Below are 71,288 nucleotides of genomic sequence, written 5' to 3'. Positions count from 1 at the left end.
CACTGAACTCAGAATTGCAAAGGCAGACACATAGGAACATCATAGGAACGCAAATAGCTGCTTTTGCTGAAACATGGAAATGCTAACCTTAGTACTAAATGGAAAAAAACATGATTTGGGGAGACATCAGTAAAAAAGCTGAGTTTTGTCAGGTGAGAAAATGAGGTCAAAGAAAAAGAAATGTACTTTCTTCTAATGTTTAAGGAGGCAGAACCAAAGCTGAGTTTCAAACTGGCAGAAAAAAATTGAGGGAGATAAAATGATGCAGGAATCTGACTGGGAGGGCAGCTAAATCAAAGAGGTAAGAATTAATTATCTACCCTGAGGTATAATACACATGGCACAGTTTAGGTGGCCCTACAGAAGCAGCAAATCAAGCTTAGCAAGAGGTTTGGAATCAGAAAAACTGGAAAAAAAAGAAAAAAGAATCAATTTATTGCAGAGGGAGAGAAATTTATAATAAACGGGAAGTAAGGTATAATGCAAAGTGAGTATGTGGGATTAGCTAGATGTATTGTTTTCTTCTTGAGCAATATGACTGAACATTAATATAGCTTCTATATGTGGAAAAAGTAGCTAGGCTTTGCAGGGAAAGCTTTAATATCTTAAGATATGGTTCTCAACCTAGAATTTGAGGAGAAACACTGCATTTGTCACCCCACTCACCAAAATGATACCAGGGAGACTAAGTTAGATGGGCTGATGGACTGTACACACAACTCCTAAATCAAAACCTTTATCTGTCCAATTACCTGCTATGGCTGGTCTAAATGGTACCCCAAACCATAGCTGTACAATAATGTCACTAGATGATCCTAGTCCTTAGTCTGCATATGGCACTTGAGGGCAAAAATGAGTTTAGGTTGAACATGGAAGTAATCCATTCCCTTTACTGATGTATGCTAAAGCTGTTAGAGTGTATGCAGAGGATACCATATTCTGCTTATGTACCTGACTTCATCTCAAGTGCTTTAAAGGGTGGTCAGAGTGAGGGGAAACATCAAACAAGAAGCTTTAACTGAGATGGGAGTATGACTGAAGGGAAAAATGCAGGTTAAAATTGTTGAGCTTTTTGCAAATTACAGCAACTGAATAATCTATTCCCTTTCCTCCTACTGTCAAGTCAAACAATGTACAACTGGAACTGAGAGAACTGTCTTTGTGAGAGAAACAGCTTGTGATCATTAATATGTAGCTTATGTTTTCTATACTGTGTCAAGCCTTATATACACTTTTCCTGGGTCATAACCAGCCACAGCCAGGAGACAGATAGCTTCCTAATGAAATGGAAGCATTATGATATCTAACTTTTATTGCTGTTATTGAGCCAGAAGACTTCCCTGCTTGCTAGGTCTATTTCCCAGCCTACAGATAAACCCTTTTGGGTAAAAAGGACCAGAGGAATTAGTGTTATTAGAGACATGTGTGTATATGCATATTCCTGTGTATTCTAAGACTCTTCCTAGCAATTTAGAAAGCCTTTTTAAAAGATATACCCAGTGTACAACAATGATCTTCATAAATCCTTTATTGGGCAGTCTTTAATAGTACCTCTTAAGGCAGTTCCTTTTCCAAGATGGAGACTGAAGTGAGGTTCAAAACTTGGTTGAAGTTGTTGACTTAATTGTGTTCGGACTTCCCAGCAATGCAAGAGGTGACACTCTTCCCCTCATACAACACACATACAGTATTAGTTACTTCTGTTCTGAGAACTCTGAATAGATTATCCTTAACAAAGAGAGAAGAGGTGAGACTTTCAGCCCTTTTGCTCCTTTACACCAGATAAAAGGGAAGGAGTAAGTTAAAGCTACCCTCAGTAATCTTTGTCCAGCTAACAGAGATTGCTGGGAGCACAGCAGAAACCATCTATGAGGGTTCCATTTCCTCTCTGGCATATATGGGCAAGTACAGTACTTGGAGTGGAGAGGCAAGGAAAAAACCACCAGTCTGGGGAGAATAACCTTGGAATGTTTAGAAGACTGCAGAATCTTCTTAATTTTATCATTGACTTCTTCAGCACCTCAAATCAGGATGATGTAAAGCTCTAAGACACCTTCTCACTCTGGAATAACTGTGATTTTTGTCTTGCATTAGTGGCAAAATATATAATCAATTAGAATCACATAAAACAGGAAGGAAACATCCTGTCATCCTGTTACTTGGAGACGAGAGATTTCCTAAATATAATGGTATATATGAAATTTAAAGTGTAATTTTTTTTTTTTAATTCAGTGAGTGGAAACACAGTAAGGAGGAACTCTTGACTTGTTGAATGACCTGAACTGCAAAAACTGAAAAACTACAGAGAAAATAAACAGCAAACAGAAGAAGTACAATTGAACCAGAGGAAACTGTTACAATAGGAAAACTAGCTCTTTGGGTTATTTTTCTGGAGCCTGTCTCCTTTTTATGACTAAGATATATTTCTGCATGGTTTCTCTTTCCCATTCTTTCTTCCTTCTAAATATTGTGATTGAGGAACATGTGAGGGTTGATGGAAAGTACAACACATTGTGGCTGTCCATGAATGGATTGTGAAAGTTCCTGAAGTGTCCAGGCTAGGCTGGAGTACTTGCAATAACTAAACATTATATTACTATACATTATATTACTATAATAACTATACTGTACATTACTCTTAATATATTTATTCATGTTGGTGGCAAGATTTACTTTGAGGGAAATGTTAACAGGTGTTTGATGGAGGAGAAGAGTAAGATTGCAAACTAGAAATTCTTGGAAATTGCTAATATGGTCAAATCTCACAACTGGAGCAGGCTCTTCTAAAGTGATGGATGTGATGTCTCCACTAGGCAGAAGAAAGACCAGTGAGTCAAATCATGTCCACCTTTCCTTCCCATGACAAGATTAATTTTCTTTCTTTCCATAAGGATCTCTAATCCATGCCAGCTGCATCTGCCTTTTAAATCCCTCTTCAGAACAAACTTTTCACTGCAATGCCTGAAGGAAACACCTTGCCAAAGGATAGGTAATTTGAGAGATGACCTTATGTATAGTTAAAGGGATCCTACATGAACCACACCTAGTAGCAACCAAAACCACTTTGATTTGCTACTGCCCCACTGATCGTAGTTGCTGTTAACATATGACTGTCCTACTAATGCTCATATCTTCTTCTCTCTTCCCCTTTTCATTGCTTACCACCTTAATAATTGTATTGCTTCTTAAATTAAATCTGCCAAAAATCTGATCAATATTTTAGTTTGGGTATTCTCTGGATCAGTCTTAGATTGCACTTTGGAAACCTTGTTTCCCTGCACATCTTACAGCACTTGATGCATCAGCCTTCCTATTGCAAATGGACATTTCAGCAGTATGGGTTGGACTCATCTCACCTGTCTTCACCTCCTAACACATAAATCTGAGTCAAGAGAGGGAGATAGATAAGAGTCATTAAGATGCCAGTCAGACTTATCTGTGACCTGTACTCTAAAGCAGGTTACATTATTGACAGCTCAGGTTTGGTCTCCCCAAGGATCACAGCACCAGCAAATGGCCACTGTATAAATGTAAATGTACATATGTACATACAGATATTTGTTTGAAACAGAAATCATTCATAAACTTCCAGTGTTTTGCTAGGAAAAATGGGTGGGTTTGTTGAGTTGGATCAAAAGCAGAGGAAATTTAGGTGAACTGATGATGCTGAAGGGATTGCTGTGGGGTGCAGTGATCAAGGAAGAATATCAGACAAAGAGAACAGTGAACTTAATTCTGGACGCTTCTGTGGGTTTAAGCATGGGGTTATTATCTGTAGATTCATACATCACACTGGAATGAGCAGGATGCACAGACAGATATTTGAAATACAGATTTGATAACAGAAATGAAGGATGAATGACCCTAAAATTCCTAAATATAAAAGGACATTTGTCATGGCTGCAGCAGGAAGTGAACCACAGGAATGTAGATAGAATTATACACAGTGACAAATTTCATATGGTAGGTAAACATGGGAGTTTAGTACCCCTGTCAATGTGTGAAAACATACATTTCTTAAAGATTCATTTCTTTTACATACTCTGTGTATATGCTGCAACTGCATTGTTTTACAGTCACAGCATGGCACAAACAGAAAGCTCGAGTGTTCCTGTTTCATTGAACTTTCTCTTTTGTCCACAGTTTGCAGCAGATTTGGCGGGGGGGGGGGGGGGGGCGCTTTAGCAGCTGAGAATGTCCAGAAAGGAGAAGGAATTATGTGGGGGAACGTGAGCAACAGAAAGCTAATTCTGAGGCTTTAACAAAAAGAAAGGCTAAAATGTTCCAGGCAATAAAGTCAAGATATTTAGAATGATACTTTTAATTCCTGATTCAGAACAAGACTATTCTACCATTTAACCCACAGGTTTACACGAGACATAGAAGATACACAGTGTGTCCAAAGAGTCACAACTTGGAGCGTGCATTGCATGGTGCACAAAGACATTAATATTTCTGAGGTAAACAGATAATTGGCTTTCCCAGTATCTTGCTTTTATGGATGCAAAATCAATACCTTTAGGCATACTACTACTTTTACAATAACAGACATTTAAAGAATCATAAGATAATACTTACAGTATGCCTAGAAGAACTAAAGGAAAATAATGTATTGTTAAACAAAATTATTAATGTTCAAAGCATTTGACAACTGTAAAAACAACTCTCTTTCCCAGACAGCTCTATTAAATAATTTTAATTTGCAATAATAGTGGGGTTCAGGTTCTCTCATATGAAACATTAGAGACCTGTTAAAACATCTACAAAAATATTGAGAGAACATTTATTTTGTGGCAGTACTAATCCTAGGTGACAGACAGTGTTCTCATGGCTTTTTTGATGACAAAGACAGCAATAATGCTTCTTCATAAATAGCTGTATGATGACAACAATCTGCAAAATCCAAAGTCATTTGGAAAAAATCTACATTCAGAGAACAGAGTCCTCACCTTTTTTGAAAGATAGTTTCTTTATTGTGGCTTCTTCTGTTTTGATTGAGCCAGATGCCAAGAAATATATTTTGGGATCTATTCTTTAAAACCTGAGAACAAATGATTAGCAGAAGCTGGCAGCAAAATCACAACAGTGTAAAGTTTGCAATAACAAATTTGAGAAACAGTTACCAGACCCCTTATGCATCTTTGCTTTCTCCATGGTTTTTCTCCTGAAGAGCAGGATCATCACTTCCATGTAGATGCCAGGGCACAGCTCCCTTCTCATAGCAGGACTTGGTTCAGCACAGCTGCAATAGAGAACATGGATCTACACTGTCTTAATGGGCCAACTGGCAATCCCTGGCACTGGAGAAGACCAGCACAGCCTCTATATTAATCTTGAATAGCATCATCTTGCCCTCAGGACATCAAATACTGCTGACCTCTCGTAAGTCTGACCCACATCTTGTGATCAGGGCCAAGAAATACACATCAGTCTCAAATTAGCATTCTTCAGTGTCACAACCCCATTAGAATTGGCATAAACAAAACCAAGAAGCACTACTTTCCCCTTCCCACCTCCTGGCTTCCTCCTAGGATGGCTGTGGGCATAAAATAAAGATCATTAAAGAGGACTTTTGTATTAATGATTGAGTGTATGTTACAGTAATCAGATAATGGCTATATCAGCTTTCATTACAAGTCTCAAGAAACCCATCTTTGCTATGCATGATAAACTAATTTCTTCTAGATACTTTGACAACACTGTTGATTAAAGCCTTAATGTTCACTTTATATCTATAAGGCCAATTGTTTTTTGGTCAGTTTATTGCTTTGTGTAGCAGCAAACCTGAATAGTAAATGGGCTTGAGAAGTGTTAAGGAAAACTCCACATACTGAGTGGAGTTCTACCCTAAAGTATTTGCATGAGTGTTAGAGATAGATTGATAGACAGACAGACTTACATACAAAAATATTGAGAGAACATTTATTTTGTGGCAAAATACAGTCCAGGTATAAAAGAAGTAACACTGTTACTTGATCTCAATTGTCACCTAAAATGTCTTGGGCCATTAAGAACCAAGAGTAATAAAATAATAACACTAATTAACAATGGGCATTCCTGTCATCTGCCTAGAGTAACGCTTTTGCAACTTGGAATCAAGCAGATTCAACAGAGCAGTGATAACAAACAAATGTTCAGGAGTGCAGGTATATTGGTCCTTTTTCAATTGGCTGATAAAATCTCCTGGTCTGCCTATAGCATGTTTTAACAAGATTTCTGCGCCTAGGGCTTTGTTTCTCCGGTTCTGCAGACGCAGTGTAAAGCAGGTATGTGACTCCTCCGGGGGGCTAAAGTTACACGCCGGAAGACTCGGAGCACTCGGTGAAACGTGCCCGCCATTGCGAGCGCGTGTGCCGGCAGGGGCAGGGATTCACACCGGCGCGCCAGGCACGGGGCTTTCTCTGGGGGCTCATCTCGGCAGCGCAGCGCGGCTGCCATGAGAACAACTCCTGCCGGCAGCAGAGAGCAGCTTCAAATATTTGTGTGACACCACATTTGGACAGGCTTGCACATGCGTGAGAAAGGATTGCTATCTTGTTGAAACAAGAAAGTTTGCTCATGTCCCTTGTGGTGCCTTCTGTGTCTTGTTCTGCCCTGATTTTCCTGTTAAATCATCACAATACTTTTTTTATCCATATTTCTTCAACTCTTACCAGTTTGTGGGCTTTTTTTGTGTTTGCTTTTCACGGTGTTCATTCTTGCTCACATTTTGCTGCCGTTTTTGGGATTGTAGTGTATTCTTCTAACCACACATTGACATCTGGAATATAATTTCCCTTTCCCAACATCCTCTTTCTTGAGCGTCTGGGTCCACAGCTGTATGTAGGTGAATATTGAAAAGCACTCAGGGAACTGTGGTAAAATGATGGAAACTGGTATTATCTAAACCTCAGCAATTACTTTCTCTGTGAGACAATGCCTACTGCTGAATGTCCTGCCTTACTTGTGGTCATCTAAATGCCAGACACTGTGCTGTCAGCATCCAGCTACTTGCAGCACCTTCTAAACCACCTGATGTGTGGAGAAGCCAGCTGGCCTCTGCACCCCTATTCATCTGTAGAATACCTCTGAAATCAGAGAGAAGCAGGTTCTGGGGACATCAGCAGAGGATCAACAGTACTCCTCTGGGGTCATCCGTCAGTCCTACACTGTGCAGCAGTGGAGTCCCATTTTTATGCCTTCTGACAGTAAAGCCGAAGGATGGTTAACATGACCTCAGGGAACAGTAAGGGAAATGGCCATCCACTGCCTGCTGGTGCTTATTGTAAGTCAGAATGATGGCCTATAGAAGGATACAAAGTGCTTCTGGCACTGAGACCATCTTTGAGTCGTGACTGATTGTCATTCTTCCCAAGGAAGCCTTAACCATAAATAGTAGTAGTATGTGAAATCAAGTATTTGAAAACATAAGCTTATTTCAGACTAGTCTTAACAGTGAAAGTGTGACAACAGATGAGGGGAGCAAAGCATTAACAAAAATGGATAGTAAAATATACATGCCTTTCGTCAGAGTGTGAGAACTGAGATGAAAGCAGAATCTTAGGCTATTTGAATGAGAAGGTAGCCAAAGCTATGGAACATCACAACTACAGAGAAAAGACTTTTCTCTAGAGAAAAACCCCACTAAAATTTTTCTTCCTGTAGAAATTACCTGAATTTTTCTTCCTGTAGAAATTTACTTCCTATAGAAATTACCTGAAATTACACTGCTTTTGGTTTTGTTGCTTTATGAGGTACTGACAAAGTTTGATGTACTTACTACTTTGCTTTCAGATGCTCTTCCAGACCAACAGAACCTGGAATAGTTTGATGTAGCTATCTGGGAATCCCAGGGCCAAAGTCACAGCTCAGTGGTATGAGCTTGATTTTTCATTGCTGTGTTTTACCAGAGGTGTTTGATCACAGTGATATGAAAACCTGACATGAGACAGCTGTCATTCATCTGAAGATGGTGTTAAATTGACAAAACTGTGCTTTTTAATTAATTCTTTATTCTTCCCAATTTAATAAATGTGAAAGTGAAACTAGCTCATCAAAAACTTACATACGGGGTAAAGCAAAACCTGTCACTTCCAAGACAAGTACCAAAATTTAAAAGGCAGCCAAGCCAAGGAGGTTGAAGCTCCAGAATGTTTGCAAAGGTCACAGACCAAAGTGCTGGAAATGTAGAAGATGCCTGAGTTGAGTTATCCACTAAATCCTTACAGCACCAGTTCTGTACATATCTCTGATTGCATATTAGACTTCCCCCAGGATTGTTTCCTCATTTAGTCCCTGGTCCATTCTCAGCATCAGCCTTTTCTTCATTCACACAGTTGCCCCAGCTCCATACAACCATATTCCAAAACTGGAATTCCAAATTCCCTCTTTGTGCAGGTTCTGTCTGTGATATCTATGTGCTTCTCAAGCATCAATGAGTTGGTCTCCATTCTGTGGGATATCTTCCTTGCTTTGATAATCTGATAAAAGAGATCACGAAATTTGAATACACTATGGGTGATGCTGACCTTTTGCTACTGTGACACCACTTAGCAGTTCCAGTGCAGGTAATGTATCTACAGAAGAAATCTTATTCAAAGATCAGCCAGAATTGGACACTTCAGAGAATTTTTCCCTATTGCAATTCTAGCAAATGTCTTGTGTGTGAACTAAGATTTCTTTCTTATAACTCAGAAATATGTGTAATTTGGCCAAATGAGGTATGTTCATGATGACCAAATTTCAAACTTTTTGCTTCTAAGTGCAAAGGCATTACAGCTCCTTAGAAAAGTAGTTCTCAGATAGTTATTATTTTAGCACAGAAAATGTGTTAGTTAAGAATGAACTCTGGAAACCAGGTAAATGGTTTTATGGACTGCATACTTCTCAAATAGGGAACTTTTAGATCAAAGAGGTAAAACTTGATAAATGCAGAAGTATCTGAAAATAGGACCCAAAAGGAAAGAAAAACGATCAGCATCCTGAACTAGCAGCAGTGATTCAAATCTTTCTCACAGTTTTGGGGTTTTTTTGCAGCGGGGGAGGGGGGACAGGGCTTCCAAGCCCTGAAAGATCAAATACATTTTCTGAGTAGCTGCCCCAGAAGAGTGTTGGTGCAATGCCATTTGAAAAACCAGAATGCAGCCTTAGCGCTGAGGAGCCCAAAAGCTGATTAGGTGAATGACACCATGCTTACTGTGTACTGGCCAGGGAATGCTTATTCTAAAGCCCCTTGTTAGTTGCTGGCATGACATCTCTGGCTTGACATTTAGATTCATACAGCATTCACAGGGTAAAAGCCACTCAAGTCCCCCTCCAATAATGGTGGTTCTTAAGAACCATAAAGAAATGAAACTGTAGCACTGACATGGGCTGTCAGTCACAGGGGAGAGACACCTGGAGGTACTGAATTGATCCAAGCAAAGCCAGGTAGTTCTAGTAGCCAGCTCTTTGGACCCAGGCTTCAGAGCTCTCCATCTCTGTCCTGTCAGAGTCCCAATATCGAGACAGTAGGGATCCCTGTGTGTTTTGTTTTTCCTGGGCACTGCTGTTTCTCATCTGGCAGCATCCTGTCAAATGCAGAGCTGCATTGTTGACTTGCATCAGTGATGGATCAAGCCCTCTGGGAGTTGGCATAACTGGGGATCAGCAATCTGGATTCCTGCCTAGGAAGCATCAGGAAAGCGTCTGTACCTGAAGCAGAATCAAACCATATTCAAAGTAATGGGAATGTTTAAGCTGTGATAACTTTCAAAAAAATCCCTCTGCTACATTATTTTAGTAAATATTTGTAGGTGTCTGTAATAGGGGGTAATCACTGCATTTCCTTTCAAACTAAAGGAGAGTAGTTTTCAGTAATATTGGATGAAAGCAAGGAATTCTAATGGATGGGTTTACCCTGATTTTTGCTGACAGATAGTGCTTTTCAGCAGTTCTCAGGTGTCTTTTCTTGCAACACACAAAAACTAGTTTGTGCCTGGTCTTTCCCTTTACTGATACAAGAATTCCACGATAGCTGGCAAGCAGTGAAGCATCCCCCTTTGCCAGGGAGCTGGGATGGGTTGCATGTGTAGAAATCAGGGAGGGCAGGTATGAGGGAGGTGAATAGGGCATGTCTGGCTGCAACTATGACAAGGAGAAATGGTATAGGAAGGAAGGAAAGGGAAGGGAAGGGAAGGGAAGGGAAGGGAAGGGAAGGGAAGGGAAGGGAAGGGAAGGGAAGGGAAGGGAAGGGAAGGGAAGGGAAGGGAAGGGAAGGGAAGGGAAGGGAAGGGAAGGGAAGGGAAGGGAAGGGAAGGGAAGGGAAGGGAAAGGGAAAGGAGCATAACACTACTCTAAGTCACAAAGATGAACTGCAGCCCCAGAGGAGCTGGGTTTGGTATCAAGGCAGTGCAAACACACAGCTTTCAATTTCAGGTTAGATTGGAGCCCAGGTCCCTGAGCGTCCATGAAATAATTTGTAGCTCAAAGCATGTTAAATAGTTATGAGGGATTGCAGGCAATGGGGTGCATGCAGGTGTGCTGTTATGGCTGTGGAATGTGTACAAGACATTTCCACGTTTTTCTTGCACCAATGAAGTAAAAAAGAATTTGGTTTGGGAATTTTGAGAAAACTTCTGCATCTCTTTTTTAGTTTACCCTCATCTAAGAAGGAAAGGACCGTACAGAGTGCCCACAGGACTGGTGCTAGAAGAAAGGCTGTGCAGAAGTGTGTTTCTTCCTGAGAGTGGAAAACAGCTGAGACACTATCTCCATTTTCATCAAGGGGTGCAGCACAGAGCTGTAGGCAGGTAAAAGGACATGGTCCTGAATGAAAACCTACCATTTCCATTTCAAGGCAGGAGATTTCCTCATGAGAAAGGGAGGGGAGCAGAGGCAGGTACTTTTCCAGTCCCCATCCACAATTCTTCTGTAACAAAAGCCCACATCCCAAGGTTAGCCTGCTCAGGATGTGTGCCACATGGACCACCCAGAGGAGAACCAGAGTTGCAGCATGTCCGGTTTAGAGCTCTCAGCCCCAGCAGAGGGGAACCCAAACACAGCAACAGGATCAGAGTCTAGCCCTGACAGTGGATCCATGAGCTTTAAGAGGCCTAGGAAAAGAGCACAAGAAAGGAAAGAGTAATTATATTAGGAAAAAAACCCCAAAACCCCAGCTCGCAGTCTAATGAACCACTGGATTCCCCAAGGGCTTGCTTCACCTCCTTTTTCTATTTCTGGTACAATGCTTATAATACTTGATGGATCTGAGTAGGTTTACAGTGGTCAATTTGTAGATGCACACTAGAGTCAGTAACAGAATGAATAAGAACTGAATGTGAATTTTAGTTTGTTTCTCTCTTTTTGAAACTTTCTTTCAGAACAACATCAATATTTACAAAGGCAGGGCAGCTCCCATGTTTCCATGTCACAACATACTGCTCTAGCTGCATTCCTGCTAAAAAGGAAATAGGAATGGTTTCTGAACAAAAATCAGAGCCTGTGATTTTCAGCTTTCTGTCTCTCCCATGAAAGCACAGATTATGGTGAAAAGGATAATCTGGAATTGCTTTCTTAGGACTCCATCATGAGACAGTTGTAGCTAACCCACCAATAGACTCCTGAACATAACAGTTGTCCTCAGCTCCCAGGCTGAGGACAGGATGCACGATAAAACAGATTTGTATCCAAAAACAAAACAAAAACCAGAAATTCCCCTCTTCCCCCCCCCCCCAAAAAATCTTCAAAAAACCAAACAAAAGCCCCCAAACTCTACTAAACAAAAGGTTTCAGAAAAAAAAGCCAGAAACATCTGAGCTGGATATCACACTTCTTCCCCAGCACCAAAAAATTGTACAACTTTACAGGCTAGAGTAGGAAGGTTATATATAGCACTGCAATTTAATCCACATGACAATTAAAAAATACATGAAATGGTCTTCCTTATGCATGAGAAAAGATTATCAGAGTTTTCCCCCTTTCCTCTTTTAGCTTATTAAAAATGTAACTCCTTCAAGAGTAATAAATTAACTCGGAAAGGATTACTTAAGTGAGACACAGGTTGTGATTAAAGGAAGTTTGGAGTTCAGGAGAAGTCTATGTTTGAAAAACGTCCTCAGTGTTTGGAGTATTGCATATGGCTTTTGACAACTAATTTGGGAAAAGAGTGGTAGGGAATGAACCTCAACAGGAAAAGCTCTTGTTTTTTGTCACTTTGTGACATTACTGAAACACCGTTTCCCCTCATTTGTATTTCCCCCCCGCCCCATAAGTTTGTGTTAAAATGTATCAAAACAGAGAAAGACTTTGAAAAAGGTAGCAGAACTGTCATAAAGGATGATGCTAGCTTGTTGGGAGGTTATGCTTTATTATGTAAATCCATGTTCGGGGGTATTTTAAAATGCATATCGTATGGTTAGAGGCAGCTAATTATCCAGATAAACTATACTGCTTCCAAATGAAGCGTACAAATCCATAACAGAAATGCCAGGGGCACGACTTCTTACAGATCTGCAACCTACCTGATTGACCAAAATTGTCCCTCATCTGTACCAGTCAGTCTTGCTTCATGGAGCATTGGCCACGAGGCTGCTCGTTCCTGCCAAACCCTGCTGCTCAAATCCACCTTGTCTTGCTGCTCCTGAGAAGAGGTTCCTGCAGTGCTCTCCCTTGGGTAATGCTGTAGAGTTGAGTACCCCGAGCTTGAATTCAGCTTGGAGCAGAGGGAAATAAAACTTCAGTCTGCACATAAATCCTTCATTTACTTACATATAAAACCAACGAAACAGTGCAATTTTCCCTTCTTTTTCTGTAATTTACAAACGGTTAAAATTATTTTCTTGGCAGAAACATCCATTTCTTAACTGCTTAGTGCCCACGCTGGCAGCACCAGGCTGCAGCAATGGCTCTGTAAGTACCAGTGCTCACTCTGGAGATACCAAGAGGGGCTGGATGAAGAACTTGTGATGCATAATTTATTCAGTGAATATAGGCCTTTTTTGTACTTGTAAGAACTCCAGGGAAGGCAGGTGGGCTTGGCTGGGTTTTTTTTTAATAGTTTGCTGAAATTCTTTGAGGAACTGTAGTGTGTTTGCATGCAGTACCTGTATGTCAGCAGCTTGTTAAGAAATGTGTTTCAATGTTGGCAGTTCAGGTGTGGGGTTCGTGTGGCCTGACCGGACAGGTGCCGTGCACCTCTTAGGCTCTGGCACCTGCAAAGGGCAAATGTTGGCAAAGAACTTCTAGTCAGTGCCGAGACACTTGTGTCGCATCCACTGTTCAGCTGGCTCTATTTCGCCTGAATGTGCCTGAAATCTGCAGCACCTCACGCGTCTGAAATAAAATCATAGCGTCGGGGGTTGGTAGTCATTAGAGATCTGCGAACTCGGGTGAAAAATGGCACGCAGCGCGGCCGTGGGCTGACCGGGGCACCGGCATGCCGCTCCAGCGGCCGGCCGGGGCGGGGGCACCGCCGGTCCCCTCGCAAACTTCCCGGGGCACAAAGTTTGCCGGCAGTTCCGCGGCCGCCCGCGGGGAGGGTGACAGGGCGCAGCGCGGGGGGCGCGCCCTCCCGCCGCCCCCTCCCCTCTGCGGCGCGGCGCGGCCCCGCCCCGCCGGCAGCCCCGCACCGGGCGGCCGCGGCCGCAGCGCCCCCGCCGCGGGAGGGGAGCGCAGGGGGCGGCGGCGGGGGCGGCCCCGCGCTGCGCCGCGGCCCGTGCGCGCCGCTCGGCGGCCGCCCCGCCAGCGCCCGGCGGCAGCGGAGGGTGTCCGCATCCCTGCGTCCTCCCGGCGCGCTCCCTCACCTCGGCGGCGATCGCCTCCCGCCCGCCCCCGCCCTCCCCTCCCCCGCACCGCCACACGCGCACGCACTCCCGGCGCTGTGTGCGAGGGCGGGCGCCGGGAGACGGGCGGCGAGCAGCGCGCCGGCAGAGGAGACCACCGCGCACACGCACACACACACACACACACACACACACACTCCCTCCCGCCCGCCCTCCCTCTGTGCCTGCTCCTTCCTCGCCCCCCGCCGCCTCCCCTGCTCCCCCCTCCTCCTCCTTTCTCTGCAACGAGCTAGAAAGAGAGAGAGGGGGGAAAAAAGCCACTTACAGGTATTTGTTTAGTGGATCGGCGGCTTAATTTATCCCCCCGCCCCCCCCACCTTCCCCACCGCCCCTCGCAGTTTGTTTACAAGTATCAAAGTTGTAATTGAGGAGCTGCCAAGGCACATCTGGATATTTTTCTTCTTCTTCTTCTTCTTTGTGTTAGGGACTGATGTGCAACTAATTAAAGGCAGACAGGCTGGTAGCGTCTGCACACTCAAGCCCCCCCAAATAAAGAGCCTGGTAAGTGACTGGTTTGCTTTCCCCCCTCATCTTTTTCCCCCTTATTCTTCGCGGGCTTTTTTTCTTTTGTTTTTTGTGTGTGTGTGGTTTCGGATTTTAGTTGTGGGGTTTTTTTAGAGGGATGGGTTGTTTTGTTTTTTTTTTTTAAATTTTGTGGGTTTGCCGGGTGCCCTTTTTTTTCTGTTGTTCTTGTTATCTGGGATCGTAAAAGTAGATTAATGTTAGACTTGGGCAATAAAAGGCGTCGCTGTATTAATTTATTAATTAATCTGCACCCGCCCCTCCTCCTGAATCTTAAATATGACCTTTGATCTCTCTGTCTTTGGCAGAGCAGACATGCAATATTGAACATGTACGGTCACATTTAGCTTAAGCAGGGACAGAATCGCAAAGCCCGGCTAGCAATTTCTATTTATTTATTTCATTCGTGGAAAAGAGGGCGATAGTTAGAGGGGGAGGGAAATCAATAACTGCGTCTCGGGTACCCTTTTCATGCTCCGGAGATGCATCGATTAAACAATAATGACCCGGTTGGTGGGCACCATCATTTTCTCGCTGCTGGTGGCAATAAAGCCTGAGAGGGGATGGCGGGGAGAGAAAAGGTAGCCAGCGAGGCAAGGTTTTGTGGAGAGAAACCAGTTTAATGCCGGGGGAAATAGGGCAAAAAAATGCATATGACTTCTGGCATAAAGGGCTGAACGCTAACATTTTATTCCTTACCAGATGCGTGGCTTTTGTACACATGGCTGGCAAAACTAGTTTTATTGAGTAGTTGTTATCGAGGACATGCAGCTAGGTTTTCCTTTCTGGAAACGGGAGAGGTGGTTTGGTGGTTTTTTTTTTTTTTTTTTGCTGTAAGCAAATCCTTCGCATCCCTCCACAAGACGACGCTTAGCCTAGAGCTTTCCGGGGCAGCCTTTGTATTGCCACTAGACCTCTGAAGGCAGCGAGAGTCTGGGTTTTTCCCTGACGTGGAAACACAGAGGTGGCTCCTGCGAGCTTGGGGTCGTCTTTTTTTTCTTTTTGCTTTTTTTTTTTTTTTTTAACGACGGAAGGACGGCCGCCAGTCCCCAGTGCAGCCGGGGGTAGATTCTGTAGATTTACGCTCCCTTCATTTGGATTTGTTTACATAAAGCCCGCTTTCAGTGCACGACGTTGGGAGAAGACGAAGTTTTTGCACTCGGTAGGTTGGGCTGCAAACGGTTCATTAATCTAATTATGATCGTAATTACCGTAATTGATAACCATTTTGAACTAAACATACCGGAGTCTGGAAACTAGACGTAGCCCCACGAGTGCCTCACGAGTGAGCGTTTCTGATAGCCCTGCATCAGAAAAGATGCTGGAAATATCTGAACTATTCAGGTAGAGCATCTGGAAAACAAAGAGGCAGTGTTCATAAACTGAGGGCTTTTTAAGTTATGCTTATGTTTTGCTCCAGTTCGCTCAGGCTGCCATAATTTACCTTCTTCATTGCCATGAACTAAAATACCCCCCTTCACCTCCCTGGGAGAGAAAGGCGGCGGTAGGAAACAAAACGGACGCTGTGTCCTCAGCCCCCTCCTAAACTTTCCCAGCCTGGAGCAGAAAGCCATCTTTCCCCGATGAGGGCTAGTTCAGCAGGTACAGGACGTGCCCTCCCGAGCGCTCCCGGGCTGTCTCTCGGCGAAGCCCCCTGCCCCGCGGCGCCCACGGAGGGGCTTTCCCCGTCTCGGTGTGTGTGTCCCCAGCCCTCCCCGCGCAGCCCCCGGCGGCGGTGACGGGGAATCCTCCCCGAGAGGCTGGGATAAATACTCCGTCGTTAGTACAGCTGCAGGCGCCGGGATCACAAGCTGTGAAATTGCTTAAGTATTTTTTTTTTAAACCTACCCCCGTGCCCCCCGCGGCCTGCAGGCAGCCCCCCCGTACCCGGAGGTGGCGGGGGGGGTCGGGGAAGCCGGTGCCGCCGCAACCAGCGCCGGCGAAGCCAGCTGTGCCGGCAGGCAGCTAATGACCGCCGGGCTCAGAAGGACACCGTGGCAGCTGGCGGCTCCCTCCCCCACCTCCCTCTTTTTTCTTTTTTTTTCTAATTCCTTTTATTTATTTCTCCCCCCGCTCTTCCTCCCTGCCTTTTCATTTTTCCCGGTGCTGGTAGGTGGGCAGCTCCCTGCCCCTGTGTCGTGTCCCCCGCCCCTCAGCTTGTCCCGGGACCGGCTTTGCTCCACCCGGGCGGGCGCTGCGAGCGCTGTGCCCGCGGCTACGGCGAGACGTGTGTCCCCCACCCGCGTGTGCTCCCCCCTCCCCGGGGTGGCCGTGGGCGGCCGTCAGCGCCCCCCGCGCGCGCACCCCCTCGGAAATGACTTTTTGTGTTTCAGCTGCGGCAGCTCCCGTGAGGATGCCGGAGGAACGGCTGCCCGGCCGAGCACCGACCGCGGGGATGCGTCCGGAGGAGGAGGAGGAGGAGGATTAAGCGACCCCCCCCCGCCCCGTCCCTCTCCCCCCGGCCCCCAGTCCCCCCCGTCCCGTCCCTTCCCGCCGCCCCCCCCGCCCCGGCCACCATGAACACCAACGTGTGCGTGGAGAGCGGCCCCAACCCCGAGGCGCCGGGGCTGCCCAAGGACAGCCACCTGCCCGAAGGGGCCCTCAACAGCCTTGTGGATTACAACTCGGAGATGGAGAGGTACCGCTCCTTCGCCACCTTCTACAAGACCAACGGCGGCGCCTTCCCCCAGGCGGCCAAGATCGCCCGCATCACCACCCCCATCTTCCCCAGCGCGGCCGCCGCCGCCGCCGCCCGCATCGGCATGTCCCCCTGGAACTGCGACACCGCCACGGCCGCCGCCGCCACCGCCATGCTCTGGGGCAGCGGCGGCGGCGGCGGCGCGGCGGGCGGCGCGAGGAAACCCTCCTCCTCCTCCTCCTCCGCCGCCGCCGCCGCCTCCGCGGCCGCCGCCGCCGCCTCCTCGCTGCACGCCGGCAGGGGCGGCATGCACCACCGGAGCGACTCGCAGCGGCTGGGCAAGCCCGGCTGCCCGCCGGCCGAGCAGCCCGCCCTGCCCATGGCCAACGGCAACTTCCTCTCTACCCTCGCCCCCGAGCACTGCCGGCCGCTGGCCGGCGAGTGCATGAACAAGCTCAAGTGCGGCGCCGCCGAAGCCGAGATCATGAACCTCCCCGACCGCGTCGGCACCTTCTCGGCCATCCCGGCGCTGGGCGGCCTCTCCCTTCCCCCCGGGGTCATCGTCATGACGGCCCTGCACTCCCCCGCCGCGGCCTCGGCCGCCGTCACAGACAGCGCCTTCCAGATCGCCAACCTGGCGGACTGCCCGCAGAGCCACGCCTCGGCCTCGCCCGCCTCCGCCCTGGGCGCCGCCGCCGGCGCGGGGGCCGGCGGAGGCGGCGGCGGTGGCGGCGGAGGTGGAGGGGGGGCCGGCGGCACCGGCGGCGGGGCCGGGGCCGGGGCGGGCAACCCCGCCAAGAAGAAGCGGAAACGCTGCGGGGTGTGCGTGCCCTGCAAGCGGCTCATCAACTGTGGAGTCTGCAGCAGTTGCAGGAACCGCAAAACGGGACACCAGATCTGCAAATTTAGGAAATGTGAAGAGCTTAAGAAAAAACCGGGCACTTCGTTAGAGGTCAGAGGAGATGATTTCTTTTTCCCCAGCCTCCCGCCGTCCCTCCTCAATCCCCTGCCCCCGCCCCTCCAGTGCTTCTTGTCTAGCTTCAAGATGCAGCATCCCTTCTCCGAGGCCTCCTTCAGGCTCTGAGGCAGCCCCCGCCGCGGGCGCGGCTCCCCGCGGCGCGGCCCCGCCGCCCGCCCCTCTCCGCCCCGCAGGGAAGAGAAACGCCGCCTCCCGCGGCGCCCGCCGAGCCGGCCGCTGGCCCCCGGCCCCGGGCCGAGGAGGGACAGCCAGGGGGCGCCGGCCCTGCCCCGCCAGCTCGTGGCCGTTACGGAACGATGCTAACCTGGTTTACCTGCCGTGCTGTTCCCATAAGACTGCTGGCTCTCTGGTTCCTTTTTGTTTTTCTTCCTATTTTTTTTTTTTTAATTTTTCTCTCTCTTTTTTTTTCTTTCGTTTTTTAATTATTGGCAATCTTGACGATTCGGGGCGGTTTGTAGGAGCGGGGAGGTGGGAAAGGGAAAGTTTTAGCTGAACACCAGGTTTTCACTGTCAGAAGTTCAGGGAAAGCAATGGCAAGTTCTTCTCCAGGTTGGCTGGTAGCAATGTGTCCCAGACAGACGACGGGCCACGGAGCCCAGTAGTAGGAGAAAGCACCCAAGTGACCTCTTTGGCAATGTCTTTTATGAAATAACCTGCTCGTGGTGTATTAAACACAATGGAAGAATAGCACAGGTATGACTGAAGTGATTTCTGGCTGAACTGTATGTACGGTTATTTTTACAACGTTTCCTCGGAAGTGACAATGTATTGTGTTCCCCAAAGCTGTAACAACAGGTTTTCAGATTTGCTAGACCTACCAGAGACAGGCAGATCCCGTGTCGCAGACATTTCGGTTATTGTATTGGGTACGACAGACAATGGGAACCAAAATATACAACCGTGAGGAAAATGGCAATTGGATGGTATCGTTAGGGGAAGGGAACAAGTGAGAGGAAAGACTAGTAATCATACTTAATTCCTTGTCATTATAAAAATTATAGTGTTGCTGGTTTGACACACATCTCGGATGCATCTGAAGGTGTCGAGGATGATGGATTTAGTACAGAGGAGTAGTGTGTGGCGGGTGACACCAAGATTTGTAGTCACAGAAATCAGCAACTAAGTGAGAAATTGTAACTTCCCTCTGTGTGTGTGTGTGCCTGTGTGTGTTTGCATAGCGGTTTATTCCCTTGCTCATTGCTCACAGGAGCTCTCTCCAAGAAGAGATGGGATGAGGGATTTCAGGGAAAAAGCAACACTTAGAGCCAATTAATTTGTTCTGTGTTAAATAAATTGAGATAATAGTGTTGGTATTGACACTGCCATGGGACAAAAGCAACATTTAGGGGTTCACTGACATTTGGCTGATAGTATTAACTCTTTCCTAACCAGCCTCATCAAAACAACTAATTCCTTCTTGCAAGAGTGAACTGTCCTTGCTGAAAGTTTAATTCATAGCTCTGCATCCTTTCAGCTATTTTTTTTTTTTGTGAATGGTGACCCAGCATTGCTAACAAAAAAACCAGGATGGGCTTCCCAGGGATAGAAACCAGACTGGGTTTTCAGCTCTTGTTTTTCTCAATAATATGCCTTTGGTTTAGTAGCAAGTTTGCAAAAAGGATAGTTAACACCTGTTCTGTTAATGCTGAGTGTAGCCTAAAAGAGACTCCCTGAACCATAGGCATGGAGAATTCCCCCCACACTACCCAGCACTGAGAGTGCCTTTGTGTTCCAAGTTCCCTCATTAGGCTTGCAAACCAGGGTGCTGCTGGGATTTAATGTTTGTGATAAATGATAGGTTCTGATGGTTTATCGATTTGTGCAGAAAGTGAGCTATCTGTGGAAGAAACACATTTGTACATTATCAGATCTTCCTATGGGTTTGTGTGCATCTCTGAGCACCTTTCCAGAAGTTCCTTGCTCCTGACAAAGGTGTTTGGTAGTGTTAAAAACTTTTCAGGTGTGCTATGAGAATGCCTCCCGTTAAAATTGTTTAACCACTGTGACTAGTAAAACCCATGGTTTAATTAGCCACTTGTGTGCTCTCATAACCACCTGCCTTCGCTTCTTTTCTTCATTCTCTCTTTACCCCACTTACTCTCTCCTGTTTGTGCTCCATCGGATACGTAAACACAAAAGCTCCTCTGCTGCTGTACTGTGACTCAAAGGAAACAGGTTTCTCTTTCCAGCTGTGGAGATGTCAGTAAGGCATCACTTCTCTGCAGGTCATGGCCCATCACAAAGTTTTGTCACAGGATGTGGCTAATTTCTTTACAGAGGTGTGGTTTGTCAGTAGGAGAGGAAGAATAACTTATTTACATGGTGTTTTCCTTATGCTTTCTTTCTTCTTTATAAAGAATTAAAATTAATAAAGTGACAGAAGGGCTGTCTACAGCACAGGTGCAGCAGCAGTGGCTGTGTGGCCACCAGCTGGAAGGGTGTTGGAGCGTGACAGGGCCTCCATGAGGGCCCTGCAGCAGTGGTGTTGGTGTTGGGGCTGGGCAAGGGCAGCCTTCCTGCAGAGTGAGTGCCTGGACTGACTCTTGGCCTGTGCTCCCGGGGAATCCATCACTCTGCATGGATGGTCCCCTGGCACCTCGGTTGGTACACAGCAATGGCTATGCATCAAGTATTGAGGGGCTCACCTTCCACTACACACTTAGGTGATTCGTGAATTGTGCTCAACAGTGGCTGCAAAGTGCAGGGGTGATTTATAGCAGGGGGTGGAACCATGTTTAAAAAAAATTGAAAATTAGAAAAATACCAATAAACTGTGAACTGGCTGACCCCACAGAAACCATTTCTCTCTTTTTCCTTTAAATCTCTTCTACTGGTGCAATGAAGGCATAGAATATAACTCTTAAAGATAGTATGTGGAAGTGAAGACAGATCACGTGAATGCTTTCCAGTTCCTGACCCTTGCATTTTTCATGGAATGCTTCTCGCCCAGCATTTTTTTTAAAACACTTGAATTATTTTTTCCTACTTTTCTTGTACTGTTATCACATTAAAAGTGTCCCAATGCTCTAGTATTTTTCATAGAATGTTATTATTACTAGGAAATTTTATGTACGGCAATAATAAATCTATAAAAATCGGATTGACGTCACATTGCACACTGCCTGCTTGTGTATGTATATTCTGTGTTCATTCAGATTTACAATGGGTTTAAAGAGACATAATCTTTATTTACCCATAGAGACTACTTATTTTCCTCTGATTGGTGCACATGTCTGTAACTTCTGCTGCAGGTTATGAAGATTAGGTGCCTGGTGGTAGTTCACATCCTTCTTTCTTTTAAGCCAACCCCATTCAGTGCGTGAATCTCAGTTGCCCCAGTGCTCATTTTCATTAGCGTGACAGCGAGTTCAGGCAGAGAGGCTGACTTGCGTTGGCAGGGTCTGAAGGCTCCTGCCAAATGTGAAATATCAGCTGTTTAGGCATGCTGTCATCGTAGCGGGCACCACTCGCTCCCTTTGTAGCAGCCCAGCTAATTGATATGTGCGCTATTAAAGTGAGCGTTTGCATACCAACCCGATTGAGTCAATACCAGCCTCCAAATCCAAGGCACTTGGCTGAGCTGTGCTTCAAGCCAGTGGGATTTTGAGATGGCCTTCTCCAGGGATAGGTTGTGATGATTGATTTCAGCAGGAACAGCGTCTGATCCTGAAAGCCTTAACACCATATGGCATTGCCACGGGGGAGAGAGGCTGCGCTGGCAACCTCCGAACCTGCACTTCGTGTTGCGGTAGCGCGTGCGAGCGCTGTTAAGGGAAGACTGCTGAGCTCTGTGGATAGGGGTCAATTAGTAGGGGCCTCAGAGGAAGCAATTTCCCCGCTGTCTATCTGGCTTTAAATTACATGCACAAGTTAAGTGACGGCATGATGGAATTGAGCAGTGGTGAGGGGGAACTGTAAAGTCTGATAAGAAGCAGGCGGCTAACACGATCCAGCGGGCTAACTGGAAGGTGGAAAGAAAGACCACCTTGTAGCTCATGTTGCTGTTCATCCCCAACCATCAGCAGGGCTGCTGTATGACAGGCTGTCTCTCCTGCCTGTCGCTGTCTCGTGCCCCTCCATCTGGCCGAGGCTCCCTGTGTGCATGTGTTAAACACTTTGCAAAAGGGCAAAAAAGCAGTCCTTGTTCCCGGGCGTTTACAGCTGGAGCAAGAACTGCCATCTGCCCCGAGCGCAATTTACATTGGCGTTGGCTGCAAAGCCCTGATCAGCCCTGAGAGCTGTTTTTTCTCCTCTTTCCTCCTTGTTTGTGACCCTGGTGCTCTGCCAGTGTTCTCTTGTTCTTCTGTTCCCAGGCCTGAGCCTAGAGGAGTGTGCCTGGTGCTGGAACTGGCTGCTAGCACTGCAAGAGAGCCCTCACTGGGTGACTGTGATGCTCATGCTTGGGACTTCTAACATGGTGCATGATCCTGCTGTGACAGTGTGAGCAGGGAGGGGAGGAAGTGAGAGGCAGGGCTAGATCTGACCTTTGTTGGACATTTTGCCATGAGGTTTTGTCACTTTCATTCAGATACTGCATGTCTGGGATAAACATACGTTCTATGATGAGTTTTCCTTTTGACCTCTGGAGGTTCTTGGGGCAGCACCAGGCCTCCTACTGCCACCTCCAGCAGAGACCAGAGCAGCTACATCTTTGCTCACCAGTCCCTGATTTCTGTTGCTCAGAAATCTCTTTGCAGGGAGTTAATCTTCTGCTTTAGGTTCACATCTTGCAGGGCAAGAATGTGCTGCAGTTGGTGGGAGTCATGGGGTGGAGGAATATGTTTAGAGCCCAGAGGAGACAAACTTTTAGTCTTCTTGCAGTTCTGGCAGATGACTGTGTGCAAGTGATTTCCTCTGAAATGTGGTTGGATGGTGCCTGGTTTACTGTTTCATGTGTTGTTGTGTCCCTTGCCTCGTGTGATACTTGCAAAGCAGAGCAAGTGCCCAGACCCCATGACATTACTGTTCAGTTTCAAGTATAAATGGCTGCTTGATGCACTGTGCATGCTGTTGTTAAGGGGGGACAAAACTGAAGTTACTCCTGCCTAAGAAAGTCTCTTGGTGAGATTTGGTACTGAACTGAACAGCATTTGAAGAAATTCTGCAAAATTGTAGGCTAGTCAGGGATTTAACAGCTTCTTTCATACAAACACTGCTTTCTACTTGCATTGAAAATGGCGTGCTTTAAATCATTGAACTATGATTGTTTGCTAGTGAAATTGTCTGTATGGTAAGAGAGGTTAACTGGTTGCAGTGGTTCTGCATTTTGATTGCACTCAGTGGTTCTTTGCATGGTTTTCTAAGTACTAGTATAGGTTATACACTTGGAACATCAAGATTCTGTGCCAGACTCTGGATTTCAGTGTTGTGACTGTTTAATCTATTTTTTTAAGCGGATATAATGAAGTCTCTATGCACTGTTTAGGCTGGTCAAGCTACATGTGTCATGAGAAAGATGATGAATGAGGGTGGTTTGGGATTTTTTTGAGCAGTAATTAGCATAATAAGTGTCTTTTTTCTTCTTTTTGTTTTTTTTTTTTTTTTTCCCTCCAAATCATCTCAGTCACTTTGAACTAGATATTTCAGTTAGAGCTGCATAAAACCATCATGACTTGGAATCCTATGCCAGCTACAGGATGTTTGGAAAATCTTTTCCAATTCTGTGTTTGTACAAATTGTTGTAGACTATACACATCATGCCTGATTCATATAAGGAGGCTTTGTTTAAGTTCGTAGATATGTGAATGTCGTGCTTCGTGCCACTGATTAGGGGTGGGCAAGAGTAAGGAACAGTCTCAATTTTTGCCTGCTTATTCATGTATGTTTATATTATCGGATCTTGGGGTCACTTTCCATGCAATTCTGTTTGCTAAATGCACAGCTAACACCTTTACTGAAGTCAGGGAAGACCTTGCTCACTTGGAGAATGGGTTAGGATGTCAGCAAGCAATCCCCTGGTACTGGGGAAAGAAAAGGAACAGAAACTTTTTTTTTGTCAGAAAACAACATCCTGGTACTGCTTTTTGGGTAAAAAAAAAAAAGTGCCCTAAAGAGTTGAAAAAAAGTTGATGTTAATTTCCATGTGCTGTGTCATGCATTTATGTCTGGCAATGACTAAGAACAGGTCTTTTCCAAATACCCTAAAAATTTGTATTGTTAAAAAGAAAATTAGTAGTCTTCCAACTTTTAACATGCATATATTTTAAGGTTTAGGCTTGGTGAAATAATTCTAATTATTATAATTCTATTCTATTCTATTATAATAATTCTAGAATGTACACCTTAAAGACTCATCAAATACAGCATAATCCTTTTGGTCACTGGTTGCAATGGGAAATGGCTGCTGCTTGAATAGGTATAAGCTTTTTGGACGTAACTTGTGTTACTGCAGCCTTGTTACTGGTGGCTAATAATTCCTAAGCCACCAACTATGTGCTTAAAAACTGGCAGCAGACACCATGTCTCCTGAGGAGTGCCACCACCCAGGGAAAGCATTTCTGTGCTTCTGTAGTGCCTGTGGTTTTGATAGCTCATCTGCTTGGATGATTGTACTGAACCACGATGTCTTGAAGCATGCAGCTTCCTTTGACACCTTTTCTGCTGTTTGAGAGCCCTGACTGCATGTCTGCCTTCTCTCTTCTTTTGGGTACTTCAATTGTTTTCCACAGTCTTATTTTGTTCAGTCACATGCAAACACCTGTCCTGAAATTGAATTACTCTGCAGTGTAATCTAAAGTCATCCCCCATTTCGACATCCTGTGCTTTCTGTTGTGTGTTGAGTTATGTTGCACTGTACTTTAGATGCGACAGCCATTTAATAATGTTGAAGCCTTAGCTCTGCAGGGGCTAAAAAGATCCCAGCAGGCTTGTTAACTTCTACTCTCAGACATTATGGAGAATATTTTCTCCTCCCTGGAACACTTCGGCATCCTCTTAATTAACACTATAAAAATCCATAGCCAGGTATGCGTGAAGCCTGTTTAATTCTTTTGCAGTTTTCCAGAGTTTCTCTGGTCCTTCCTCTTTAACCAGACAGCGGTGCCAAGTGAGATACGAGAACATAAAAGGAATAAAGGCAGCCTGGGTCATGCAGGATACTGTGTTCTTGTCAGGCACCATACTCATCAAGTGCCTTTCCCATACCCACCATAGGATCTTATTTTTTCCTTTCTCTACTCAGTATTTCTCTTTATCTCAATCTCTGAAATGTTGGGCATTTTAGAACTTTGCACCTCTCTTTTCTCAGGACAGTATTCTTTTCTGCTTACACTGCTGTGGTCATGGTGTCTGTTGTACTTCTACGTAGGATCCCCACTAGCTGGTATCAGACTTCATTTGACTAGAAGTTATCTTTCTATATATTTGACTAAAAAGCTATCTGAGACAGAGATGAGAGAGATTATTCACTGGTTTAGGAGGTGGAGAAGCAGTATTAAAATTTGAGGTGGAGAGAAGAACTTAATAAATACTAGAAAATGGGGTAAATCCAAGGGAGTTCAGGATGGATATCACTTAAGATGAGGGCAGAGGAGAAGGAAAGAAGAGCTGCAGTGTGCTCAGACAGAGGAGAAATCCATAGTGGCTAAGGGTTGGTTATAATGTCTGAAGCCTCAGTGAGGGGGTGCCTGCTCCTCTACAGGGGTGACTCAGTTACCATGGGTCAGCCTGAGCACTGAAGGGTGCAGTGGTGGGGCTGAAGATGCAGTGACATTTCCCTTGCTAAGAAGAGTGTGTGTATACACCTCTAATATGAGGTGTATTTGCTGCCATGAGTAATAAATTAGTATTCAGGTGAGGCAGTTGAAGAGCTCACCAGTAACCATCTTCCCAAAACTTCTGCAGGGGAAGGCCAAGATTTCACAGAGCTGAGGGGAACCTTGATGAGGGTAAGCAGGGATTTCCCCATGTCCTTGTGGATATCATAAACTAATTTTTAAAATTAATTTTGAAAAATTGACTGGAGTTTGTGGAGAAAATTTCAATATCAGGGTGAACTTTTGGTATGGGTAGAGTCTTGTCTTCCAAACAAGTTATTCAAGGGGTAAGAAAATGAGAAAGGCATACACAAAGAAAAGCCAACAGATATGAAAGAGACAGGGGAAGGTTGCAAAGGAGAGGCTGAAAATGATGATTTCTTGCATGAGGACTTCTTGGTCTTAAAGATTTTCTTAGTGGTGTGTACTGTGTTTCCTAGGAAAGCTGGAGCATCCTGACAGTGTATCAGACTGGCACAATGTTAACACAAAGAAATTGCCCCATTGTCATGAAAAAAATACCCCACAACAACTGCAGTTCAGTGACATCTGTCCTACACATCCTAACTGTGATGGGAGATTGGAGATTGGGTGCAGAAGCCTTGGCAGTCACAGGCTTGGAAGAGAGTGGAAGAGCTCTCACAGTCCGTGCAGAAGCTACAAGGACTGCAGAGGAAGAGTAATTAAAGATGCTGGAAGCAGAAAAGGAGAAGCAAGGAATATACAAAGGATATACATTTTTAAATATGTGATCTCCAAAGCAAGTAGTACTAGTAAAAAAAAGGCTTTTAGTTTTAAAGCAAACAAAACGGGAGAAAAATACATTTGGAAGGGTTGTGTGACCCACATGGCAGGGGGTGAGGGAGGACTCAGTTACACCGTCTTAGTAATGATGTAAAACCCATTCCCTCTACATCACCAGTTCATCTGAGCTCTGGGAGGTGGTGAAATGCTTCGCTGGTTGCTTGGAAGGTGATGTAGAGTAAATTGGAGGTCAAAGTCCAGTGAAGGTCACAGTGTCATGAAAATAATTACTGAGATGGGTCTTAATTGTCATCCTTGCAAATTTCAGAAGACACACTCGGGAAAGAATGGGATTCAAAACCATTTACAATGTATTAATGTCTCCCTCAGCAGTCAGGAATTGTGGTGACCTGTTGTATGAGAGTGTTGCTGCTCCTCTTCCTGCATCGAGTCAGGCAATGCATGGTGTTCACCTTGATGCTTGGCTACAAGAGAGCCAAACTGGCACCTGTGATGGGTCTTAGGCATTGGCCGGTTATACTCCCTCAGCTCAGTGCTGCATTTGAGTGATGTATTTCTGTATTTCTCCTTCCATCCTTCCATTTTTTTCTTTTTCTTTTTTTTTTTTTTTTGCAAGCTTTGCAGAAAAAGAAATAAGCAAGCAGAGACCAAGAATTTAATGGATATATTTTTCACTGGCTCTTTTATCAACAGCATATGAAAAATCCCAAAGGACAGAAGCAGTTAGCTAGCCAATGAGGCATCATAGCTGATTTTAGGTTCCATGCAGGAGAAAAAGATACTGAAGCCCCAGCAGCTCAAAGGGAGATTTAAATTTAGGTTTGGTACTAAGAAACGTGCCTCTCCTCTGCTTGGAGACCAGTCTGTAAGAGATTACTGTACCCTAGGGCAGCAGTTTGGAGGATGATAGAGATGTCAGCCTGTGAGTGGAAAGACTTGTACCACTGGATGATGAACCAGCAGGGATTTCTCATTAATGGAATGAATGTTAACAAGAATAATTCTGTTTTGTGAGCTTGTGTGTGTGGGAAGGATAAATGATAGGGGCTGATGGATGGTCTTCACAGAGATTTGATTAGGGAGAAGGTGAATGGCGGTGTGTGTGTGAGAGAGGGGGAGGTGTGTGCACGTGGTACATCCATTGCAGTAGGCAGGCACACTTCTAGTTGATAATGTCTGCCAGAGAAGTCAGCAGAAGTAACCAGACAAGTCCTAGGCAAAAGCAGAAGCTGAGCACTGGTGTGGATATTTCATTTTTAGTATCCTGTGCATTGTAGAGTCTTGGGTTTTATGTTGCATGGTGGTAACAAACCTGTATCCAAGAATTTCTCTCTAAAACTTTTGTCAGTAACAGAGCTTTCTGCTAATAAAGCATTTGACTATTGATATTAATTCCCACAGTCAGTATGAGAGCACTGAATGACATCTTTTCTGACCTGCTTAGTGTCATCTTTCTCTCTGAAGTAACACTCCTAAAGCTTATATGAGCCTTTCCCCGAAAAAGCAGGAGACAGGCCAGACCTACTGGCTGAGAGGCCAGGCAGGCAGAACCAGCAGAAACGATCCCTCATCCTTGCCTGAGGCCTTCATATGCTGCTGGAATGCAAATAATAAATGGGAAAAGGCAAAATAGTTACCTAAACTGAGTAGGCAGTCCAGCAGACTTAGCAGCTCCAGCCTCAGGTACAGGGCTAGCTGAGAAAGTGAATGAACTGCATGAACTGCTCGAGAGAGGTGTAGAAATAGGGAAGGAAAGGTGAATCCCTTTGACAGTGAGATGTCTAACCCTAACCCTCGCTCGAAAAGCCAACCCTCTGGTACGGTCCTTTGGCAGGAAGCCATGAGGAGCTGGAGCGTGGCCATCTGGAGCCCAGGGCAGGGTGACAGGTGACTGGAGGAGTTCCGGCCCTCTGGCCCCTGCTGCCAGCCCGCCTGCGGCATGCCAGGCTCGGGGAAGCCCGCAGCCAAGCCTGCTCCCCTCGGGAGTGAGCGAGACGGCAGAGGTGGAGACTTGGCTCCGTCCCTCGGCTCGCTGGCCAAAAGGGCTGCGCTGGAACAAGGGAGGGAGTGCTGGAAGGCGTCCACAGGCAGCTACTCCAGCCTGGCAGGGGATGGACAGAGGAGGTGTGTTCCTTCCCAGGGCTCTGCCTGCATCCATGTGCCATGTGCTGGTACCCTCTGCACTCCCATGCAGTGCTTTAGTGACTCGGGCTGGCCCCTGGGGGTGCTGAGGCCCATGGTGGAGCATGGGAGCTGCTCCCCTTGGAGCTGAAGGTGCTGCTCACTGGCACAGAGTGGGGCTCCATCACTAACATTTCCTGGGACTGAGCTGTTTTTGCTTTGACAGCATTAGTCCGGATTCCTTACGATTTCTGATCTGTGGTTGCCATCTGTTTTCCCCAATGGCATTACACATTTTTTCAGATCAGGACCCTATTCCCCCAAATTTGATCTCATCTATATAGTGAAAAAAAAAGTTAATATATAAAATAAATTGTGGTGTGCAGTGAATGTAAATGAGGGATACCTTTGCTTCTTTTTTCTTCCATGGAGAAGCACATTACTCCTCTGACTAATCCTATTGATTTGGCTGGGGAGCTATGGCCTGCTGCTGATGTCAAGTCCAAGTGGCAGGATCTGGCTGTACAGTGGCAGGTCTCCGTGGCCGTTGGCACAAATGCTTTATTCCCCACCTGACTCCACTGAAATCTCCTGAGGTTACCTCTGAGCTATTTGAGAAGAGCTGGGTTTTCAAACCATGACCCTGACTTAGGAGTACATTTTAAAAATTTCTACTTGCAATGTCCTGTAGCAAAGGTTTACTTTTCACTCGGTGAAGCTGGCGGCAGAGAAAGTCAAATGAGTTTTCCTAATCTGGTATGTTCTAAATCTGGTTTGTCTCAAATACAGCCTGAGAGATATGCAGTGCAAGTGGAAAAATAACTGCCAGCACCCAGATGCGTGTCCTCTCGGAGCAAATAAAGCTGACTTTTAAAATGAATGTTAAATCTCATCCTTGGTATGAAGGGAGACAGGCTTGTAGTTCAGGTATGGGGAGAGATGTTTTAAGGTGGGCTGTGGAAAAAAGCTCCCCACCAAACTTCTGACCCAGCATACATGCCCCTTTTTATCTGCTAAGTCCAATAATAAGCTTGTTATTAGAGGACATCTGTTACTGCCTGATAACCCATGCAGCAAGCAGGAGCACAGCGTTGGTGGGCAGCCAGGGATTTTGGCAGCTGTGGGGAGCAGCAGCTTCGTGGACTGTTTCACACCTCGTCCAGAGCTGGGTCAGCACATCCCTCCCATGGGCCCTGTGGCTGGGTGGGAGGATGCCAGGAGTGTGAGGGCTGTTTCTGCACGGAGCTCCCCTGTGCCAGCTGGTGTGCACATGTGCCAAAGCCTCATCCACGCATCCTCCTGCAGCCACAGCTGGCCCCTCGGTGCTGGGTCAGCGTGGTGGGTCCCTGGCATGCCTCCAGGACAGGCAGTGCAGCAGCTGGGAGAAACGTGCCACACGCTGGGTTCTGCTTTTTCCTTCTGCATTTCCAGGGGATGCAGTTCACACACTAGTTTCTTGCCCCTAAGCCTCCTTGCCTGAAGAAAAACATTCAAGGAGACTGTGTGAGCTGAATCTGAGCGTCATGAGGTTTTCCCCAAAGTCATTGCTGTAGGTAATGTATATTTATGAGCGGAACAAAGTGGGCTGCAGATACTTTGAAAGGCTGCTTTCCTCTCAGGGTGGCTTAGCATTTAGGCAAGTAAGGAGTGGAGATGCTGTCCAAACTGCATTTGCCAGTGGCAGAACAGGCTGGGTGCAGGACAGATTGCATCTTCCACCTGCCTTCCTGTGTGTCAGGAGATGCTGATGCTCTGTGGTACAGGAGATGGTTATCTTCCCAGTACCGAGAGGGAGCCTTCAAGAAAACTGGAAAGGGACTTTCTACAGGGGCATGTAGTGGTAGGAAAAGGAGAAATGGCTTTAGACTGAAGGAAGGTAGGTTTAGATACATATTAGGAAGAAACATCTTATGCTGAGGGTGGTGAGGTACTGGAACAGGCTGTCCAGGGAAGCTGTGGGTGCCTCATCCCTGCCAGTGTTCAAAGCTGAGTTGGATGGGGATCTGAGAAACCTGGTGCAGTGAGTGGTGTCCCTGCCCATGGCAGGTGAGTTGGAGGTGATCTATAAGGGCTCTTCTGACCCAAATAATTCTATGATCTTAGGGTGCTCTGCAGGTCAGGAGACCACATCCCTCTGCTAGGCTTTAGCCCATCACAGTGTAAGACTGTGATTGTGTCAGTGAAAGACTGTGACTGTGACTGTCATTCCAGCAATGAGACTGTGCCTGTACAGTCTCAGGACTGCCCTGAGTGCCCTGAGCCCAGCTCTTGTGTGGGGAAGGGTCTTTCCAGAGAGGGAAACTGGGGATGGAAAGCAAGTTTTGAATTTACACCAGAGTCTGTATTGTTTATGTATGAGCAATGCTGATGTCATTTCCAGGGTGACCGTCGGACACCTGAATTAGCTTGTGGCACTAGAAATACAAGGTGTGACATGAAGTAAAGGCCAGTTTGCTTTCCTGCTGGCAGTCATGTGGGCTCTGTGAGACTGATGAGGTGCATAGCCTGCATTCACACAGTGTAAGGAAAGCATACAGGCACTGGTTTATGGCCAGTGGTGGTCAGTGTTTGCTGGGCCAGGCTGCTGATTGATTCAAATTGTATTTAATGCAGCGGCCAGGACTTTTTAGCTGAATTGTTTTGTCCACCATAGAGCACCAGATTTCTCTATATCTTACCATATATCTCTTTCTCAATATATGTAGATATATTGAGTTATACACAGACACACACATATACGTTAATATAGGTGTATATAACTTACCAGGCCAAACTGCTCCTCTTGTGCAAGGCACTTCAAGGAGGGATTGCACTCCAACTTGAGAAGCTCATGTTGTGTTATCTGCAGATCTTGGTAAGCTCACTTTTCCCTGTGTTGCTAGTCCTGCTGCTTTGGGAAATCCACCGGTTTCATGTCATTTGCCATGTGAATTTCTGATTCATTAACGTGCTGTGTATTTCTGTGGTTGGATAGGTCTCTGTAAAGACCACCAGGTAGCCAAGATTGTGTTGGACATAGCTCAGTTGCTGTAGACTTCCCAAAGACCCTCTGTTGAGCTGGATTGCTTCCAAGGCTCCTCAAGAGGAGTAAGGAGTGCCACATCTGGCTAATAATTTGCTGTAGCCAACATATGAGTTTACTTGAATGAGAGCAGGATTTTTGCTCATGGATCAGACATCAAAGGATTCTTACATAATGCAATATCTTTTAACATTGGTAAAGTATTAGGTCATAATCATGTAGTGCTCTGATATATTTTATTATTCTATTTTATTTCTGAATGTGGTTCACCTCAAATGATTCCCTAGCCTTGTAGAAAATAGTAATAAAGGTGACTTACAGTGAGTCTTGGTTGGATAGCTCTGAATTTTTCCTGCACCGTAGCAGCAGCAGCAGCAGCATTCCAAGCAGGTGCAGCCAACTTTCCTGATTCCTTGTATCTGTATCACACTTTTCAGGTGAGTGTGAGACTCAGAGAGCCGAGGAGAGAGGATTCTCTGGCAGGTGGGGTAGGCTTGAGCTCACCAAGGGCTGGGCTGGGCAAGCAGGCGGGCCTTGGGTGAGCAAATCCTGCTGTCTGGCATCCCATGCCTCCTTCAGTCGGTCACCCCAGAGGGCAGTGGGAGGCATCATTCTTTACTGAGTGCTGTTGCTGTGAAAATGCAAGTGTTGAAACAGACTTTGGAGAGGAATTTACAGCCCCTGCCAGCATGCCGTTTTTTATGTGTTGTGTACAGCCAGGGTCTGCTTTTACATTTCCCTGTGGAGCACCCAGACAGATACATTGGTATCATTTTTCTACTTAATTGAGGAGATTTTCTGTTGGTTTCCATTGCCTGTTTTTTACCTCTTTTCTCCAAAAATGTCGCATGCTTGGTTCCCTATATGAAACTCATTTTTCTAGGCAATAATTAGATCTTCTGATTTCAAATATTCGAGCTACTACTTCTGCAGTGAAAGCTGGCTCATAGGGAGCAGAATGGAAAGGTTGAAAGTGTGGAGGACATTTCATCCCGGGTTTGTGTAGGGGTAAATCCTCTCCAGTGCCATGCTTTAAGGCATTACCTGCAAGGAGAAGCCAGGGCTGCGGGTTTCTGAGCATCCTCCTGAGAGCAAGGCTGCCGTTTGTCAGCATTTGCACCGGCACGAGCAGTGAAGGCTTCTACAGCAAAGCTGCGCTGATCAGCTCTGGCTCTGCTCCTCACCACCCCTCCCCAGGCTTCCAGGGGGATCTGTCTTTCCTGTCACTCAGGATAACCATTCCCCACCGGCAGCACAGAGATCCAGAAATGCACTGTAATCTCATTGAGAGTTTGATTCCCCAGCTGGGAGTGCTGGGTTTATACAGCCAAGCAGTAGATGGTCATTACACTTAAACTTTTGTGTTGGTGTGCTGAACCTCTAAATGGGCTGAAGGGCCTTTCTTTGTCTGCAAATAACCTTGACCCTTGGAGTGGTGAAATGTATGGATTTCATTGCATGTACTGGTTAGGATTTAACATTTAACTTGATATAACTGTTCAATTTAAAAAGATTTCTTTTCTTTTCTTTTTTTTTTTTTAAGGATGGATTAGTAATTCATTCCCAAATTGGTAGTTAGCACAATGGATATTTAATTGTAAATGTATTTCTTGCATTTCTTTAATTAGAACTTGGTATACCGATGCAAAAATTCCTTATCTTGCAGTTTTTCAAAAGCACACATATTAAACCACAGCCTTGCCCTTCAAAAATACTGTTCTGTGCATTTAAAGGTCTGAATGACCTTTTAATCAGACATTACACCTTTATTTCCAGCTGATATGACAACGTCTGACAGTAACTCAACCTGATGTGGCTAGAAAATAAATAAAAGCCGTCTCAGTCACTATGTCTTTAAATCTCTCTGTCTAGCTGTGGTTTTGTGTTCAGGCAGATGGACCCACAGCAGAATATTACATTTAGTTTTCAAGTGAAGACAATGTATTGAGTTTAATATGTTTGCATGTTTGACTGTTCTTTTGAGGTCAATTTAGTCATACGATTGTTTCCTGCCATTCCAAACTCCAGCCTCTTCTGCAGCCAAGCTCTTTATAAATTATAAATCTGTAAACCTCGCTCTCAGCAGCCATCTTACAGCCCACACAGACTGCTGTGGATGGTCTAGAAATTGCATTAGCTCTCCTCAGCGTGCCTGGGTGCGAGGGCTGCCGTGCTCTGTCACTACTTGTGCTCATGCTCACCTCACATAAACGGGCAGAGCAGGGACTGGTAAAGATGGATATGAGCAATTCCTACTTTTGCACCATCAACACAAAGAGAACTCACATTAGTCAAGGTGGTTGTATTCAACACATCAGCTCATTGTCCTTGGAAGTTAATTTTCAGATGATTTATTGAAGTGTAACATTTGTGGAGGGGGAGTGGATATTGAATTGACAACAGGTCAGAGTTCTGATAATACAGCAGAATTATTTTGATCTCTTGTATTTCCAAGTGCTGAAGCAATAAACATAACAATAACAGCTCCCCTTTCATATGGCTTTTGCAAAAAGAGAAGCTGTGTACTGCATGAGCCTGTTTATCTTAAACTTGGCTAATTATTCAACAAAAAATACATGCCATACTAATGAGTAGTTCCCTGGAATTCAGAAAGTAATATTTTGACACTAAGTACAATGCTCATGCACACTGCAGGATCCATGGTCTGTTGGATTTTTATGGAAAAACTAGGCAAACATTAAAAAGGTCTTCCCTGAAACAAAAAAAAGAGCTCTTTCAAAAAGAGACATGTACTTAAATGTGCACCAGCGACATCCATGAGAACTTCTTTGTTACAAATATGCATTTGGAAATTTCAAGAGCTTTGCTTTTAGGAGATTTTTTTTTCAGATGTAACACTACTGTTTTGTGGGTAGTTCTTAATGAAACAAATACTTGTAAGCTGGGACAGACTGACAGAGTGTCATGTTAGGGTTAGTGTCACTCTCCCCTCCCTGTACAGGGCATTTATTAATTCTGGAGGAAAGAGATGTGGGTCCAGATGCATGGGTTCAAGGGTGCTTTCATCATCTTTTGACTGAAGGAAATTGAGGATGAGAAGTTCCTCACAAAAGTGACGCAGCCCTTGCAGTCTCAGTCCCTTCAGCCTCTCGTGTAGGTTGTACTTCAAAGCTGTGAAGGGAATTTGCTGCTACTCAAATGTGTATGGAGGCACCTGGGTGCAAGTGGGTATCATTTTCAGGGTGCAGCAGGTGGGGGAAGGAGGGGGGCAGTAGCTTTCTTTACACAGGACTGTTTCTGTGTAAGCCAAGGTCCTGCACATGTGTGAAAGAAAGGGCAAGGGCGGTCTGGGCAGCACCCCTAAATCAGCACAGTGATTCCCTCACTGGAATGAAGTCATGGATGTGTTTTCAGTTCTTTCTGCATTGCCACCTAAATGTGGGACCAGGTGAGGTTTCAAAATGCCAACCTCTCCTCCTGAGGTGTCTGCAGACACAGCACACTTTCTGAGTGACAGAGCAGGGCCTTTGCTACTCCCGTCTCGAGCATGGTCTTGCCAAAGCGTCTGTTTAACCCAAAACCTACCAAGCCATGACTATGTGCTGGCTCAAGGCAGGAACCATTGTACAACCCTGTGGTCATTCTACAAGCATTGTCTGCTTTCCAGATATTTTTTCTAGAAATGTTTGCATTTTCGTGACTACCTTGTTAACAAACTAAGGAGAAGTCAGTGTGTTAGGTGTGTTACATACTGAGTACAATGTATTGCGTGTGATCCTAAAATGGTGTGTGTTTGGAGAAGGATGTTTCTATTAATTGTCAAGCAATGGGAGGCATCGTGTTGTTCCTAGATAACTGAAAGTATGCCTAAAATGTAAAGGAAAAGAACAACTAGAACTCAAGTATGCCAATGCCACAAAAGAAAGCTTAACTTGTTTTCTTGCTTTTTTTTTAGAGAACACCTGTTCCCAGCGCTGAAGCATTCCGATGGTTCTTTTAAGCAGTAGTGTATCTTATTTTCGAGGCAGTCCGAAGTGAATGGAAAGCTAAAGTCTTGTTTTAAGAAACTGCTTAGTCCACCATTGAAGAATATACTCAGATACTATTTTCATTTGTGTATAGGGGTTTCCTCAAAAGCAAAAGACAAAAACCTGTGAGCCTGGGGAATTGGCCAGCTTCTTCACATTCAGTACACCGATTCTTTCTTTGATGTAACTTAGCTATACTAGTGAAGTTGTTGTCTATTTTTAAAGTGGCTGTAAAAAAAAAAAAGTTTGGGTAAACCCCTGCTATAAAGTCATGTATCTTTGAAAAGTAACATATCTATACTTCATTTTCAAATATATGTGTTTCAGTACTGTAAACTGTACAGATAGCCGCTTGTATTTTGTGTGTTTAGACACAAGGAGACAATCATGTCTGAGCATCAACGGAGATAAACGGTTTGTACACAACAGTGTGGTTCTGCAAATTGAATCCGGAGCAATAAATTCTAGCTTTAACTATTATTTTGCTAGTTGTTTAGCAGCAGCAGCAGCAACAGCAGCACTGTTTTACCATGCATCCTTCCATAGAGACTTGATGCCAAGTTTTCCAAGATAAAAAGATTGTGATGCATCTAGCAATTACCTTCTGTTGTGGTGTTGTGAGAGGGGAAGACGTAACACTTAAAATTAATCTTTCAAGCACTATATTAGAATAGTGGTTTGTGCACTTGCATTGCTTCCAAAGGAGCTTTACAGAGGGGTATCTCTCAAAAAATGCTGTCTGGTGTCTGGCTCATTTTTCACTGTGCCCAGCATAGGCAAATGTGCAAAACTAGTAATTTAAATAAAGATTGTTCTAGGATACAAACCAGAGTATGGGACCTTAGGAAAAATGATGACTCAGTTTAATTACCCTTCACCTACAAGATCTTATGTAACACTTTCAGTCAATGGAGTAAATATTTTATAAAGTGGAATGCCATATTTTTGGTTCTGGTGGAGCTCTTCACAGTTAAGTGAGTTTGGACAGTTGGACTGGTTTAGGTCTCACTTGCACTTGTGCTCATTTGAGGGCCTGGATATTTTTGCGGTATAAAAAAGATTTTTTTTTTTTGTGCTTTAAAAAAAGACCACTTCTCCCCACATATTTCTTGGTCCACTGATCTCGGCTTTGCTGAATGACTGGTCCCTTAAGCCCTTAAAAAATGCTTTGCCGTTCTTCTTCCTGTTCTAGCTGTATGGAAGAAATGTCTACTCCATGGAAAGGCAGCACACAGAGGGATATAGCTGACCTGCCATAAAAAATAAGGAGAATTCTTTACTTAGGGATACTTACTATCAGTCGATCATCACTTTTTATCACTTGGCTTTGTCATACCACTCTGGAGTGAGAAGGCCATGCCACCAAAGTAAGTGAATGCTGTTGTGCCATGTATCTGATAGATTTATAATTTTATACAAGATAGGCCTACCAGTAGTTTCACAAACAAGGTGCTGGGCATGGAAATAACCAATTAATGTTGCACAGCACATGTAAATCTCCTACTGTTTCAGCACTTTCTTCGGGGTTTTGCTAAGTACTTCAGCCTTTGGCCCTGGTCACACTTACTTGATGAAGCACGAGGGATGGGTTAGGAATGCTCCAGTGGGACTGTGCAGGTGGGGAAGATGCCAGCTTTGGCAAGTGAGGGCTGGCAGGTGTCAGGAACAGCCCAGAAAGTGAAGACCAGGGGATGGAGGCAGAGAAACCTCCTGAAGTCACATGTGTGCATCAGCAGGACCGGGCAGAGCGTGGGTGACCCAGGGTAACTGGAGGGCACAGTTGGGCTGGGCTTACACCTGCATCCTCAGCTCAGGGTCAGTGCATGTGTCTGTGCCCTTGCGTCGCACGACGCCACATACAGGGCTTCGGAGGTGGAATGTCACGCTTAAAATGATTCTATCATGGTGTCCCTCTTACAGTTTGTGAGATCCTCAGTTGTATACTCATCCAATGCCCATTCAGTGAGCTCTGTGTCTGTTTGTAGGGCAGCTGTGTATGGATTTTTTTGTGTTGGAGACTTTTTGGTTAGGGGCCTCTGTTACTGATCATTAGACCAATATGAGCTCTGCAAGGTCTTCTCTACCAAAGTGCTGATTGACTTACAAACTGAAGCCTTATTTGTACATCTGGCTGGTAAGGTTGCCTTGCTCTTTGGAAAACTCTCATTGCTCTTACAGAAGCAGAGGCAAAGTTAAGTTCAGGATACATTAGGTGTACAAAGATACTCATAGCAATGTACTTACTGTCTAATACCCTAATGTTGCATGTCTTGTGGTTCCTTTTTTTTTGCTTTGTTGTTTTCTTTTAAAGAACTGCTGTATCTGTAAATTGTAATTCTGGTGTTTTACATGTCAATCCAAAATTGTTAAACACACAAACAAGCATACCTGTTAATTATTGAAAATGAACCAGAGGTGATTTTTCTTTGATTTACCCTTACGGTTTTCATTTCAGAGGTTGTTGCTTTGCACCATCAGGTTTTTAGATTCTGCTGAAACAGTATTTAATATGATGTAGTGTGCATAGAGCATTTTAATTAGTGATGTTTGAAGAAGGAAATCCATTTTCTGGCCTGTCTCTCCCCACCCCTCCCCATTTATATACATATTTGTCAGTCAGATTATTGTCAAGTTCTAATTACCAAATTTGTGCCTTTCACAAGGTCCAATACTGTTTTCCAGTATGAAAATTTGTATTCTTCTCCATTCTTCATTCTCACAGTGAAAAGTAAAAAAAAAAAAAAAAGGTGTGGGCAAAAAAAAAATAGTAGAACTCTGTCTTCTAGGTGTGAGTGAGTGCTAAGCCTAGTGGAAGCATTTTTGGCATACCCCAGATAAACTTATGAAAAATGGTAAGCTTGAAAGGGAGGCACACGTACCCATTCTGTCAATTAATAACAGACCCTCCCTATGAGGGAAAATACTCCCTTTTGTACAGACCCCCTGGTATGTAAGTCCTACAATTAATGTTGAAGAATGTAAAGTCTTTAAACGGGCTATATCTGTAATCAAATAATGAAGAAAGAAAGTAGTTAAAGGAACATACCATTCAGGGTCGAATGCATTCAGCAAAAAGCAGTAGTGGGTCTTTGATCATGGTTAGATGCATAGTGATATCAAACAGTGGGTTCTCATGTAACAGCTAAATGTTTCAGATTTTGTTTTTATTAAATTTGGCAGTTTCACGCTGAGCTCTACTGTATTCTTAGTGAACAAAAGACAGCTCCTATGTTAGAAAGTACTCCATTTTCACAATTGCAGGGAACTAGGAGGGTATTTTCAGAAACATGGGCCACAGAAATGTACTCCTTTCACAGTGTTCTCCTATTTCTGAACTGTGCAGTTATCTATTAAATTTTCTAATAGATATTTGTGTAAGGTGTATGTATGCTTGTGCAATTATGGAAAAAAACAGTTTTGGAAAACAGTGTATTTATGAAAAAATAATCACTTATGGGGCATGTACAAAACTGTATAAAAACATTCAATTTGCCCAGTAAAGTTGTTTTTTGTGATATTTCTGTGTTGTTGAATAAAGGACTTTAGTATTCAAAATATCTCTCTTTTTCCATAAACAGGTCCTGTTTGTGGGATCTTAAACAAAGAAAACCTCTTTTACAAAAGAACCCTCAAAATGAGCGAGAAGGTCCAAATGCTGACCTCAGTCTTGCGTGTGGGAATGAATGCTTATGAAGTGATGGTACAATAGCCACAGAGCTTATTCCTTCTCAATTGGCAATTGATGGAAACCCCATAAGTTGTATAACTGAAGGTAACATCGTACTCTGGATTTTTTAAAATAGCAGGAAAAAAATACTGCCTTTTCTTCAACTAGGAATGTTACTTGGAGATTTTGAGGCTTTGAAAGGTTAGTGAAGTAAGAGCAAAGCTGATTACAGAAAGCCTTAAACCCATTAGTGCAGACCTGTGTTGTATAAAAAGAGTGGAGTAGTGAGGGTGGTGTGATAAATTAGTAGTTAGCTTTGTATGGAGAAGCACGCAAAGGTGAAATTTCATCTGTAGCTCTTGCAACAAACAGTAATCCTGAGGGTAGATCAGCCCATTGCTGTTGAAATACTTGGAATTACAAATATGGTTTGTGAGAGAATGACAACATTATCTTCCTTTCTGTTTTACTGCTTCTCAGTTCAAAGTTCAGCTCTCTACCTGTCTCAAAACTCAAATGCATAGCTAAGGAAATGTTTTACTCTTGACATTTTGTTTCCCCATACTACTTGCCAGCATTGAAGCAACTTCAGATAGGTGGGAAGGTTTGTGACAGGCACATCATCTGGTTTTGGTGAAATTTGAAACGTCATTTTTCTGCGAATATTCCTTTAATCAACAGAAAGTCGACTCTTAGGTGCCAAAACAGAATTTTGAACGAGTTTGAAAAACGAGGTAGGTCCTTTAGTCTGTGAGATGCTTTCAATGCCAGCTGATTTTCCAGGGGGAGCCTTGGTGTATCCTTTTGTTTTTTCAAGAAAGCAACAAAAGAAAAAGGAACAGAAGTGGATTTTCCACTGATCCTGTCTGCTCTCATCGAAATCCATAAGGATAGATGTTCTTGGGAGACGTAGACCGCTCATTAGACAAGAGTGAATCTTGAGGTCCGTTTGAAGAGGAGGAAAAGGGCTGCCAGGTTGCTCAGGCATACTCAGTGATCTCTCTGGATTAAATATAGAATTCACAGGGAGGAAATACACTCATTTCATGAGACGGTCGATTTGGAAGCAGGAAGAGGTCTCTGAGTTCCTATTCTTTTAATGCTTTCTCTTTCAACATTTTTTCCCCTCAAGTATTGTTTTATACTGGTCTGAATGAAAAACGTCCCTCAGCTCTGAAGAAATACTCGCCCCAGATATGAACCTTGCAGTTTAAAACTACCTCTAGTTTTTTATAGCTTTTATTTTTTAATTAAAAAACCAAAATACCCCAAAACAACAACAAAACTAAGCAACTAAAAGTAAAAACCCAGTCAAGAAGCAGGTAATTCTTCAAAGCCAAAGCTGACAAACTAATTACTGAGCCTATTAAAGAAAGGAAAATACCCTTTTGTGTGGAAACTCAGTTTTTCTAGGCTGTGTTGAGCTCAATTTGGTTTTGCTACTAGCCATGTCAATGCTCTCATATATTTCCAAGGAACAAGTCTGAAATTATGAACAGTCTAGTGATACAGGGCAGTGTGCCTTCTGGGAGGCTCCAGTCTTCCCCATGTTCCCATGGGGTTTACCAGATAGCTTGTGGAAATTGAGGATATTGTATAGGAGGCTTGGTCGTAAGTTTGATCTTACTTCACTGTAAGGATCTACTCAGTTACCCGTGTGCACTGAGCATGGATAAATGGCCCCAAAATCTATAAAGGAAAGAAATTATTCTTCTTCTCAGTAATAATTGCAGAACATACAATGATCTTTGAAACCACTGTATCTATCTGAGGAAAGAAAGACGAAGTGCTGCAGGATCTGCTCCCCCTGTAGGTTTGTCTTGGTTTGCTGTTTGGTTTTTAGGGTGGATACACTCAGCTGGGTCGCTGGGTGCTTCAGCAGAGCCATTTTGCCCAAGGCAGGCAGAATAAAGGAAATGCAGGTAGCAAAATGTTATTCTTGCAAGACAAAAATCTAGATTGCCTAAAGAAACTGTGATGTTCTGGAGGATTTTCTCGGCTCTTCTAAGTTCTCAGATGATATTAAAGGATTGTCACATTATTAGTAATGTAATAATCAGGAAGAATTTGTCATGCTACCACCCATTCCTGAAAAACAAGTTTTAGAAGTCAGCCTTAATGGGTTAATTTCCCAACCAACTCTGAAGGTGCTTCTTCATGTAATATTACTTCCCTATAACAGAAGATGCTGTGGTAGTGGGTTGATTGGCCTATACAGGGCCTTGACTTGCAGAGTCAAGGATCTCTGATAGAAAATAACTCAGAATTCTGGTAGAAGGATCTGTAGGTGTCATGATGTCAGCCAGAGCCTGGATTAATTATTCGGTGCCATTCTCCCCAGCTTGGTTTATGACATGTATAAGCATCCTACATTTGAGAAGAAACCACCTTTCTTCTCTTGCTCTTTTAAGTCTGCTCTCTTTATGGAATTAATAAGACTAATTAACCCTCTGCACTTCTTCAGGAAAGGCCAAAGCATTAGAAGAAATACATCTCTTTTTGGCTAGACATTTTCCTTTGGGAAAAGACAGAAGGGTTAGTCTATGTCAGAAACTCCTGGTGCTTTCTCAAATCTCCTAACAGGGGTTTCTCTGCATTGGATGTAGCTGGTGAGCAGAGTCCATAGCTCAGCCTGGCAATTGGTCACAATCCTAGAGAACATCAGCACTAAGGCAGACAGGAGCCATGGGGGATGTTCCCACCGCCCCTCCCTGGTACGTGTGACACACACAGGTTTATGGCAGGGGTGCAACACCTTTCCCATGCAGGGGGTCAGGCTTGCTATGCCCAGCAGAGAGGTGAACTTCCCCAGAACTGAGCAGCCTATAGCATGCTGAAGGTTTTTAAGATGAGAGAAGGTTTTTACATGTCCAGACAGGGACTAGAACATCTCAACCCACTTGTCTCACATTAGCTTTTGATTTATAGCTGTGAGAGTTGGTGGCCACCAGGCTGCAGGAGAAGGAGCTGGGCTGTTGAGGATACCTAGTCTCTTCTTACATGCCTACATTTTAATGGTCCTACCTAGAGATTGATAGTGAATTTGAGCAGCTGATACGTTGACCGAGACTAATGCAAAATTATTACAACTGGTTTTCAACCTTTTGTTGGAAATAACCTGATCTAGCAAAATCTGTCACCACATTAGGAACTGTGAATTAATTATTGCTTTCTGATACTCTGCTCTTACTTGTTTTGCCTTTTTATCCTGATTGTTTGCATTCCTAGGACTGATTTGCCTTTCTGATGCAATGCCATGTGATCTGCTGATTAATTTTTGTGAGCAATCATAAACTCCAACCTATGGCTGACTCCATATATTTTTATGCTACGCTCCATAAACATTCATTCATTTATTATGATTACTGTGTGGAAACAGACTTTTACAGGCTAATAAACTTGGATTTGAACTGGTTGAAGTGTTTCCTGGTATCACTTCTTTCCTCTTTTTTAAGAAAAAAGCCCAAAACCACACATAACAAAAAAGAAGAAATAAAGGTGCAAACCTTGACTTGATTTAACCAGGTCTCTGTAACTATCTCCACAAATGCTGTCAGCACTGGACTTGGAAACACCAACAGCAAAACCTTATTCTCAAGTTGATTTCATTAACAGTAAGAAACAGTCCTTCTTAAAAATAAAACAAACTTCCAGGGCTTAGGGCTGGGAAAGAGGGGGAAGGGAAATAGGTTTTTTTTCCTTTAATTGGTTACTCTGGTGTCTTCTCTCCTGTAGACCTGCTTTCTTAAACACGCTGGCATGCACAGGGCAGCTTCCAGCTGAGACCAATTAAGCAGAGCATTTGCCTGCAGCGTGGCTCAGTGGCCTGGCCGGGTGATGCTCGTTGCAGGCTGTGTGCCGGCGCTGGCACAGCTGGAACACGCGCGGCTGCGCGACCTCCCAGCACACTCGGGCCAGGGCCAGCATCTTCTCACGCTCCTGGGCTCTGATGCTCCCTGGCCTGCTGTGCCTGGCAAATGTCTGGTCAGAAATGACTCTGCAGGTGGTGCAGAGTTTTTCTTTTCTCGGTGGTTAGTTCAAGCTCAAACAGCTGGGCAACACTGAGTGAAGTACACAGAAGGAACATGGATTCTCGTGCCTTAGCTGTTTAAGACATCTCGGTAGATGAGGGAGCTGGTAGTAATTGATAACCCTTTACATGGTCTCTGCAAGGAGGCCATTGGGCTGGAATGGCGCTTTGTGCAGAGAGAGGCAGCAAAGGTAAATTAGGTTGGCCTGATGTCTGCATACATGTAGTCCTCTCTGTGAAGAAATCATCATCCTTTCCATATGTTCACCAGAAGTGTGTCACAAGCATTATGCATAAAAATTGTATTTTTCAGTCTGCTGGAGGCCCAGCCACACAGGTAATCTTAATCTCACCAAAGAGAAAATGGGAATTTAGGAGCAGAAGGAGGGCTCATGTTTTGTCAGCTTTTAGGCCTTGAATGCAAGCAGTGAGATCAAGTGTCACTGAATGGCACAGCTGGACTAGACAGGGATCTTTGGGGACCACTGCTCTGGCCCCTGCCTTTCCTAATTCTGCTGGAAAGAGTGACTTTTAGAAGATGGGGATGATCCTGAGGCAGTCACCACAGAGATGAGGCACAAGCAGGATTATTAGCTGATGATTTTCTTTTTCCTGTTGTGACCCAGCACATCTTACTTCAATAACATAAGCTAGAATTGCAGCAGCCAGAGAAAACTGCAGCTCCCCAGCAAGGCAGAGGAAAAAGCTAATTTGCTCACTCTTTCTTTCCTATTCTTTGTTCCCCTTTCCCCTGTATTTCCTTCCTTTAGCCCCTCTCCTCCCTAGAGGAGGTCAGATATGGCAGATGCTGTGGTTCCTGCCAGCAGTCCCCAGCTCTGTGCTTTGTGTCCTGGGAAGGTGATGTGGCTGCAACTGCACGGAGGCTTGAGCTCCTGGAGGCTGGAGCACCTGCAAGGTAGGTGCTTGGTGTGTGGAGTGGTGCCCCAGCAAGTGTGTGGGCTGCTGCTCTTCTGCTTGTGCCACTGGCACAACCCACAGTGGGTTGGACTTTTGACATCCCCAGCATGGCAGGGTCAGGAAGCTGATGCAGATTGCAATGATAGCAGTGAATATGTAGGTTACATGTGCCCTAAAATGCTGGTGCTGAGAAAATCTGGGGGGACTTCTGAGGGGCAGAGAGTAAGACATGTGCTTGATCCATCACTGGCATGTCCCAAACTTTCTCTGGCCACAGTGAGGATTCTGGAAAAGAGGTTAAAGAAAGCCAGGTCTTAGCCATTTTTTTTCTCTAATTATTTTCTTGGAAACAGCTGAGTTGGTTTTGCTAGGAATTTGAGAGCACACCTAGCTCAAGGCAGGCACTGAGCTGGAGGCAGATGTTTTGCCTGAAAGGTTTCAGCCTGCAGGATTAAAGGTATGAGTAAAGCTATGAACTGCCAAAAATGGGACCTTGTAACAGGCACTGCAGGTGATGTAAATGGCAGATGTTGCCACCAGCTTTGCTAGGGGTAAAGGAGGGAGTGAGAAGGGCGTTAATTCTGCTGTGCTGTGTGGGGAGACTCAGACTGGTTCTCTACCAGCAAGGCTGGAAGCAGCTGGGGTGCGTCGGGGATTTTAGGGTGGGCATCCCCTTAGCATAAAATACCACTTTTATGATGGCAAGGAAAAGCTGGGCAAGGGAGGTGGCTGGCTGTGGCACTGCCAGCCAAAATGCTTCCCAGAGATGCCAAACTGTGGCCCAAGGAGCATGCAGAAGAGATGGTCTCCTGGCAGTTGCACTGTGAGGGCTGCAATTTCTGTCTCTGGCTTCGCTGAAAAGAACCAGCAACCCAGTTTGTCGGCGTCCTGGCCCGGTGTGCTGAGCCCAGAGACAGGTTATATCCAGGGGGGGTTGTTCATAGGAATGTGCTGGGAGTGATGGGGATGCCCTGGCAGTGCCATTCCGGGGGTGGGGTGTCCCCCTCCCTGCTCCCTGCGGATGGGGTGCGAGTCGCTGCTGTGTTTTGATACAACACTCCACGCTGCTGCTCTGACACTTTGCCGCTCCCACTGCGATTGCTGCATTTCTCTTCTGCTTTATGTTAAAACAAGGGAGGTGTTTAAATATTTATTATCGCTAGAAACTCCAGAAGCCAACGTTCATTTGTATAAGCCACTGGGATTTTTTTTCCAATTGTCAGTAATAATTCATTAATTATTATTTTAAAGTTTTTGTTCTGCCTGGGATGTGTCACTTTCCCACCAATTTGGCAGCAATCTGCACAAGATGTGGGATGTACAGCACCGTGGTTCTTCCTCCTGTGTGTTGTTGCTGCTCCTTCAAATATCTTCCCTTTAAATAAAGTGGGCGTTGGACTTCCTGGTGTCAGTTCAACTAAAGGGAGAATTTTTCCTTGCTCTTCCTCTGCATTATTTTTTTTGGAGGGGGGGGGGGGTCAAGTGCCTTCTGCTGCCATAACTGCACCTGTGGAACTGGGGTCTGCTCCTGCCCCTCTGCAGGTGCAGAAGACAAAACTCGTGGCTTTTGGCTCCTGGGGATGCTGTGCTTGGCTGTGGCTGCTGAAGGAGCATCTCCTCTTGCTGCAGTGGCTGCACTGAGCTGTGCCAAGCCTCAGTGGTCCTTCAGGCTCTGAGCATCGAATTGGCACAGTCTGGAATCCAGAGCCATGAAAAAGCAATCTTGTCTGGCCGTGGCAAGTCGGCATTTTTCTTAGAGTACTCTAAATGCAGAGTCTTGCTTGCTTTCCCCTGCTTCTGTCTGCAAATGAATGGGGAGGTGGCTGGGAAGAGGCAGACTTCATCTGCGGGGAGATGGGAATGGGGAACCTGCACTGGGAAATGCTTTTTGTTTTCAGCCCAGAACATGATATTTGTCTTCTGAATTCCCTTTTTACAACACCTTTCCCTTGAATGCTTTTGTTACCACTTTTGCCACTTTTGCAGGAGAGGACAGCCTCAGGGAGCAAAGGCATTCCCCATCTGAGCCTACCAGGGACATGCCTGTGCCTAATGCCATCACTGCCATATTCCCATAGGTCATGAGCTGGGTACCAGAGCTGCCAGTAGCCATGGAAAACAGTAGCAGGCTGCTCAAGGCTGTGTCCTAACTGGGCTGCCCTAAACCTCTTACAGGACCTGGGGAGGAGATGGGAGAAGCCATGGGGTTGGTAATTTTGCTTTCACCTGAGGTAACCACAGGAGCTGAGCATCCCTGGTGCAGTCTAGGGGCTGAAAGGAGAAACTGCCCCTCTGGGCTGAAGCATGCCCAGGAGGACTGCCTTATGGGGTCACCAAATGCAGCTCCTGGCTGGCTCCTGGCATGCCTGGGAAGGGCAGGAGCTGCTCTGCTGGGCTGTTCTGGTCTGTACAGATGGGGCTTCTCGGTTCCTGGGGCCTGGGGCCAGGGACACCTCCAGGCAGAGGGGCAGGGACAGAACTGTGGGCATGCATTGCTGCACAGGACTGCAGGTATGGTACACCTGCCTCTGTGTCCCAGCCAGCCCAAGCACACCAGGCACAGCCCAAAGACCATCTCTGCTGTTGCACCTAGGCAGTGCTGGGCTGGAGATTAGGTTTGTTAGTATTTTTACTACTTTTTACTTCATTAAAGACATGCCATGCGATTTGGCTCTGTTCCCACTTTTTTTCCCCTTCCCTTCCCTTCCCTTCCCTTCCCTTCCCTTCCCTTCCCTTCCCTTCCCTTCCCTTCCCTTCCCTTCCCTTCCCTTCCCTTCCCTTCCCTTCCCTTCCCTTCCCTTCCCTTCCCTTCCCTTCCCTTCCCTTCCCTTCCCTTCCCTTCCCTTCCCTTCCCTTCCCTTCCCTTCCCTTCCCTTCCCTTCCCTTCCCTTCCCTCTGAATGGGTCCATAACCTGCATTTCCATATGGGGAGAAAAAGAGGGAAAAGGGACCTTGATTAGTGCAGCTGAGCAACTCCATGAGCTCTGGCCTCGCTCAGGTCAGAGCGAGGTGGAAGCCCCTGCACCAATGGTGTAGCCATGCCGGAAGCCCCTTCCTGGGATATTTCAGCTGGCACCTCCTGCTTGCAGCTGGAGCAGCTGGGAGCGAATGCAAGTGTGGCAGCACCTGCACTCATCATTTTTTGGGGGTGTTGGGAGATGTAACATTTTCCTGCTTTCCACTGGATGGAGTTTTGCCTTTGCCACAGTAGCAGCCCTTGGGAGCTGCCTTCTGGGAGGCGAGGCGAGCTGCGGAGCGCGGCTGCGATGCCAGGCTCAGCGGGATTCGCCCTCTGGATAATGCAGGGCCAGGGCTCAGCCTTAATGGCCGGCTCGCGTTGTGTGGTCACAGAGCAATTTGCGAGCAGGGCTGAGATGAATCGCTGTGGCTCCCGAGAGGCCCGGGAGCGGGGGGAGCCCAGCCCGGCGCAGCGGTGCCTGCGGCTCCCTCAGGGCTCTGCCTGGGAGAAGCTGCTCCCAGGAGGTTTTCAATGGGAAACCCAGGCTCGGGTCAGGATCGCCAGGGCTGCCGGAGCTATGGCAGGGACCGAGAGCTTTTGGTGAGGGTGCTTTAGCTGCTTTAGCCAGAGAAAGAGTGCTGAAACACTGCTTAAAACATGCACTTCCACAAATAAAGGTGCTACAGCTCTGGAGGGGTAGACAGATATTAAAAATACAACCCCGAGAGCATCTCCTATCAAATGCAAGCATCACTTGCTGTGCTGGGAACTGTGCTGTCCCCCACACCTTCATTGAAGGGAGGTGGCAGCACTGCAAGGAGAGGGGCAAAGCCCAGCAGTGCTGTCTGGGTGTGTGTAGAGGAAGCAAGCATGGCTGCGACCCCGTGGGTGCACCTGGGCTCTTGGCCCTGCCCGCGGCCCCTGCTGGTCTCTCCTCCCACACTGCATCAGAGCATTTGCCTCTCCCTGGCCCCTCATGGGAGGAACCTGCTCCTCACTGCCCTTCCCAGTGTCTGAGGAGCCTGGCAGTGCAAGGCACATGGCCACATTTCCAGGAGATGCCCTGCAGGGACACCCTGCTCTGGCCATGGGCCTGGCATAGGACAGAAGCGGTGTGACACAATGCCCGCACTGACCCCAGGGCTCTGCACTATCGGGAGCTGCTCTGGGCTCTTTGTTTCAGGTTTGGATGATATTTTTCTCCATTCATACTCTAATGGACGCTGTCACAAGCAGCTTTCAAGCCTGTTTCTACTCTGGCTTGTACTTGGCCCACAGAGGCGCGGGCAGTGCCTTGGTAGGACACCTGAGGAGCAATTCAGGGAGCTGCCATGGTGCTCAAGTGGTGTGGTGGGAACTCCCTGGAACAGCGTGGAAAAAGGATCTCAACTTCCACAAGGAAGTGGTAGGTTTTTTCCCCCAGGACATGCAAGGAAAGCCCAAATGTGCCACTATAAATGGGGGTTGCTCTGGGGAGTGGCTGCCTCCTATCCTTATGCCTCATCTACAACATGGGCGTGACTTCATTGCCAGATCAGGATGCAAAAGGAGTTGCTGTCTTTGCACAGGCCACGGTCACATACCAGCAGCCTCTCCCAGTCCCTTCCCAGACTCTTGGGCACTGCTTGCTGTGGTTGCCAGCAGCGCTGCAGGTGGCAGTGTGCCTGTGCCTCTCCATGCAGTGGAAGGGGCCATAAACCTCTCCAGGTGTGGAATCCCTCACCTGTGTGGAGAGAGAGCACCAGTGGGCTGATCTGCCTGCGCTGGTGTGACTTTCCCTACAGCCAGCAGCTGGTTTCTGCTGAGCTGATTTAACTGTGTTTCCCTTCACAGCATGGCTGTGGAATGCCTGCCTTCAAAAAGGTTGTGCTTACTGCAAAAGCAATTTCTTTACTTGGGTGCTGATGGGGTACCTACATTGCATATGAGTACTGCAGGGTGGACCTGTAGTCTGGGATTACTGCTGGTTCTGCCTTTATCCAGGAGTGTCTCCAAACCAGCTGCATTTCCAATGCTGGCAGCTGGCAGGGTAGGAGTAATTTGCTGGGCTGGGGTGTCACTCAGCCATGAGTGGCCTGTGACAGCCACGATCGAAAGGGACATTTATTTGCCTTTAGGATGGAAGAGACGTGACACTTCTTGTCAAATCCCATCTTTGCAGATGTGGTTTGTGAGGCAATAAGGCAGAGGTCGTGGCGAAAGGTCACACAAAGCAGCGCTCTCCCTCGGCAGGCATTTGTCCTGGTGCTGCATGGTGTATCCACGGCACAGGATAGGGGCAAGCTGAGGAGCAGCTGGTCCACCTTCTGCAGCCTGCTGCCCTAGCAGCTCCAGTGGTTTTGTCAGTAATGGCTCACTCGCTGTTTTGATACATGCACACGTGATTTTACACCTTGGTAATATTTTATACCATGAGAGTTACTCAGAAGACCAAGAGGTTCTTCATGTGGCACTCACTGGCTTGGTGGTGCCCCACATGGATTTTTGCTGCTTTGGAGGCCTCTGAGAACTGGACTTGTACAACCTCTCTGAAGGTGTGAGTGTGGATTTTAAAAATGTATTAAAGGAATCCTTTTGTTTAAATATGGACTCAGGTCTGTACTTGAGCTCTGGTGGTCAGCATGGACTAAAGCAAAGCAAACTAAAAGTGACTATCAGCTGTGCTCCATAATGGACTCCTATGGCTTACTCTGCTGCCTTGAATATAAAGACAGGAGACTAAATGGATCAGGAAAACATCAATGAGGGATTTCCACACTCACAGAGGGGAATTTTTCTGTATTACAGCCTGATGCCTGCCACATCTAGGGCATCAGGGTTAGGTTCTGGATCTCATTCCCACCACTCGTGCTGTTGGCAACAGCCATGGCCACTCTGCAAAGCTGTAGCATGCATGCAATCCCTGCCTTTTCCTTCTCCAGCACTGCCTGTGCTGCTGAAACTGCTCTTTTCCAGCATTCACGGAAAAACCAAACCTGCCGTTTGCAAAGACCCACTCTGCTCCCCTTTTTCCCTTAGTAAATGCACATAACCAGCACTTTGCACCATTACACCTCCTCAGAGATGCAGAAAACACATAGGTTGTTTGTTTTCACATATACCTACCTAATTGATGGGTTGGGAAAGGGGAGGCAGGAAGGGAACTTCAGCCCTATTAAACTGTTGGGAATTGCGTTCCTTAGATTAGAAGTGTTTGCATTATAAATACTGTGAGAAGCTGAGGCACAGAGTGAGCTGGATCTCAGCATCTGGGATAAAACCACCAGCCATGGTGGAGCCCTTTATAAACATTTGCATTTTCCCAGATGCAAGGGATAGTTAATCCAAAATACACACCTGGAATTCTGTTCCCATGGCCTTCAACACTGTTGCGTCCGTGCTGGACCAGGACCTTGGGCAGCAGAGCTGAGATGTGCACACATCCCTGCCTGGTCCTGTTTTCCAGAGGAGCTGCTGGGAAGCCACTCCCTGGGTGTAAATACCTGCAATCTTTGCAGGTGGATTTTTAAATCTAGAATTGAGCTTTGCTGCTCTGATCTATTTATATACACAGTGCGTGGGGCAGGAGTATATTCAGGCGAAATTTTTCAGGCACTAGAGAGATTTATGGCTTATTTATGGCTGAGCATAAGAAAAGAAAACAAACAAAACAATAAGCTCCAAAAACCACCCAGAGTATTTTTTTTGTTTGAGGGCTTTTGGTTTTCTTTTACTTTATGTCTGTGCACGACACTAAGCAGAAACTGAAGCAGAAAAGTGTCAGAAAAGCCATGTTCATATTTCTCTGGTAACACTGATGGTTTTCCCTTTCTGGGAGCAGGGCTGCATCCTGCAGGGTCATGGCATCTGTGGAGAAAAGCACAGTTATTACGTAAAACAGAACGAAACTGATCCAATTCCATCTTCCTCTCATTTCAAGGGGTTGCTGTGAAACTCGAATGCGTAAAACTCCTTTGGACCCTTTTGCTTTTATCCTGATGGGCAGGCCTGACACAGTGTGAGCGCTCCTAGGTTAGAGATTTCTCCCTATGCTTCTCCCCAGACCCACATCCTTAATGGTGGGCTGCTGCCCTGCCCCCCTGCCTCCAGCTCAAGCCAGACAAGCAGTCCAGGGCACTTTGGAGAGTTGTCAGGTGGATTGGGCCATGCTAAATGAAGTGTGCAAGGAGGAGAGAGGGGGAAAGAAAAATACCAGGGCTGTGCACCAGTTCTTCAACCTCTGGTAGGGTGACAACCTCGCAAGGGCAGCGGAGCTAAACATGACTGAAACGGATCCTCTGGGGTGGTGACTCCACTTGTCATCTCCTGCACAGGGCTGAACTCAGCCTGGCCGCCTGTAAGGCTGGGGGAGCAGATGCCCGGATTAGTGATTACCTTTCCCCTAATAAAAAGGGGAAAAAAAGGGAGAGCGAGCGGTCCTTTAGCCGGTTATTGCTTTTATAGCTGCACCTCTGTGCAGTGAGCTGAGACAGCTTCCTCTGTGCATTCAGCTGAAAACAAAGAGTGAGGAGGAGAATGAAAGAGCAGGATGCAGCCTTCCCTCAGCCGGCTCCAGACCTGAGCCTCACCCTGCTGCCTGCCTGCATGGGGGGACACCCTGCCCTGGCGTGGGGGCTGCAGGGGCACCCCTCAGCCTCGCACTCCTGCCCACCTTCAGCACCCTCAGGAGAGTCAGGGGAAGCCACAGCCGGGGGCAAGAATGCAAGTAACTGAGAAAGGCTCCCCCATCATCGAGAAAACCCAACAACCCCCCAAAAACCCACGCGGGATCACTCAGGCAACAACTCCACCGTGCACAAACCCGTGTAAAATGGAGAGCCTTGTAGAGGCACAGCCTGGTGCCGCTGAGGTAAAATGGGTGCATTATCTGCAGTAACACAGCCATCCCGCTCCTTCACCTCCGCCGCTCTGCCGGCATGGAGGCGACTGCACACACAATGTGCCATCCCTCATTCCCTCCACTTTTAATTCCTCCCCCCTCCTCCCGTGAATCTATGCCATTTTCTGTTAATAAAAAATTGAGAAAGAAACTAAAGCTCTTCCTCAGAAATCTAGACATTAGCATACTCTCCCTAATACTTTAATCCCCATCATTGTTTATAATCGGGCTACACACAAGGTTATGCACAATGCTGACTGATTTATCTATCTATCTATATATTTTGTTTTAATTGAAACGGCAACATTTAGGTTCCACCTTAACAGTGCACCTTAAAAGATTATCTCGGTTATTTCACAGGCACCGAGCCGGCACTAATAGTCCAAGGCAGATATTGAAAAGCAGCACAGGGCCAGGCAGATCTATTAGAAATTCCCATCCACGCGCCTCATACATATTGATTTCTGACACCAAGCAGCAGTGAAAGCCCCCGTGGGAATAATATATTTAGCAGGGTTCGCTGCGAGGAGGTCACAGAGTGCATACAGATTAGCTACAGAGGACCAAGGCACTAGTGTTGGAGCCAAATGCTAGATTTTATATCATTTTAATCTGAACTTTTATAATCCTTTTAGTTCTTCTTTCTCTGGATGGCAGAGGAAAGGCTCCTCCGCATGTATCATGCATCTTTTTTCTTTTCCTTCTTTATTCCTCCTATAAATGTGCAAATGCTGTTGTAATGGGGAGGAATGTACCCTTAGCATTAGCAGGAATAGGCACAAACAGATTTGGGGTTTATATATAGGTATGTGTGCATGTGTATGTATTCATTGATGTATGTGTGTGTGTGTGCCTGCTTGTGGATAATAATGGTCATTTTGGCTGGAGACATCTCTATTTGAAGATTTATTTGAAGGTTTCCTTCAATGAGGGTGGTGGGAGGGGGTCTCAATAAATCTCAGGCTCCAGTTTTAATGTGCAAAAATAAAGAACTGCTCTAAGTCCTTCTTTCCTTTTATTTTTATCCCAGGGCTTAATTGAGCAGAAGTCACATTTACGCTGTTGAGCCTTAGAAAGAAGCAACAACAACAACAACAACAGAAATACCTAAACAGTTTTAATTACCTTTCTGCCTGTGCTGGGGGGAGGAGGTGCCTGCTGGCCATGCAGGGGTGCTGTGGCTGGCTGGGGGGCTGGAGGGGTGCCAGCATTGCAGACGGAAAGGTTAGAGTTGACACACTTTGACACGAGAGTGAAACGCGCTCCGACAACAAAGAAACCAGGAGACTGCAGCCAAACAGACACAAAAGCTCAGGGGCATCTTGCAGGCAAAAGAAATACACTGACTCCAAATTTTTCCTTTTTTTTTTTTTTTTTTAATTTATTTAAAGAAAATGTCTCAATTCTTCCCAATAAGCAGTATTCCCACTCTGATCAAGCCCACCTGTCCCTGGCAGGAAAGTCATTCCTAAAAGCTGCACAACAAGCAGACCCACTGCTTTCAGTGTTCCCCATCCTGGCATGGGGCAATGAGAGTCAGCCACCCACCCAGACCCCAACCTGCCAGTTCTAGATGCTTCAGGATGAGTATGGGTCACTTCCTGCCTGGGAGGCAAAAGGTAACTTGAGTCTTGTTTTCTAATTTTGAAACTGAACGGGAGGAGCAGCTTTTGACACTTCTGTTGTCCCTCAAACCAATGAGGTGCTCAGCTTTGGGCTAGGAGAGGCTGTGAGAACTGCTTGAAAACATGAGTTGTCTGTTTTCACATTTTAGCTCTCTGAATGATGGTTTCCCTGCCAGAGGTGCCCCCTGTACCTCCGACAATGAAGCAGAAGCTGAGATGTCATGAGAGAGGAAACCATAAGCCTGCGAGAGGTGCAGGGGAATCGAGAGGAGGAAGCTGGCTCACCGTGCTTGGGGCTGGGGTCCTTGCTGTCCTTGCCCACGCTGGGGCAGGGGGGGTGGCCCTGTGTGGCCCCAGGCTCTCAGTGACCTGTGGGCACTCTGGGCCCTGCGCTGGGAGCAGTGGTGGCACAGTCAGGGTATCCTTGGGACATCCCAGGTGAGGGGAGAGGTGTTTGGTGCTGCACAGAGGGGCCAGGTGTGGGTGTGGTGCAGGGTCAGGCTGCACCTCCCAGCCCGTGCCCTGTCCCCAAGGCCTCCCTGCTGGCCCCATCCTGCCCAACCATCCTGTCATGGCTCCAGGGCCAATGGCCAGAGCTGGCTGGGCATCCTCCCAGCTGCAGCACAAAGAGCAGCTCAGTCTTTCCCTCCCATAACCTGAGCTTACGTGCTCTTCAGTCCTTCACATGAATTTGGGGGCTGTTTGCAAAGCATTTCTGATTTGAAGAGCAAGAAGCAGTAGAGTCCTACCTACCTTCGGAGCTGACTGCTTGAACATAGGATTTATTTCCAAGAACTGTCTGCTCTGTTCTTGATGGGTGACACTGTTCACCCCTTTACTGCCCTCCTGCAGTCTCCATAGGCACCCAGCTGGAAACTCTTTGGCAATGGATGCTCCTGATTCCAATGGGTGCTCACTGTGGACTCCTTGCAGGCTGACTTACTGTTGGTCTTGTCTTTGGATACCTCCTGAGAGCAAAGGTAAATCTGCTTTTTCCTTCATTTCTGCAGTGAGAAGAGTCATGAGCTACAAGGAACGTGCAGTGTCACTAGAGAGAGCCAGGCTCTTCCTTGCTTGCCTTTCAAAAGTGTGAGGGTCTTGAGCCTCACAGCATCATGCTTTTGTCTTCTTCCCTGCCAAACCCTCTCATGCATCAGCCTTGTGGCCCTCCCAGGGCCTGATGGCTGTCACCTCTGTCTGTTGGCACAAGCACCCATTCCAAAGTGTGGGATGTGCTGAGCCTGGCTTTCACCAGAGGTCTGAAACTACAGTGACACACATCTCCCAGCTTACACAGGTGCACTCTCCTGGAAAAACCCTTCCCATCACACTTGTGCTTTCCAGGGGCACAAATCCTGCCACAAATTCTGTGGCAATGGGTACTCCCAGTCCCCAGGCTGCTGTGCTTCAGTTAATGCACCTACCTCTCCTAAAGGTGAGCCTTAAAAAATTACATCAATGGTCAGGCCAAGAAGGTTGTCCACTTAATCATCAGGTTATGAACTTGGAACTGCTTTCCCAAGGCTCTGGATAATGTGTCACATCAGTGTTGCTCCGTGATCCCAGACCAGGGCTTGAGCTGATGCCAATGCTTCTTTGGGAATATGGGGCACATCTTCCCACCAATGCACTGCATGGGCTGCTGGTGGTGGCCCCTTGCAGTTCACCACCTTCTTGTGAGAGCTTTGGGGGCATTAATAACTGCTTCGCTGTGGCTCTAGTAAAACACTGAAGTGCTGTACAGAAAAGAGGTCTCTTCATAACATTCAGCCTCCCATTCCATAAAACTCAGCATTTCTCATGACTTTCTGGTTGGGCCAAGTGCTGGCATTTTGCAGAAGGGTTTGGTGGGAGATGTCCAGCCCAGTCCTCTGAAATTTGAAAAATGGTTACATCTGCCCTGATGGTGAGGTTCAATTAAGCAGCTGCCTCGAGCCAAGTCCCACCCACAAATTCTTTGTCTGAGTGGGAATTCAGTGCTTGGGCACAATGCAGATCTTGCCAAGCACCTCACTTGTCAACTACAATATTTACAACTCCTTTATTTTTTTTTTGCCAAGATAAAAGTTTGATGTTTATCCTATGTTGTTCACTACTCTATACTTTAAATCAAATTAAATTATAGGTGAAAAACCATGTTCGTTGACCTTTAAAATACAGGGCAAAGAGTGCCTGGTGCAAAGCTTTACAGCAACTAGAGCTGGATCCGTATCAATAATGACAGTGAACAGAAAAACATATTTTAGGTTTATATGCCATCTCAAGTACCTGGCTGCACTTCTTGTTTTATCCAGGACTCCAGTCCAACATTCACCACTCAAACAAAGTTGCTACTGAGAGCATGGGACCGACCTCCTCAGATTTTGGGGTTTTTTCCTTCATTGGTATTTGAAGATCTCCATCTCAATGGTAAATACACCCAATATGCTGGGGTGAGGTCATTGCTGGCCCTTGGCCAGTCTCTTCCACACAAGTGCCCTGTTTCCTTCTGTGTCTGGAGGAAATGGCTTTGTTCCTATGTTTTGGTTGACAGACTCCATGCTTTATCCTCCTGCCTTGATGCTGCCCTGGAGCACTCGTTGTGGCTCCTTAGAAAGAACCACACATATCCTTGAGGGTGGCAGCTGTCTCCTCTCCTGCAAGCTTTCTGCCTCTCTGATGGCACAACTCCTGTGCAATACCTCCCTGAGGCTGAACTAGCAGCACACCTGGAGAGGTGCCTCAGGAATGAAGGTGAAGGCTGATGGTGGTGGGTATGGTCAGGAAGCTCCTGCTACTGTGGCTGGGAATGGGTCCTTGTCAGTAATGAGAAAATCAGTATGCAGAGTTGTTATCAGATTTGGGAATTGAAGCCTGTCAAAGAAAAGAGACTGCTGAGGTCTAAGCAGGGTAGGAAGGCTGGGTGCAGGATGTTTGCAGGGCAAATGGACAACCCGGATGATGTTGGTTCTTGTTGTGTGTCTTGGCTGCACAGCTGCTGGGTCAGAGGCAGGCACTGGTGTGTGCTGGGGCAGCCAGTTCTGCATCAGGGACTGATAAGTCACCAAAGGAGCCAGAACTGCTGGGCCCAAGGGCAGGTTGGAGGTTTTGAGCAACGTGGTTCAAGTGGAAGGTGTCCCTGTCTATTGCAGGGGAACTGGAAACAAAGTCTATGAGGTCCTGTCTGATCCAAGCCATTCTCTGATTCTGTGAACTGGAGTGTGTAGTTTTGAGGCAATTTCTGCCTTCACACGGCTGTGCCACGTGCTTGGGAGGTCTCTTTTCCCCAAGAAGCTGACTGCCAGCAGCAGAACCAGGACCAGAATATGTGGTTCTGAGGTACCTTGTGTCAGAGCAGCTCCGGGACACCTGATGGCAGGGTGTGAGCTGTGGAGTTGGGAAGCCACTCCTTCCTGAGTCTTCTTCCCTGGCACAGCCTGGAGTTCATGACCTTACCCTGACAGCAGCAGCAGTGGGCTGGCCAGGTCCCAGGGCCTGCACTGGCTGCCTGCAGTCATAGAGGGTCATTCTGGCACTGCAGGGGCTCTTGGCATGCAGGCCAGTTTGGGATGGATGTCTGTCCATCTGCCAGGCCCTCCTGGGGCTGTGCTCCCAGGGCCTCTCTGTGAACCCAGACGTGCGAGGTCACTCTGAAATGCAGCTTTTTGATGCTGCTGTGCTTGGGGTGTGTCCACAGGCTGCAATGCATATCTCTTCCCTCTCTCCTGCTCTCTTCTCCTCCCAATTGTTAGAGCCCAGAGGTCTGTGGGCTGCACTGAGTGATGGATGGTTATGAGTGACACTCCAGGATGTACCCAGGCCCTGGTGATGCAAAACAGGGACCAGATGTGGCATTGCCCTTTGGAGAGCAAGGCCAAGAAAAAATGGCAATAATTGGCAGATGCAAACTAACCCTGTGCTCTCAGAGATCTTTTCCCAGTGAGGCTAGAATTAATAAATCCTTCTTCATCTTTTCTGATGGGGAGGGAGTTTAATGGCTACTTTCTTAGACCAGTTTTGGGGGACTGGTTTCAACTAAGATGGACAAAATTCCCTCCACACTTGCACTAAGGCAACATTTATTTCCTATCCAGTTCTGTAATTGATCTCAGACACAAGAGGCCTAAGCTTTTCTGACATATAGATAGGATCTTCGAAGCACCACATTCCTGAAAGATGCTTTTAATTATCCAGGATATCCAATATTATCTCACAAAACCAGTCAGGTCACAGCTCAGGTCTTTGAGGGGCTGCATGCTTTTTGTTGGAGTTTTGTGGGGTTTCAGGGTTTTATTTTTGTGGTTTTGATTTTTATACTGCAGAATACTGCTTGTATTATTTCCAATTAAACAAAATATTTTATTTTTCTAAAAAGTAGTCTCCACTTGCAATTTCCCCCCTTGGAGAGGGAGTCCCCAGCAAATACCATCAAAGTCTGTCAAACTGATTTTTAATTTCCAAGTCTGAGGATAATGTGGAGATGCTCCTTTTTAACGCAGAGCAGTGTTGGCTGACAGGAGCACAGCAGCCCGAGTTTCTGTGTTGAGGAGGGGAGCAGGGCAGACAGGGCTGTGTAAGTCACTGCTCCTGAAACCCTGGCTTTGGAAGGGATGCACCACAGCTGGATTCACATCTGGCTTACACTTGAAAGACTGCTCACACACCAGCTTCCTCCTGTTTATACAGCTGAGTTTTAAGACACTAAGTTTGTTCTGGCTTTTGTTCCATCATGTGGTGAAAAGCTGCAGCTTGGTGGTATTTCTTTTGGCAAGCCACCTCACAGGCTGGGATGTTTGAAAATTAGCAGAGTTGGTGCTGGGGCAATGCCCTGTCCACATGGCCATCCTGCCCCTTCTGGTAGCAAAGCACCAGCTTGTTTTATACCCATTCTTTTATCTTTGTTATGTATTTATGTACAATCATACATTTTATACATCCATACATTACATGTATTCTAAGAGAGCACAAGGAAACATCTCATTCTGATGCAGATATGTTCCACAGGTATCTCAGTTCATTCTCATGATGACCAGGAAAGGGTAACCCACTATTAAATAAAGTGGGAAAGCCAGCAATAGGTAATATCAGGAAGACAAAAGCACTCCATAACTTCCTTATTTTTCTTATTTTCTCCAGTTTTACTCATTTATTCACCAACAAACTTTTTTAGGTTGACATTGTTCATCTCAGCAACAAAGAGGTAGAATTTAGGGTGGAAGAAGAACACAGCAGGATATTTTCCACAAGAACATATCCAAGGGAGCTCGCAGAAAGAGTCATTTAGCAGTTAGCAGTTTTATTTTTTTAGAACTGGTAGCAACCAGGGGAGGTTTCTGAAGCCTGGGAGAGGGTAACAGGAATGCCCATCTTGGAAAAAAGGCAAAACAAGGGGACTAAGGAGCCATAGACCAGTCAGCCTACTTAGTACATGGAAAAGTGCTGGAAGAAGTAATCAAGCAAATTATTTATGAGCCTCTAGAATATAGCACGGAGATAAGTAACAGCCAACAGGGATTTGTCAGGAACAAATCATGTCAAACTCACCCTATTTCCTCCTATGACAGGGCAATAAGCCATGAGGAGAGGCAATGAATATCATATATCTTCACCCAGCAAGGCTTCTGATGTCTCAAGCCACACCCTCCTGTAGATGCCACAGGGATGCAGACCATGGAGTGGGAAAAAGCCACTGACAATGAACCATCACCTCTGTGCCCCATCCCTATGGTGGGATGCATGGCAACAGGGACAGCTGGAGAAAAGGTGAGGTGCTTCAACAAGGACAAGTGCAAAGGACTGGTTTTAGGTGAGATTAAATGGTGCACATCCCTGGTCAGGAATGTTTAGCAAAACCGCAGATTAGCAGGCAGAAAGGATCAGCTGCGGTTGGAGACCATCACAATCTGAGCACGAAGTACAGCAGTGGAAAAGCAGATGCCTCACTGGGTGAGACAAGGGGCAAATCTCAGGTGAAAGAGACTTTCTGCACCCGGTGTTAGCAAGGGCTCAGGTGGCCTTGTCTGCCCCAGTTTGAGCACTGCTGTTGGAGAAAAATATGAATTAATTGGCAAGAGTTCGCCTGCGAGCACTGAGGATGGTGTGGGGCACTGGGAGCGTGTCCTGCACAGGAGAGTGGAAAGAGCAGGATTTATTTATGCTGAGGATAAATGGTAGGTGCAGGAAGGTGGGGGGCAAGGTGGACAGGACCAGAGGCCTAGGCTGTGCAGCAGGAAGGGACCAGGAGGTTGAAAACGAGTGAGATTGGTGGTAAAAGTAGAAAGCACTGGGAAGAAAGTGTGTGACCTGGAGGGTGACAGGCTTGCCGCTGCAGGAAAACTTTGGGCACAGCTGATCCCACAAGTGAGCAGGCAGGGTGGTCCCTCTGGCTCCTTCCAGCCCTCATTTCAGAGGGAGTGAGCCAGGGAGGGGTGTGGTTTTGTTTTCCTGGGCTTTGTGCCCACACAGGGATGCTCTCCTGAAATCAGAGCAGGCTACTGCTGCCTCGTCAGCATTTGGGATATTCGCCGAAACGAGACCTGCGTTAATCAGCACAACGGGGACATAATTAATTATTCTCAGCACCTTCTCAATGGAAATGCTAGAAAGGAGGGCTAAGCTGTCCCCGCTGCCCCCCTGTAATCCTGTGCCACGGCTGGCTTTATTGGCTCTGAGGGGAAAAGAGGCACATTTGCTTTCCCGCTGATACGGCGTTGAGCGTGCTCACTTCATAGGCGCGTGCAGATGAAAGTGTAATTGCATGGAAGGTGAATTGATTGCAATTAACCTCGGGACTTGGCCTCGGGCTGGGGTGTCCCACCTTCCTCCCTGGGAAAGTGCCACCAGGGGCACAGCACACGGCTGATGAATACGGATATCATGGCACGAAACACACGCGTTACAGGTGAGAGTGCATAAATCATCCAGGAAAACACGTATTATACCGAAATGATCAAATTATAAATGAAGCACATAAATCATGAGATTACACCATTGGATTTTACCAGGGACCATAAATTATATGGTGAAGCCTGAGGTTCACCGAGAGGTTCACAGAATAATGAAATGGGACTCGTATAACTTAAGGAAAATATCGTTATCTCCACAAAATGGAAACGCAAATATCCAGCCCAACCTCCATGTATTTTTACAACATCTTCTATCAGGAAGACTCACAACAATAGGGCCAGTTAAGCACAATAAGCCCCAAGGAAGCCTCCCCTGCCGAAGCAAACAACGATTACACATTAAAAGGCATGTTGGAAAGATAAGTTTGTAAGGAAGATAAAAAGTCTCCAGCAGGGCTGATGGTTGGGCGGCAAAGCTGCTCCGAAGGTTGGTGACACGCGAGCAGGCTGAAAAAGCTCCGCTGCTAAGTGTGAAAAGTAGGAAGAGTTATTCTGTGAGCAGCCGCTTGATTTCCTATTGATGGAGAGCGCGGGGTGCTGGGGATGGTGGGGAGCTCGGGATGGCGGCTGGAAATGGGCTCAGCAAGGCACTGCCTGGCAGCTGCAGCAAGGCAATTAAAAGTTAACATGAAGAAAAATTCAAATCGATTTGCTCTACAATTGGAAACCAATGGTGTTCAGGGGAAGAAAGGGGGAAAGGATATTGAGTGCAGTCATTTCATACCTGATCTTCTGACGGTTTTTGCTTTTATTGCTCTATTTTTCCTTCCTTGCTCCCTCCAAAAAGCAATTTGATTTTTTGCCCCCCTCCCCTAGGTTGGTTTTTCAAACAGACACAATTCAGCAGAGGAAAGGCCAGTCCAATAAAACAGAAACCCCTCATGTATATTTTCCAAAACGCAGCTTTGCTGTTAATCAAGCCAACCATGGAGGAGGAGTCCGGCTGTCCTTCAGCTGCTGCTGGGATTCCAGGTAACAGAACGGGGCAGGGCACTGGGTTCTCTCCCCAGTCGGTCAGTGTGTCAGTGATGTCAGTGCCACAGCGTGACTCTGGGATTTACATCCCTTCCCAGAATGGCTTAGCTGGGACATGGGTGGCACAGGTATACCAGGGGATTCCTTAGTTGTAAACACAGTGTTTGACCTGTTTCACTCCTCAGGGCACGAGCGGAGCCAGCTGAATTTATGTACTGGGAATGGCTGCTTTATGGCTGACCCTGCAGGGGCACTGACTCAACCTATTTCTGGCTGAAGATGTTAATAAGGATGCAGGAGATGTCTCAAGTGGGCAGCAAAACTAACATTTAAGGGAGAATGCCTAAAATGTTTTGTAGTACACAGACATAATTTTTAATTAGCAGGCACACCAGATATAGTATCCACTAATACTCAGTAGTAAAATCCATCTTCAACAGCAAAACTGTCTTCGGCTCAGATGCTCAGCTCCCTTAAGAGAGGGCTCCACTCTAATTTATTTTTCAGTGAGCTTGGGATGGAAACCTGGGTTTGTATGATGGGAAAATAAATACACTTTTGAAGAAAAAAATGGGGTTTGGGCTGCTAATCCCTGGGAGGGGGAGGGCCATGCTCAGCCTCCTAACCAAAATAAGTTGGTTAAAAATAAATAAATGGTTGAGCTGCTAGGTGTGAGCATAATCATTTTACTATATGATCTATGCGTTTCATTAGTCGAGGTACACATTTCGCTATAATAAATGTGCTTCAGCAAATGATCTATGCATTTCTTTCTGGAATGTATGTGTTTCACCGGGAAAGGTATGTGTTCATCAGCTATGAGTAATGCTCCTGACGGCCCTGCATTATATTGCTCAGCTGGTATCAGCCCAGTGCTGCACATCCATTCCAGCCATTCCCCCACAGCCGCAGATGCTGATCCAGCCGGGCTCTGCTGCTCCAGGGCTGGAGGGTGCCCGGCACCAGGGAGGTGGAGCAGAGCAGGGGAGCAGGAGGGTCTGTGTGTGATGCCCGCCTGCTGGGCACACGTTAGAGGTGTGAAAAGTGGGGCGGTTGTTGGTGAGGGCAGCCAGGCTTTGGCAGTGCACGCAAGGGCCCAGCTGCCAGAGGTTTGCCCATCCACTCTGTCCTCAAGTCCTCAGCGGTCCTTTCTAGTCACCCAGCCAAGAGAAAGGTGATTTCTTTTGCTTCCGAAGACCACCTAGCGCGGTCACATCCTCCCGAGATTTCAGTGGGCCAGCCCTGCAAAGGCATCCCCATCACCGCTCCAAACTTTGAATTTCCTCCTTGTCTTCCTTGGCATTGCCGCTGTGTTTTGGAAATTGCTCCTGCCAGCACCTGAGGCGACTAAAGCTAAGTGAGCAATTGAGGAAAGGTTTCCTAACTGCTTGATAATCAGTCCCCTCCCCCAGCAAGGCTCCTTGCCCATTACAGCATTGTTATTCACTTGTAATGACATCGCTTATTACCGCAGAATACATATTAGTCTTGGCCATGGGACTAATGATTTGTATCTGAGCCTTCATTTTAAAATCACTTTTCATCAATACATCCATTTTTATAGATACAGCTTTATATAATTCATTACACATATTTCCCTTTACTGACCTATTTTGCTGTACCATGCATCTATCACTGTAGATGCTATTCTGCTCCTCTGAAAAAAATCCTGCCTTTTCTACATTTCTCTTCATTAATATGCTCAGGAGCTGTGGTCACATGTATTTTTGTATTATCTTATAGTTTCCTCCCTCTGTCGAAACAAAAATGGTGATTCTGAAAAGGGCTGTAAAATCTGAATGAATCTGAATTAATTAGGAACTCTATTGATGTTACATAATACCCATTTCAGTTTACCCGGTATATATTTTCTGATTAGTTCCACTCGCTTTCTCTTTCTCTCTTTCTCAAAAAAAAAAAAAAAAATCCAAACATTTTCAGAGTGTGTCATTTGGTGGAGGCAGTTTTAAAGGAAACCATTTCTGAAGGAACTAGTTCAGTGTTGAAATAGGGCTGAGTGTAGCTCAGGCTCCAAAGTGGGTCAGCCAGCAACGCTGGAGACCATTAGGAGACCTGAAGTATCTGTTTTCCACGAGGGAATAAATATTTTGGGTCAGGTCCTCAGCAAGTCTAAGTTGGAACAGGTCACAGATTTATAAGCAGCTCTGGCTGTGTGTTGTTATATGCACCTGTCGGTAATGCGGCAGTCACCGAGCAACAGGATCATCATTAAGGGCTCGTTAAGAGTGGATAATGATAGTCCCTTTTGCCTGTGAGTCTGAGAAGTGGAAATGTCGTGGATGAGCCCACAACTTGGGATGCTTTCATCACTCCTTGGTGTCTGTGTTGGTGTGGTGCCGGCAGGCTCATGGCAGGGAAGGAATCCCATGTGCTGGGCTCTGTGTGTGGTTCTGAAGGACCCGAACCAGCCATCTTCCAGGGCTTCCAGGGGGCTGGGAACGTGTGCCCAGGGCTGGAGCAATGAGCTGGGGCCACAGTGGGGCATCCCACAGGGTTTCCCATCGCTTTTGCCCACCAGCTGATGCTGATGCAGCTGCCCCAGCAGGAATTTCTCCACGCTCTGCAGGTCCCTGCTGGTCTCCCTGGAGGAGCTGACCCAGCTGGAGCAGAGCAGGCTTCCTCCATGCCAGTGTACCTCCTGAGTGGTGCCTGAGGGTAGGACATGGCCATGCCTGAGGGTGCTCTCAGGTCCCACACAACAGCTTTGGGCCCTTGGCTGCAGAGCTCACTCTGGGTGTGAGGGCAGAGCGGGGCTGGAGGTGCTGCTGCTGCTGCTGAACACTGCAGAGACGGACACACAACAGGATGCTGCTGGTCTGCAGCTCCCACCTTCCCTCTCAAAAAAATGGTGCACGATGCCCTTGCTTCCTCCCCAACACCACAACTCCTATCTTATCTCCTCCCTCAACTTTTTTCTCTGTCCTATTTTATTCTGGGCTTGTGGGGCACATCAGGATACCTGCCAAATATTTGCTGAATCAAGGCTATGATTAGTCTGTGATTCTCCATACTCATTTGCTGACTGTAAATTTTTGCTTAGACTCTGGGACATACTTTTTCAATTTGCTGCGAATTGCTGTATCCTTTTCAGAAGTTTTTGCTACCATAGCATTATGGTTATGAAATGAAGTTCAAAGAACGCTGGTGGGAAGAAGACAGACTGAAGCATTACTTTGGCTTGTAAAATAAAGTGGGGGGAAGGAATCAGTTTATACAGACAACCACAAATCTTAAATTACTCTGATGTTTTGGTCATCACTGGCAACTCCGGTGGGGAGATAAATCAATTTTCGGCAGCTGCAGACAGCAATCTGACCCAGGGCCAGAACAGCCCGGCTGGAGAGACACAGCACAAGTTAGGGGGCTGCTATCACAGGGGCTCTCCTGAAGGTGCAGAGGGATGGAGAACAGGGAGGAAATGAATCTATAAAACAATATTCCAGGTTAGCCTGTCATTTTCATGGATTCAAACATATATGCAGAGCCTGACATTTGCAAACTTGATGTGCTCCTGCCTGTTTGTGATCTCTAAAATAAACATAGCATGAAGGAGGTTCTAGTAGTCCAAATCTACTTTGTTTGTTGCAGTCAACTGCTTTTTATTAGAACATGATTTAATGTGCATGGCAGGAGTAAAAACTACTGGTTTTATATTCTTTTAATCTCAAATGGAAGCTAAACTCGGTTTTCTAAAATGCTAAAAGCAGCTGCGGTTTAATACAAGATTCTTGAAGGCTGTAATGTCGGGCTCTTGTCAGGGTAGAAAATCTTTGGTAATGGCACCCCAGATTGTCAAGCTAAAGTGTTTATAATGAGAATTTATTTTGCTTTTTAAATCATGGTAAAAATATTGTGCAAACTATAGCTCATCTGCTTCTTTCCACAGTTTCTTTTTTACCTTATATGCAGTTAATTTTGGAACATTTCTTCAGTGATTCTCAAAATAGCCTGAATTACCAATGCGTTGCTCTTATCTTTGTTTCTCCGAATCTGCAAGGAACTGCCTCAAATGGTGAATGATTATATAATATTTGTCACAGGCCATCTTTCCTGCAAATCCATTTTCCATGTGTGATAATCACAGCCAGTCGCAGCCCTACAGCCGCCGAAGTGTTGAACAACACACTCGACACATCCATGTAATGGGTGATATCCTCATGCCAAACGATTTTGGAGCCCTGTCAGTGCCAAATATATTCCTGGCCTCAAATGCTGTTTCCCCCCTTGTTGCACATATAATCTCTGCTTTCCCTGCCATAACTCAGTGCTTGGAGTGGCTAATGACAGCTGATGATGGTGATGATGCATTTTAATACGTTTGCCAGGCCAGTACGTGTATAAGATCCTGCCTGCTTCCTGTTCTTTCCCCCACATCAGAGTGTAGGCAAAGTCAGGGCTGAATTTTCTTTTTTTTTAAATCTCAGGATCAGTGACACAATATCAGAAACTGGTGGGGTTAATGCAGTCAACAAATAGGGAGAATTTGCTTCTTGTGGAAATGTCTACAGACCTCCTTTCCAGATACCTATTCCAGGCCTTGCTAGTGGGTCGATGCCTCTCAGCAGAATTTCAGATTTTGGATCCTGTAAAACAAAAACCAAGCGAAAATCTTGGAAATGACATCAGATGCAGGGCAGTTTCCATGTGGTATTTTTGAAACACAAGTGCAGGCTGACCTGTACTTCGGTCATATGGGGTTGAGTGGATGGAGAAGGGGAGTTGAAGAGATCACGACAGTTCACCAGTCAAATCAACCATGTCCCTGCTGATATCACTGGTTTCTCTATTTTCTTTTACACTTAATATTATGGGAAATATGAGGTTTCTCAGACCTCCTTTGTGAACTGCTCTAATATTAAGGACTGCTTAGTAAAACTTTATTGATTGCACCTCAGATTTTGATAGACTAATATCACAGCTGAAAACTATGATTTATGAAAATTTTTGAGCAGTAAGTAATCCTGATAGGACAGGGGGTTGGGGGAACAAGCCCACAGAGGAGTAGGAAAAAAACCCTATTTTTTTGGCCTGAATCAAGAGTATGTAGGAAAAACATGTGGATGTGATCTTTGTCACCAGAAGAGATTTGGCAGAGATTTGACAAGCACAATCTTGAGCCATTACCTGTGCTCATCTGGGCTTCTCCACCACTGCAGAAAAAGCCTCCTTGTACAAAACTCTCCACTTGCTGTTAGAGCACAACGGTGTCTGAACAAGGAAGCACCTGTGAGGGAGAACTGTGCCCCTTTGAGCTCCAGAGAGAGGTCCTGTTGGGAAACCAGCCTGTGCCCTCTCCTGGCAGTCCCCTGGATGGCTTCCCAAAGGAAAAATTGCTGGCAGATCACACAGGTTTGGGGGCAAATGTCAGGGAACAGGTCATCCTGACAAAGAGTATTCTAGAAGTTCATGTTTTCTTGAGGGCAATGATGATTCCAGAGGGCTGAAGTGGGGGAGCTAAAGGGCTTCATAGAGCAGCAGTTACGTCTTCTCAGCTTAAGTTTCACCATCATCCTAATTATCATCACTAAGGGATTACTCAAGCGAAACTTTATTATTATTATCATCATCATCATTAATTTTGAGGCAGGAATTGTAGACATTACGTGTATGTACCCCACAATTAGGATTTTTATAAGATTTAGGCCCTAATCAAGAGGACAAAGCAGAAAAATTTACTGGCTTGCTAATCCATAAAGCCTTTGGGACCTCATATTGAGAGTTCTCTTGCATGTGATAACCAAGAGTCTTTATTTCACAGAGTTTTTTAACATTAGAAAAAAATCCCAACATTCAACAGAATCTGGTCAAAACCTTCAGGCTGCATATTCACGCCAGCACAGGAGAGCTCTTAAACACCCTACTTGGTGTCTGAAATACTCTTTGGAGCATGGAGCTGCTCCAAAAACATATGGTTACATCCCAGTAATCAAGTACAATCAAATCTGAGCTTCCACCTGCCGTTTGCCATTGCATTTGGATGGGGTTTTGTATAAGCAATTGTGTCATAGCAGTAACGTGGATTGATTAATGCAGGGAACAACATGATGCTCCCTTAGCCTTACAGCACTGTTGCTGCCTGGGTTTGCTCCAAGAGGAACCCCACATAATTAACATGACTCTCACCCTTTCACTTTTAACATGCTTCCTAATTAAGCTCTCCAGGATCTGAACTTCACTTTCTGGCTGCAGTGGCTGCAAAATGATTTATCCCCCATGATGGTCACTAGAGCCAACCTTGCTGTCAGGAAAGCACGCCGAAGCATTTAACACTTTGAATTATTTTATTCCTTCTCCTCTTCTGTTCAAGTAGGGAGGGCTGGTGCAAAACCTTGCATTTCAAAGCCAGCTCATCAATGTGCAAATGTATCCACAGGCCATCTCTTACTCGGTTGTGTATAATGGACATACACACATAAGGGATGATAAGGGTGCATATAAAAAGCCTTTGACCTGTAATTAGCCTATCTTGCTTTTTTAAAAAAAATCTTTATGTCACTCCATTTGCAGATTAATTAAACCTAATAGATGTAATGAAACGCAAAGGGAGCCGATCGCTTTGTAGAGATTTAATATTGATTTGTACGCTAAACTGGCTTTAGTGTATTTTAAACAATTACTGCCAATAGATAAATTTCTGCAACAACGCTGTCATGTACAAACAGGTCCTGTTGAGGTACAAAGTCTACCTATGCATATAGTTGATATCTAACCCCCCCAGCCCCATTTATATTTGCACAGCACCTCCAGCTCCTTAGCTGAAAGGTGCTGTTTACACAATATTATTTTAATTTCACATGACAAATGTGCTACCGTGAAGCTAAACATTCATCATTACCCAGGCGCGCTTCCCCCTCTGTGGGGAGAAGCAGTGTCAACTGCTGGCACAGCCTCTCGGCAGATAACACCGGCTGGGGAATAGCAGTCGTGCTCCACAGAAATCCCATTGCTGGAAAAAGAAATCCATAGTGGATGTGCCCAGGGGCCAGACGGAGCTCAGGTAGCATGGCTCCTGAACTGGGCAGGGATTCTGCCTTCCAAAGCCATGATTCCCTAACTGGTTCAAATCTCCATCGCGGTGCCAAAATGGGAAGGACGTGGAGCCGGCAGTGATGATGAGAGCTCACACGAATCCCCCGGGCCTGCAAGCAGGGTTTCCTAATTGTCAGCTGTGCTGCGCCAGGCTTGTTTAAAATAATTAGAGTGCAGCGGCTTAAACAGACCGGGGAGGGTCGGGGTGGGTTTTTTTTTTTTTTTTAATCCCTCCATATGGGTTTTTATCAGTTGCTATCAGCTCCCTGCTCATTTCTGACACCATCACTCTGCCAGGCAGGGGGATGGGGAGGGGGGAGGGGGAAGCAAGGTATTATATTTTAAGTACATGAACGCATTCAGAAAGAAAGAGGACGAACCAGCCCCAGTGTATGCGATGGATGGAAACAATACAGCCAGCACACCCAAACTATATTATTTAAAAAAAAAAAGGGGGGGGGGGAAGAAAATTCTGCTTGCTCCTCTTCCTCCTCTCTTTCCGCCAAGAGGGCTAGCTGAAATCTTTCTTAATTACCGCTTATTTCAATGACAGAATTGTAATTTATCATTTAGTTGTAATTTGACATATGTTCACACCTTTGCCATTTCCAATTTCCTCCTTCACTCTAATTGTCTGCCTGGCTCGCCTGTCACGCGCGCCTCCTGGGATTAATTCGAGCTGTCTGTCTGCGGCTCGGGGCTGGCGGCGCGCTCGGGGCTGGCGGCGCGGTGACAGTGCCACCGTGTCACACCGTGTCACACCGTGTCACTGCGCGCACCGTTCGGCCCGGCACGGCCCGCCCCAGCCCGCCGTGCTTATTGTTTAGCCCCCTCTCGCATTCCTGACTTTTCGGGCTTTTATTAGACGCTAATTGCGCTCCGCGGCTGTCAGCTGGAAGGAGAGGAAAGCGCGCCGTAATTGGTGGGAGGGGGCCCCGGCGGCGGGGATGCGGAGCCGGGAGATGTCTCCCGCTCTGCCTCGGAAATGCGCTCTGGCTTTAAACGCTCTGCCTTCATTTCCCTCCGCCGCTGTTCATGCTCCCCCGTCTCGCTGACGTGGCCTCAGCAGAGCAATGCAGCCTCCCTCCCCGGCTTTCGGGCTCCCCGACCCTGCTCTTCCCCTCTAACACGCTGCTTTCAGCACCAGCATCCTCTTGGAGCGACCTTTCCATGGGCAGGTGCTGCTCCACCCGGGCGCAGCCCCACATGCCGGGGATGGATTTGACACAGGGGGTGCTGGCTTGCCGAGGACGGCAAATAGCGGCAAGGGCCCCGTGTGCCCAGCACGAGTGTACACCGTGGCTAAAAATTAACCTGCCAGAGGCTGCTCTGGCCACCAAGGAGATGTTTGGGCTCCTTTCCCCATGGCTGGTGCCACTGTGCTTGTGCTGACCCCATCCCCTTGTCCATGTACATCCATAACCGTGAGGCTGGCACTGCCAGGCCAGAGAGGCTGCTTCTTTTTATCAAGAGAAGAGATATTTCACCAGTGTTGCGAAGTAACTCCTAGAATTAGATTCTCAGCCACGCTTTTCATGGGCAACAGCTGGATTCACACTGTGGCTTGTTACCTGGCCCCCTTTTCTCTGTCCCGCCCAGATTCCTCCCAGAGGCTGTCCTGAGGCCCTCCAAGGCACATATGGACACTATATGCATCCATATATGGATGCTATCTGCATCTTGCTCTGGCAGAGGATCTGACACAGCAGCAGCACCTGAGGGGGACCACCCTCAGAGCTCCTCTCACAGATAAAAATGACTGGAAAAAGCCATTCAGTGTACTGCTGCTATGGGGTTTTATAAAATTCTTTCAGCCTTTGCCTGAAGGGACAGAAAACATCCATTCTTTTCCCCATTTTCCTAGGAGATTTTTTTCCTTTCTTCCTATTTTATCCTAGAAGCAGTATAGGGGCATGGTCTGTTTTTGCACATGTTTCACTTACTCCTGACCCCTGTTGGGATCAGCTAGAGAATTGGATGGGTAAAAGTGAGACAGCTCATGGGCTGGGATAAAGACAGTTTAATAGGGAAAGCAAAAGCTGTGCATTCAAGGAAGGCAAAACAAGGAACTCATTCACCACTTCCCATTGGAAGTTCAACCATCACGTGTAATGCTTACTTGGGTAGATGAATGTCATCACTCCAAACGTCCCCCCACACTCCTTCTTCCCTCTGCTTTAGGTTCCAACACTGACACCATTTGGTGTGGGATATCCCCTGGGTCACTTGGGGTCAGCTGTCCCAGCTGTGTCCCCTCCCAGATCCTTGTGCACCTCTCACCTCCTCGCTGGTGGGATGGAGTGGGGAGCAGAAAAGAGCTTAACTCTGTGCAAGCTCTGCTCAGGAATATCAAAAACATTCCTGTGCTACCAAGACTCTTTCCAGCACTAACCCAAAATGCAGCCCCATACCAGCTACTGTGAAGACAATTAACTCCCAGCCAAAACCAGAACGCTGTCCACTGTTTTCTCCACATTTCCTTTTCCTCCACATGCAACCCAAGTGAAGATACATAAATCAAGGCAAAGAGGTAAACTGCCTATTCCATCTGTTAGGTGAAGCCTGAAAATGCTGAAGAAAACAGTTTCAGACAGAAAAAAACCCTCACATATACATTAATGTATTAATTTTCTAATGATTTTAAACATCCCACCCATCAGTATCTGCATGAAAGAGAAACCCACAGAAACAAGAGTAAGTTGGCCACCACTG

The 71,288-nt window shown here is 46.2% G+C and overlaps 1 protein-coding gene and 2 long non-coding RNA genes across 3 annotated transcripts; 2 read left to right on the top strand and 1 right to left on the bottom strand.

Annotated features, from left to right (window-relative positions):
• The first annotated feature begins 13,940 nt into the window (after positions 1-13,940).
• On the top strand, positions 13,941-16,790 carry LOC135446708 (uncharacterized). Its single transcript, XR_010439869.1, has 3 exons — positions 13,941-14,066; positions 14,224-14,300; positions 16,655-16,790. It is a non-coding gene; the product is annotated as an uncharacterized LOC135446708 (long non-coding RNA).
• LOC135446710 (uncharacterized) lies at positions 14,988-16,109 on the bottom strand. Its single transcript, XR_010439872.1, has 2 exons — positions 15,766-16,109; positions 14,988-15,674 (listed from the first exon to the last, which is right to left on the bottom strand). It is a non-coding gene; the product is annotated as an uncharacterized LOC135446710 (long non-coding RNA).
• A 16-nt stretch (positions 16,791-16,806) lies between the features above and the next one.
• On the top strand, positions 16,807-42,671 carry CXXC4 (CXXC finger protein 4). Its single transcript, XM_064710909.1, has 2 exons — positions 16,807-17,911; positions 35,517-42,671. Exons 1-2 carry the CDS (start codon positions 16,838-16,840, stop codon positions 35,559-35,561), a joined length of 1,119 nt encoding a protein of 372 aa, XP_064566979.1. The 5' UTR covers positions 16,807-16,837; the 3' UTR covers positions 35,562-42,671.
• The last annotated feature ends 28,617 nt before the right edge of the window (positions 42,672-71,288 follow it).

This window comes from Zonotrichia leucophrys, chromosome 4 (assembly GCF_028769735.1).
Source record: "Zonotrichia leucophrys gambelii isolate GWCS_2022_RI chromosome 4, RI_Zleu_2.0, whole genome shotgun sequence".
Lineage (NCBI taxonomy): Eukaryota > Metazoa > Chordata > Aves > Passeriformes > Passerellidae > Zonotrichia > Zonotrichia leucophrys.
Note: the sequence above shows the minus strand (reverse complement) of the source record. Positions and strands in the feature narration are given on the sequence as shown.

Excerpts from the sequence above, each read along its gene's own strand:
- CXXC4 (XM_064710909.1), top strand. The coding sequence starts at position 16,838 with ATGAACACCAACGTGTGCGTGGAGAGCGGCCCCAACCCCGAGGCGCCG. Across the intron at positions 17,912-35,516 it reads AACCGGGCACTTCGTTAGAG|AGAACACCTGTTCCCAGCGC; the intron begins GTCAGAGGAGAT and ends CTTTTTTTTTAG.